The sequence below is a fragment of the Cryptomeria japonica genome, chromosome 8, assembly GCF_030272615.1.
Source record: "Cryptomeria japonica chromosome 8, Sugi_1.0, whole genome shotgun sequence".
NCBI lineage: Eukaryota > Viridiplantae > Streptophyta > Pinopsida > Cupressales > Cupressaceae > Cryptomeria > Cryptomeria japonica.
In genome coordinates this window covers 399,831,043-399,903,131 of record NC_081412.1, presented here as the reverse complement: position 1 = coordinate 399,903,131, position 72,089 = coordinate 399,831,043, and the positions used below count along the sequence as shown (strand labels likewise).

Here is a 72,089-nt window from a genome sequence, read left to right as displayed (position 1 = left end):
GACGGTATATGGAATTTTTAGGGTGCTTGGGAGACTTGGTATTATGATGCATGAGAAAAACTGATTGGAAATATGGATAGGGCAGGGACACTGAAGCAAGGCGGAGACGCTAAAGGACAGACTTGACAGTTTGACCTGGAATTTTTTATCGGACATTGATCAAATTTCGTCAATTTGGGAAAATGTTTGATTGTTGACTACTCTTGGCAAGAAAACATCAGACAATGAATACACATTGGCCATGGGTAACACTTGATAACAAGCATGAAAGTGATTTGGGGCCCAGATTATCCCAAACCAATTTTACGGGTATTGTACAAAATGAAGACACACATCAAACATACGACTTGGGCTAGAAAGTGAAAACCATTTGATAGGCCTCTCGCACAAAGTGATACCTCAAATAGGTAGATAGATAGAGATTTCGGTAGCACTACCTCCCCCTTACAACGCACTCACTTCTCGGGCATACCAGATTCTTTTACCCCGAAGATTCGAAGATCTATTATATGGGGAATTCTTGTCTCATCCTCAGTGGGTACATGAGAGGTAACTTTAGGGTACGATCCGCATCCCTTGCACCATCAAATGTAGGATTTTGGGCTACTACAACAAGGTTCTTAGTGCAATTCAGAGGGATCACCAATCCAACAAAGAATTCTCGAAGCAAGCCACTTAAGACTTTGACTGAGCTTATCAATGTAGAGGGGGCCTCCACATATGTCGAACTCACTTAGCACTTCAGCCGCTTGACCACTATATTTATATAGCAGCTCATAAAACTCACTCGAGATCACACTAACAGAGTCGATATCCATGACGTGTCCCAATTCAAACTACCCTTGTGAGGTGATGAAATCTTCAATCAAGAATATCCCTCAACTACAAAAGAAAAATGCGAGTGTTGTCAATCACCTTTCTCATCACCCAAGGTCCACGAAGGCGAGGGGAGAGGATAATAGATGTGAAGGTGGGTCCACCCTACATGAGTGAAAGCACACCAAACACGGATTTATACATTAATTTTAGTCCCACATGATAGTGATGTCTAACCTATAAATGCAAGAAAACAAACTAATATTAGTGGGAAATTAAGTCTGTGATAAACGAGTTGCAAAAACAGGTTAGTAGTCTTAGAATTTATCTTGGATGCACAAAGAGCAACCTGTAAAACTCAGATTTGAATAGTAACACAAAACCCTAGTTATCTTGGCATAGACGTAGAAGTACAGTGCAGAAGTTCGAACATCCGCACAGGCACCAAAGTAGGGCCTAAAACCATAAAGAGCATAAAGCGAAAAAATTTCAAATTGAAATTAAAAAAAACCATCAGGAAATTTATTACCTGTGGAGATGTTGTTGTACAACGCAGACACTGATCGTCTCTGCAACTATCAAAACACTAAATCAGAAAACAGTTACGAGCACTAAATTCAAATTTTTAAATTTTGAACTAAGGTGAGAAATCAAGATCGGTGGAGTCGTCGAACCAAAGCGTAGACGCCGTCCATCTGCACAGACGTTGATGCTTCGATTAGCCCAAAAATCAACTAAGATTTCTTATAAATTTGAATTTTCTACTAAAAATCTATAAAAATAAAATTAAAAAATAGTAGATTTCCTAACTTAACTATTTTTGTGATTTTAGATGATTTTTTACTATTTTTTGTTTTTTTGAATTAATGAGAATACAAAAAAGCTAAAAAACAAGTGTCTAAAGACATTGAATGCGAAGATGCCAAATTCGTAATGCAGACGTCAATTTGTAAAACTTGCAAGAAAGGCGGGAGAAATTTTCTAATTTTCATCACAGATGTCGATTCAAGACAGAGATGTCGATCCAAAGATAGCTGAGATGTCATTGTACAGATAGAGACACTGATGCAAGAACCTATAGCTAAAACTTCACTTAATCTCAAAAAGAAGATTAGTAACTGAGATGTGGGTCCCATCAGGCGTGCCAAAATGAACCAAGGGAAACCAAAGCAATGGTGAGAAGCTTAGTTTAAATCCAAATAAACATAAACATTCAAATAGAACACAAAACAACCTTATACCTTCGCAATAAAGCCATTTGTTTCTCTTATTGGACCTTAGATGAAGTTGAGAATGCACCCCTCCTCAACTTGTTTGGATTGGTCTCAAATGGATTTGTGGAATGCTCTCCATAATACAACAACAATGATGATGGCTAGATGGATGGGTATATGGATAATGAGAATGACTAAGTATGGAGGTCAAAATTCACTATAGTGAGGATGTTGTGAAGATGGTTCTATCTCTATTCTAACAGCATAAGATTGCACGAATGATGGATGCCAAATGAAGAGGAAGGGACCCCAATTTATAGATTTTAGGAGGGAAAAATGGAGGGTCGAGATTGATTTGGAATGAAGGGTGAGGATTGAAGGAAAATGATGGAGGGGATTGAGAGGATAAGGTGTGGGATTCAAGAGATTTGTCATAAAGGCATTTCTTGTCTCTACACACCTCAAGGTACATGGGGAAGAGATCCCCAAGTATATTGGGAGGATAAAAAGGAATTTAAATTCCTTAGGAGAGGACAAGAGAATTAAAAATTCTCAAATAATGGATTGCGTGGGAGAAAGAGGAGAGAAAAGGAATTTAAAATTCCTTGGAAAGTGAGGGAGCATGGGGAAATGGAAGAATTTGAAATCCTTGAAATGACCAAAGTTGGTGCATTTAAGGTTTGGAAGGTGAGAGGGGACAAACCATTTATGGCAAATGGTTGACTTGCTCCTAATCATTGTGATTGGGATTGTGCAAATGATTACGAGGGGAGATTAGGTGGATTAATGAGAGATTAGAGAACAAGTGGCAATAGTTAGGAGGATTTGACAAGAGGGGAGAGAATAAGTGGAGGAATTAAAAATTGAGGAATAATGATAATCATGCTTCTAAAAGAATTAATCAAATAAGTGGAGATTAGGAGAAGTGATTTGTAGGAATCACTTTGGTCAAGTTAATTAATTAAAATGATTTGACTGGCTTTAGAAGAATATGAAAAATAATTAATTTATCAAATAAATAAATTATTGAACTATTGTGACAGAATTAATTAAATAAATTTAATTAATTTTGAGAGGAATAAGGGTAACATAGTTAAATTAATTAATTATGTACAAAGGATAAGTTAATTAAATATTTAATTTAATTAATTTTAGACATCAACACTTATGACATATATGATTGAGTATGATGTCATGATGCTTTGATAGTTTAGATAGTTCCATATTGTTCATGGATTCAATTTTAAAACTAATCATATAATGGTTAATGTTGTTGTATAGACACCTTATTAATTATGTGTAGTGAAAATAATCATAAATGTGAAGTGATGAAACTTTAACATCTATTAATATACCTTTGTATGGTGTTATCCTTTGTAGCATTTGTAGTAATTCACCTACATTGGTTAATGGATCTTGTGCTCTTACCTTATAAATTTTGATGCACGTAGTGTTCTAATATTGTATAGTTGGTACCTTGGCAATTATTTTTGCACTCTTCATGGAGAGAAAAATTTAATCTAGGATGCTTTTTATTTTATGAGATTGCTTTTTGGGCAAGTTCAAAAAACTCATTGGACTCATCACTTCGATGTGTTAGCATAATGTTGGGTTTTTCTCTTCTCAAAACTTAGGGACTTCCAAGAGGAACTATAATCTAAGGGGAGAGGGACGTAAGGCCTATCCTTTGGGTGATTCTTGTAGCACCTCCCCTTATTACTGAACTCGAATGATCCTATAAAATCTTTTAATTAGCTTTGTGACCTTGGTTCTAGTATAGTTTTGAAACATTGACCTCCTAAGTGAACCTTGTAAATTATTCCCCCTCTCTCTCTCTATAATACCATCTTGTAGTTAAGCATCATTATAAATAATTGTTGTGATCACTTTAATTTATTTTATGTAGAGAATACTTGCTATTATAACCCTAATTCCACTCTATATGCGTTAATATGTTATTTTAGAGATTATGGAACATGCATCAAATCTTCCAAGCCTTTAATTTTATAGGCTTCATATGAAATTTTTTACCTCACCAGTTCTTAGAATTTGATTATTTTAGTTAATAAAAAAATTATTTATGGATTGCATATGATTAGAGTAAATTAAAAAAATTGAATTCCTTTAATCGTGTGAATTAATTTGAAAAAGTTGTAGCAAAGCAAAGTTATGCTAAAAAAACATTTTCAAATAAACTATTGATGTAGTTATGTACCCTAATGGATAATTATATATGAGTACAATTAGATCCAACAACATCTTCAAGGTGGCTCATGATAGTTAGCAACTAAATGAACTTTAATAACTTCAAGTGAGAGCACTACTAAACTTATTGAAAATAGGATTCTAGTACGCGGAGTTGGGTAAGTTGTGATTACATGGTATCTAGTGATTTATAATCCTTTTTATCAAAGAATTCACTCCACTTGTCATCATTTCTATTATGGCTAGAATTTATACATGAATATGAGTATGAACCATGCATTCACAATTTCAACAAAATAATAAATAGATTCCTACGTTTACTAATAAATAGTAACGGATGCCAACAAATTAGTTACATGGGTGAACAATGGTTGAATATGTCAACATTCTCCTCTTATTACATCATTATTTTAAAGTACTAATTAGAGAATCTTAAAAAATTTCAAAATTCACATGTTCAAGAGGCTTGGTGAAGATGTTAACATGTTCTTGAGTAGTACAAAATTAGACTTGAATGTTATTTTGTTGAACATTTTCTCTTATAAAGTGGTAGTCAACTTCAATATGCTTGGTCTTTTCATGAAATACTGGATTGTGAACAAATTTGACAACACTCAAATTGTCACACCCCATGGAAAAAGATCTGTAACCTGAAACTCATTTTTTGATGTATGATCAGGACCATATACAATTACTTTGATTGCTTGCCCCAATCTAAAACTGAAACTCTAGCAAATGTTATTTTACAACTTCGAAGAGAAAGGTACAAATGGATAGCTTTAGTTAAGAAAATAAATGAAACTCTAGCATGAACCATCAACGCCAAAATGTTTAGGTGGGTGGGTTTGTGTTAGGCATCCTCCTATTTTGCTTCCCAACTCGCCCAAACATACCCTAGTTTCATGAAGAAACGGATATATACATACATGTATGTGTGTTTGTATGCATACATACATACATACATACATACATGCATACATACATACATACATACATACATACATATATATATAAATGCATAAATATAAAACACAAAGCTAGAAAGGTACCCACTACGTGCATAAATGGAGCCTCTAACATTTTTAGACATATTAAGCAAACCACTACAAAATGCTCAAAAGTATGCACGCTAAAAAATGTGTCTAAAAAGGTCCCCATATGTGCATAAATGGAGCCTCTAACATTCTTAACGTGAGAGTTGTGCAAAGTCACCTATGAGAATTAAAATTTTGTAAAAAAGAAATACATCGAAATCACAAAACCAACACCTCCAAACAATGTGGAAAAAAAGCCAAAAGTTTCTCTAAAAAACTCATATGCTCAAATTACAGGCTTTTAAAATTATGCTCCAAATCCAAACTATTAATGAAAAGTGGGTGGAGAAGAGATGATAAAATGATGGTGTCACTCTAATGTCATGCTAACAATAAAATATTCTAATATGCTCCCAATATATTATGTGATAGTTAAAATGTTTTTTTTAATTTTTTGTCATATTGCCAGAAACCACCTTTTAAGGCCCAAAGCCCACTCAATTTCATATAAAAAATACCAAACAAACTAGGAAACTACCTTTGGGATAATTTGGCAACTGCCCATAGGGGTGGAGTGGAGCTAGCAATAATTGATGGAGATTGAATATAGTAACAACAGGGAACATGGCCCAACAAAGGACTACCTACAAGTGGTAGCTAAGACAAAGGTTATTTCCCTGCTAACAAGGCTAAGGTAGTTGTTTCTATACCACTCAAGCGGTGTTACTGCCAAGGGACCACCATTACTATAGTGGTGGACAACAAGAAACTTTTTAAATACATTCATATGATTGGCCTATGTAGGAGTCACACAACTCAAGGGGAAAAAAATGCATCAACTAATCCCAACACCAAATATCCCATTTATTATATGAAAATATGAGGTTTGGGGTTTTTGGATGTAATGGAAAAATATGTTTGGCTTGAAAGTGCCCCATAAAAAAGCAATATGCCGAATCCATGTTCAATACCTTCATTTACAAACTACTTTTGAACTCCAATTTTGATGAAACAAAAAACAATCTTGAATTTTTTAAGCCTCTTAAATGTTATTGCATGGTTGAAATTCTTCCATAATTATCAAAAAGTTACAATCACTCATATTTTAGAAATACAAGTGTGAAACCCAGAGGTTAAAAATATTCCACCAAACTTTTATGTTTCTCCAAATCATCTAAATATGCAAGAGAAGAGCATACTCAACTCTCAATAAACCTGCATGCATAGTGATTATCCACCTCCCTTGAATCTCTCAAACATGGAAACTTAGAAAATCTAACCCTGCATCAAATGCTCTAATATCGTATTAGAATCTGCTAATAAATGATAACCCAAGACCTAGTGTAGGAAATAGAAACTATGAAACTACAAATATAAATGATCAAAGAATATTATAGAGTTAGAATTCAAAAAAATGCAAATGCTTCAAAAGGGTAGCATTAAGAAAGCTCAAAAACATGAATTTGCATAAATCAAAATATAATCTAGAAGAGTATATATAGAGTAAGTGAGAGGGAGGAAGTTCCAAATCTAACCTATAGGGAGCACACAAAAAGTAACCAAAAATAAGAAAATGCGACACCCATATAAGATAAAAACGTACTCCACCCACATTAATACCCACTTTAGTAACAAAATCAAGCTTAAATAAAAATGTATAAAAGAATTATGCAAGAAAAGTAAAAACCTACACACATTAATTTGTTGTAACTGAATAGAAATACAACAATTGTTGTCATGCATTATATCTAATTCTTTCCCCAAAGAAAATCAACACTTGTTAAGGACATAAATAACATTGAAGGTACCCACCTAACCACTCATCAATCTACTAGATCCCATTAAAATCCATCACAGTACCTCAATAGAATCATTTGATTCCAATACTCATGTTGGCAAATCAATTATTTGAATCATGTGCCTCAAAATAAATATTGTGATCAATTAGAAGACTAACAAAGTACCAAGTATTTTGATCCCTCAAAATAGGAAGTTCCACCAAGGTATGCCATGTAGATATTTCATGTCATCAAACTTATTTTTCATAAACAACTCAAATATACTTCATTCAATGATCAAAAATTGTGAGTGATCCAAACAATTCACAATTGTGAGTGATCAAGATTATTGTGAATGATCAACAATTGTGAGTGATCAATTATTTGAATCATGTGCCTCAAAATAAATATTGTGATCAATTAGAAAACTAACAAAGTACCAAGTGTTTTGATCCCTCAAAATAGGAAGTTCCACCAAGGTATGCCATGTAGATATTTCATGTCATCAAGCTTATTTTTCATAAACAACTCAAATATAGTTCATTCTATGATCAACAATTGTGAGTGATCCAAATAATTCGAAGTAGTTTAATTTATCAATGAACTAGAAGTCAAAAAAGGCTACCACATCACCATGACTTCACTATCAAATAGGAGCAAAGAGCAAATTCTACCCTGCCACTTGCACCTTGCAAAGCAAACCTATTGCCCTTAAGGCCCAATTAAGATCATACAAGTCACCACATTGTCATAGGAAATCTCCATGTTGGATACACTTAAGTTGCTAACTCATACATTATTGGTGGAATGAGCAATGAACATTTAACCCACTAAGCTAATCCATATATCCATAAATCCATTAAAAATGGGAAACCAAATCAACAAACAAACATAACATTGAAGACATGCATAAGGAAAAAAAATTTACCTTTATTTTGAATCTAACAAAACAATCTATCATGAAAGCATAACAAAGAATTTCGACCAAGGCAACAAACATGAAAATGTATAAGGGGCAAGGACCAATATAATGGGCACAACACATTAGCATTGACATAATTACTTGTCAAAACCATAACAAAGATATCTCATATGGGATGTCAACAAATTTAACAAAATCAAAAGGATGAATGGTTTCAAATTCTTAAATTCAAATTAGGACTTATACATAGATTGGGTAGATGTAGATTTCCACATGCAAACTAGCATGAATGAAGCCTTTCCGAATTATTCAAGATATGAATTAAATGTATAGGCAATTTCTTGTTTTATTATTGATAACAAAGATAATTTTCATTAGCTATTTATCTTAGACTCCTTCAAGAAAAAAGTTTAATAGACTAATATGTAGGAACATTGGAAATGATTTTAGGAAATACATGAACTCTAAACCTATAACTAACTTCCCTAACTAAAAAGGTAACAAGAATCAATAAAAAGTCACAATGGTAATGGTAATGAATATGTCCATGACCAAAGAAAAATATATATAAGTTATGATATGAACAACAATCCACATAGCTTGGAGTTGGCCGCCATTGTCCATACCTTGAAAAAATGGTGACATGTTCTAATAGGTAAAACATTTGACCTTAAAACATACCGCCCTGGGATAAAGTATATATTAACACGACCCAATTTTTATGATTAACAATAAAGATAGTTTGAAATATTCAGCAAGTATGACTTCAAGATTGACTATATCATAGGTAAGGAAAATAGGCTTGATGTTTTGAGTCAATGCGTGCATCATGTTACAATCTCTATAGTCAAAACCACTTTTAGTAGCAAGTTATGGGGTGTTCATGCCCATTATTAGAGGGTGAAATTAGCCATAGAAGCTATTAGCTATGAGCCACTATTTTTTTATGGATATAAATTTGAATTTGATTAGGTATTAAGGTGTCAAAATAGGATCCACATTCTCAATCAGGAGAACCAAAACCAATACTTTTGATTAAGAAACAAGAAGTTGGTCACAAGTTTTGGGTAAAATGTTTAGAATGACAATAAGTCAAGGTTGAGCATGTGCATTATATTTTATTACTTGGTTCACACAAAATTACTCAAAATCTTATAAGTGGCAAGTAATTAATCTAAATTTTATTCTGGTCTATCATTTTGAAAATCCAAATTTGATAGTACTAATGGAAAAACTTGCATATGTAGCCCATTTCACGTTGGCAACCACATACACAATCCTCTTGCTCTTGCCAACATATTTATGCGAGAGATATTTTCATTTTCTATCCCAAAAACTGATTATATCAGATAGAGATACCTTGATGACTTCTTACATTTAGACCATCCTACAATTTGTATTAAGTACAATCAATTTCAATGCATCTCGTAAATTCCAAACAAAAGTAAATTAAATAGAGAAAGAAATTAAGAATGTTCAAAATGGATCGATAGTACAAATGAGAAGAATACTTCGATTGATTTCTTATATAAGAATCTCTTCCACTTATACCTTGGTATAATATCATTTAAAGTTTAGCAAGGCTGTAGTGTAGCACCCCTATTAGTTGAGCCAAAAAAAAAAATTTGAATTGAAATTTAATTGATTTAAATATTCTCTAGAAAATAATAGAGCGACCCAAGTTGATCAAGTAGAGATTGAAAGAGACCAGTGGGTAATGTCAACAAGAAGGGAGAATCAAAGATAAGTTTTAGTAGGGAAGAGGGTTATTCATAACCTATGTTGAAAACAAGTGGCCAAGAGCTCCATTATTGTAATTTTCTAAATAGCTGTCTAAAGAAAGATAATTACAAGAGCAGATTTGTGGCCCTGGTCTAAAGCAATAAAATTTGATATGCACTTTTTACATGGATCGTAAAATTATTCTGTACCTTGACTTTTAGAAAGAAGAATAGTTCATACGTGCTGGGAATCTCAGTTGGGAGATGATGACCCTACATAAAGAGCTTTATGTTATCATTACTCAGTTTTGGCTAAGAATAAGGTCCACATGGAAATGGTCTTTTCGATAAGATCTTTTTCCAAAAAGGCTTTGAGATATGAGCAACATCAGATTATATCATGTATTTTAAATGTAATCTATACCCTAGAGACATCAACATGGCCTAGGACCATCGGATTACCGTTTGTTATATGTTATTGAAATCCCATAAATTTGGTAGTGTCGAAATTTCTTATGATTACTGTTCACATTATGATAAATTAGTATTTAATACTCCATTTTAATCCAAACGTAGATTAATTTTATCCCCCAGTTTTGAAGACTAATGGAATCAACATTCACATGGCTTACTTAGGAATTGATGCAAAATTCTGTGAAACATATTGAGTATAAATGCAAGGGATGCATTTCCTGTAATTTGAGTTTAATGTTCCCCATTTCTTGTAAGCTAAACTTATATGAGGTTTAAAGCGTTACTTTTCAAGATACTGATCATTTCAAGTAATTCTAGAACATGCAAATCTGAAGTAGCTTAAGAAAGTTACATCTGTCCATATCCACTATATGGGTTTAATGTAACAGATAGAAACCTTAACATGTAATTTCGTTTCTAAGGTTGAAAGTAACATGTACCTTCAATTGTGTCGTCGCTGTTATGATGGTGCTTGAACAGGACTCCTAAACCCAAACACTAAGTTTTAGTTGCTAATGATCGAAGAAATGAGGGAAGAATTCTGCTGTAAAGTTTGGCCCTCTCATGCCTGAGGACGGAGGAATGATATCAATGGGAAACTCAATGGGGAAAACATGCGATGAAAATAAGTTCTTTAGAAAGAGGTTTGTCCTAGCAATGATTCAGTATACTTTTTACTGCAAGTCCAAATCAGATTCTTTAAACAGATTGAGGCGACAAAATTTATAATTTGTCGGTGTCCACTTCTCAAATAATAAACCCCCTTTTTTACTGTTTACCATCTTATTAGTTTAATATTTTAATTTTTTACCATTATAATCACTAATATTGATAATAATATTACTTTTAGACTCCTAGTATTAATTAAACAATTACTATTTACAAGTCTCCAACCTTTTATATTTGGAGCTATAATTATTGCTTTAAAATTTATAGTTTCTTAATTTTCAATTTTTATCAGTTTATATCTTCCTTTTCTTTGTTTTTTATATTTCTTTCAGTTATTTTACCTTAATTTGTTATTTTTTGTTTTCTTCTGCCTCTAGGGCCCTTATATTACGTATCCCTTTTCCCCATCCTTTTTTGAACTTGGATTTACAATCCATATCTCTCTTTCCTCATCCAAATGATGGCTAATGGACTCTAATCCAAAACATTATACAAAAAATTACACAATTTTCTGCTTGAAGCCTTCTACCCAACTCTAATCGACTGTGGAAATACCATATCTTTGAATAAAACAGTCCAGTTGTGTGTTCTAGCTTTCCGCTTCATATAAAGCTTTTAGGTCCGAGAATGCTTGAAGTTCAGAAAGGATTGCCTGCTAAAGTAACCACTATTGTTTAGAAATAAATGACACTGAATGAATTTTAAAGTTTGTAAGGCATGCTGCCCAATACTGACGCAATAATTTTGACTGGATAATAACTTAATTGCACAACATTATGGGTGAATGTTTTTAGACAGCCAACATGATAGCTACAATGAAAAGCTCACTTTTGTTTAATACCCATACAGATTATACTTAAAATCATAAATTTGTTATTTAGTTCGCACTCATATATGAGTAAATTGTGGCCTCGATATTTCAGGCTCAGATAAACACCAAGTTTGGTAGCACAGAGTATTATTTGGCAGGAAGAAGAGTAGTTATCACATTTACCCTCTCCTTCCCTTTCCCTTCTTTTTTTGTGATGTAGAGGGACTTAACATTTCATTGCTGCATAGCCACAATTTAGAAGACCAAAATTCTGGACAGACCCTTTTAGGTTGCCAGTAATCATTAATACTTTCAAAATCATTATGCATCTGATTACACTACACCATCCATTTCTGGGACAGTCAGAAACTACTCAAGAATAGGTTCAATCAAACCGAATATGGTCCATACAAAATGAGAACCATCAAAACAATGTAAAGTTACACAAGCAGCATCACTATCTAATCTCTAAAGGCTCTTGGAGAGCATAGTCATCAGGAGTGTAATAATCTGCTATCAAACGATACATGTATGAAGGATTGTGTCCTCCACTGCAAAACAAGGAGCAGAGAGTGAGAAATATATTACAAAACTTAGCTTTGAACAATACATATTATTTTTTTATGCAAAGAAGAGTCAAAAACAAAACAAAAAAGAAATTTACTAATTCTTTAGATCAGGTCCCACTTCAGGTTGCCAGTACAATGAAACGAGGATTTCATCATTATAAGACCCTAACTGAAAAAGGCCACAACTTACGTATCAGTGATGAAAAGGCTCACAAGCTGTGGTGGAACATAGTCAAATGTTGGGTTGACTACATGCAATCTTGAATTCCCAGTTCCGCCATCCATACAGTCAGACAAATCTCCATAGTCCAGCAAGTCTGATGGTGATTTAAGGTCATTCAGCAAAACCTCGGGATTGTGCGGATACAAAGGGCATAGCTGCAAAAGAAATAGAAAAAATTGTAATATTTATATAAAAAGTTAAAACTGAATGCAAATACATCAGACAGATCACGATCCATTTAAGGCATAATTGAGAACGACAAACTCATAATAGAGCTTGGCAATTGCTGAATGTGGGCTCCTTCAAACTGAATTTTGATGAAGCCTTAAAGGGTAATCTTGTCCTACCAGTGCAGTTTTTGTAGTTTGCTCATCCCAAGGTTTATTTGTAAGAGGTAACTCTCTTTTTTACTTCAAGTGCAAATAATGGAGCATCCATTATGCTAGTTCTATTTAGACATCATTTGGCCCATTCTACTGCCTTTCTACTTATTATGGATATGTGAGAACTAGAAAAAAGGCCTTGGGACCTCATCCCTAACAACTATTAGAAATTTACAACCCCGATTCCTACTACGTTTCCTAATGGTCTTTTGCCCAGATTCATCAATAAATCTTATCTTGAAGGCTATTTGTTGGGCTCCTCTCACAAGTATTCTCTTGAACTCTCATTCTTGATTCATCTTTTAAAATTTTGTCAAAAGGAAACTCTATTATTTGTTAAGGCACCAGACATTCTAAGCAAAGAACTAACAGTTTAAACTTACATTGTGTTTATCCCATAGATTTCCCTTTGATTCTTTTGCTCGGTATAATTTCTCCCTTTGTTGCCATAGTTTCCAAAACCATTCTTCACTCCCATCATGTTGGAGATTGAAATTATCTCCCTGTACTCAACCTCTCTTCAATGCACTTCTTGTGATACTCATCTCTTGCATACACCACTTAAGCATTGAGAGCTCTCTAGGGTTCGTTTCTTAAGCACTCGAGCTATACGCATACTATCATTTTCATCACACTATGATACACACCAATTTTCCATGTGTTGCAGGGACAGAAATATGCTAAATAGAGGACTAATTGAGGCTATCTCCTAAATGCACAAACCAACTTCAGCTGAGAAAATCTCCTCTCTAGTGGCCAATTCCAACATTTTGCAAACACAAGAGTAATCAAATAAATTAGGTGAGCATAAACCAATTTTCCCTTTCCCCCTCAACTTCAGTTGAGAAAATCTCCTTTCTAGAGGTTGACATGAACATTCTACAAACACAAGTAATCAAAAAATTTAGGCAAGCATCTACCAAAAACTTAGAACCTGTCAGAATCAAGAAAACGAGTGCCTAGGAGAACACAAACACAACACCTGATAGCAGATTCGAGCACCCAAGGCTAGAAACAAGTGCCCCCCAAACTACACCTTCTCAAAATGATGAATCTGAAATTATAGGGATGTTCTCTTGAACCCATTTTCAGTGTGTCTCTAAATCAGACAAGTTTTCTGTGCCCTGTTCTCAGTTTAGTTTTGTAGTTTAGTTCGTTTCTAGTTTCTGTCCCAGGACAGTGTATTTCTGTAGCTTAGTTTATTTCTAATTTCTGTTCCAGCACACTGTATTTCTGTATTTGAATCAGATTAGATCAGTTTCTATTCTGAATATTTGTATAAATCTGTATTATTTCTATTCTGAAAATATGCTTTCTTCTAATAAAAAATAGGTCATAAATTTTGTCATTCACAGGTCTCCGATGAAGAGGGGACACCTCACCCGGGACTTGCCATGCAGTGGTGCTGTCTTGGACTGATGGCTCAAGGAAACTTTTAGGGTCCCTGATGTTGCCACTCTCAGCTTTGTTAAAGCAATTTTGAGTATAGATGATCTCAAAAATTTTGAGTAGAGGACTAGAGCATACATGGCAAAGATTTTGTCAACAAGCTTGGGATCCATGTTTTAAAACGATGTCTAGGGATTTGATTTTCAGCAATATTCTGCAAGCGAATGAGAAATTCAGTAGTGTAGATTTTTATTTTTCCTTACATTAGGGGATCTTTATTTTCCTACACATTTTATTTTAACTTGCTTAGGTTATTAGGAGTGGTTAATATGAGGACACATGGTGAAATACTTCAACGACGTGTGAATCCCATCTACTCATGGGTAGTTGAGTTACACACCCTCTTTTAGCTTGTTGTGCCACCTCAGATAACCACTATTTTGTCATGTCTTAAGTGGGTCATGGGGTAGTTGGGTTTCTCACCCACTTTCAGTTTTACATACCACTTTTATAACTCTTTTTTTTTGTTTTCATGTAAGGAGGTTATGCCACATGTTTGGGCATTTACCACGTAGGTAAAACCTTCCACTTTTTATGAGTGGAAGTTAATGCGCCTCTTGAATGTATATGCTATTATTTTTCTATATAATAAGCACTATACTCTCACCTTCACTAGTTCAGTAATAACTCAATGAGAGTATTCTCAAAATTCTCTTTTTTTGTCTCTATTTTCTCTCATTTCAGATTTCTCTTCATTTAGCTATTTTGATATTCGATCCTCTGTTGCTTGGAGTTGCATGTGATCTAAAACTGACATCAAATCTTCGCTCAGTTCTCGCTTCTCACAAAATCTAACATGGTAACAAAGCCATATTGTCTAGTATAGCTCATTGTTTTTCTGATTTTTTAAGAAAGATTTCAGACGATTAAATAGCTAAAAAAATTCTTAAAAACCAAGTATGCTCTTCCCTTACATTCTCGTGTGACCTAAAGAATCAGAACAGTTTAAAGAAAATAAGCTTTTAGTTAATCTGGTTGACATATATATGTGTTCCTTTGAAATCTGGATGATTGCAACATTTTGATAATATTCGAGGTTTTTTTCAGCATTTCCAGGTTGTCTAGAAGGCTTGAGAAAGTCAAAAGTGATTTTTATTTCACCAAAATCAAAGTTCGGAGGACACAGTAAAAATCAAAGTGAAAATAAAAATAAAAAAATTTCTAATGGAGCTGTTTTCATTCTTGCTTCGGAATTTTAGCTTCCACTCATTTGCAGGAAAAACGATTTTTGGGTTAGCTTCCCAACATCAAAAAACCATTTGGGTATTTCTTATGTTTTTCATAAAATTAGTAAATTTTGCAAAAATTGAGTTCGAATCAGGCATGAGCCATTTTAGCCAACATATTCAACAATCCTTTTTAAAACTTGCATAACTTTTGCCTCAATTGTCGGATTTTCGCAAACGAGTACTTGATGGAAAGCTAGAAACAAGCACTTTCCATCCACGTGATTTTATTGAAAATTTATGTAATTTTCCATCAGATATTGCAAGTTTAATCAACTACGTCTTTTTCACTTCAATAGGTCATATATTTCACCTCAAAACTCTGTTTTTTCAAAACCGAATAAGCATTGGAAAGGTATTGAAGAGTATTTCTATAAGGCTACCTTTTACAGATTTTGCATCATAGTGATTTATATCAAAACTTCCTATTTTTGGCCATTGGAGCCCTAGAAAGCATTGTAATCTAAAAAAAAGGCCTTGTAGATACACTTTTTATAAAGTGCCAACCTTGTAATATTTGAGGGGGGGTGATTTTTAAGATTAGTGGAAAGGGGGGGGCATCTTGTGTGTCTTCCTTCTTGCACTTTTCTTGATTCTTTGCAAAAAAAAAATCTGCTATCATGGATGCATCTACAATTCCTCTTTTAACACCATATAATTATTTTGAAGGGAAATCTAAGATGATATTATATCTGAAAAGACATGGATATTATTGTTTTGCAATGAGACTAAAATCTAGACCTCAAGATGCTGCAGAAAAGATAAAATCATTTAACAAATGTAATGAAGCATTTGGTACATTGTGTATGTCGATCTCCCCTGACCTTCTTTTTCACATTGAATCCACCACTACACCAAATGGTGTGGACCCCTTTGGAAAACCTCTTTGGTAAGTAGGATGAGTTAAGAAGTCATCAGTTGGAGAATGAACTCATAAGATTGGGACCAACCAATTTTGACACTATACAAGATTTCTTCACAAAACTCAAATTTATAAGATTGCAATTGGAACAGTATGGAATCAAGAAAGATGATAAGCAATTAATTGACCTTGAGCATTATTTCTAAGCTTGGTCCTAACTATTCAGTGTTTGTGAGCATTATTTCTAAGCTTGGTCCTAACTATTCAATGTTTGTTTCTACATTCTATGCTACAAAATGTGCCCTAGGTACCTGTTAGTTAACAGATTTGTCACCGAACTCTATATTCTCACGCCCACGAAGATGACAAATGCAACCACAGTTGAACCAGTCTAACAGAATATGAACTAATTGATTCTCTGCTTATTTTACAAGGTGGCAGCTACCTTCTAATGATTTTCAACGAATAAACAAACAACTCATATGCTTTTAACCGGAAAGCAAATAAGGAAAGAGCTTTTAACCAGAAAGCTTTGTAAAGGCATTCACAATACTAACTACTATTTTTAGAATTTCAGTTTTTAAAATAAAGCCACTATGGAACACCATTCACAACTAATATTCCACAGCAACTGAAATTTCAAATCATCCACCATTTCAATATAAATTCACCAACTGACATCCATTTCAAAAAACAGAAAAGCATCCACACACCATAATTCAAAGCTTATGAATATATGAAAACCACCAGTAGTTCCTCTATATTAAAATAGCAAATAACCATATGCATAAAAGTTTTGTGTTCTAATGAGAAAAACAAAGTTTGCCCAAAAGATCCCTTGAAATTAACTCATCTACCTATTTATAACTATAACCCTCATGTCTTTTCCGTTTCCAAGAAATTTCCAAGAAACGGTTACTAAAGCTAACGGTCTTGATCATTGACCATTTCAATACAAAAATCCTAAAGAGCAACACAAAAAACAAACTGCCTCACAACAGGTAAAGCTACAAGACCTTCAGGCTCCATCGGCAGGTACCGAGTTCAGCTCCACAATCCGTCTGTCGATCTCATCTGCCTTTTCTTCTTCTTCGACTAGCGTCAACAAGATATCTTCAAATTCTTCCCAATCAAAAACAGTAGCTCGTAAAAAGCCAGACATGCTCAAAAGAATGTGCCACTACACTAGGTTGGCATCAGTCTACAATATGGGACCTCTTCCAACTGGGAGTACCATTTTGGCGAAGTTAATTATTCAAGTTTCTTCCTGCCTCTAGCTCGTCTCGTAGACGTTGTTCGTGATTCTTAGCTTGTTCTGCAATCTTATCTAATAGGGTGACGGTCTTCCTATATTCACTGAAATCGGTTTGTGCTTTCCATGCAAAAGACCGTAACTGTCGGACTATATCCTCCAGCTCTATCTCTAGCCAGTTCAAATTTGGATTGTGGAAAGGCAGTTCATCATCATGAGGCAAGGCCAGCTTAATGCATGTAAATATGACGACAATTTTCCCCTTTGGCTATCTTTAATGTTTTCTGCAAGAATGACAGCATCAAATGAAGTAACACATGTCGCAACCTTTTTTCGTATTTGGATTGCTTAAAGACCATTAATGACGGTACTTCACAAATCTTGCCTTGATTTGTTTCCTGAAAATAATGCATGACGTGGCAATCGACGAGGTGGGAAGAGAGATGACAAGGAGCCGTTATTTTTATCATTCTGACAATCCCATTCAATTCCGTCAGTGCCCAAGCAAAACCTATCTGTACCATTACTCGTGTTGTCATCCAAGGTACCGAAATCACTTGTCTTATTACACCAAACGTCCTTTCTTAGAACCAACAATGTCTTTAAAATTCTCGAGCAAGCTGGACATTCACCACAACACAAGGAGTGTCGGAAAGTCGGGAGATTGGGCAACTTCATAACCATCAAACTCCTTTCAAAAGTATCTGCAAGCCCGACCTCCTAAAGGTGGTGGCATTATGCAGACTTCCCTAAGCTGGTCAGCCGATTGGGCAGTTCTAAAAGTTATGAATCCCACGATAGAAGTTAGGAAATTAAGAAATGTCGCAACAAGGGCGAATGAAAAAAATAACTCGGGGGGCTTTCAAAGTTTAAAAATTTTATAGGTAACATATAGGCTCCGAATGGGGACAAAGACTAGAAGGACGCAAAGAATCCCAAAACTTGGACCAGTGCATGTAAAATGGGCAACAAAGTCTAGCGTAACAGGAGGAAAGGGCGCTGCTCAGTAGAAGGGTGGAGGGGCGATTGGGCAAAACACAAGGCAAGGTCGACAAGCCAAAAAAGAAAGCAAAACAAACTATGCCTACAGCAAACCAAAAGAGACCTAAATATGTACACGGCCATAAGGGCCTTATGATGAAGGAGAATATTGCTCAAGCGAAACCATTTACAGGTTGGGAGAAATATATACCTGTATGGAAAAGAGGATTTGGAAAGAATGAGATGACATGAGATGAGGCAGTTCAAATGACGATTCCTGAACCAGGTTTCCAATTACGGCTACACAAAAGTTGGCAGATATATTCGTGCCCAAACAACCATTTTTCATGATAGGCTTCTGGAACCGGACTTTTAATTTCTTCATGACTTGTTGACCTTTCAAAAGATTTGACTAGTGCATCCTATTTCTGATCATACATCTCCCAACTTGGTTTAAAGATATCAGCACAGCTATCATGACCTCGTACGTGGACTTCACATGAGGACAACTCAAAATCTTCAACAGTTGAAGATTTATCCATTCCTTCATTAATAAACCAATAATCATCATCAGGGGTCCAGGATTTAGGAACCGAGAACTGAACGTCCATAATCCCTATTTCTATGCGACAACATAAGGAAAGAAATTCATCACCGTCAATGTTGTCCTCAAGGACACTTTTTTCAGGCTCATCTGAAACATGGAGAAAAGACAATTGTTCTTTTAACTGAAAGTTTGTCACTTCAAAAAGAGGATTATTTCTTGTCCGAGCATCCTTAAAAGATTCTGCAGGGTAATACAGGGGATTCAAAGTGTTCCATTTAATCTCCATCTCTTGTGTAGGGAACTACCTCCTTGAACGAGAAAAGAAATCGTCTCTGCATGCTTCATTCTGTATAAGGTTGACCAAGTTGATAGAAGAACCTTCAGACAGAGGATCCTTTCCTAGCCTATCAATAGGCAGGACATGACTCACACAAGTAGTACATGATGACATCCCATTATCATATTCTGAAAGCATAGGGTCAAACTTCGGGAGGATCTCATCCTCTCATGCAAGCAGGAGCCCATCTTGGAAAGTAGTTTGAGGCAATCTTTCCTTCTTTCCAGTCCCACCAAAAATGCTTATGAACTTTTCGACTTTGATCTCAGTGATGTAACCTTTATCGTTGACTACACAACATCGGAAGTCACTATCGGAACCTCGACAAAGACAACTTTAAACATGAGCCCTTTTAAATTCTCCTGATATCACTTCCTCTTCAAAAGAATTTGACAGTAGTTCCTTAGGATTGACTTTACATTTTCCTCTAGATATATTTTTTTCCAGGGTTGCCTTGGCCAATTCCCATAACACGGGCATTGCATGCGACGTCGTTTCAGCAACTCTTCCTTCTTTTCAAAGATTAATCATGCATTAAACTAAAAACCTTTCTCTGGGTGGGGGGATCAACAGAGTCGCCAGCCTTCTTATCAAAAGACATTTAAAATATTTTCCAAGGCATACTAAAATTTTCCCCAGCAGAGTCGCCAAAAATTTTTGGTTAACAGATTTGTTACGTAACTCTATATTCTCACACCCACAGAGATGACAAATGTAACCACAATTGAACCAGTCTAACAGAATATGAACTGACTAATTCTTTGCTTATTTTACAAGGTGGTAGCTACCTTCTAATGATTTTCAACGAATAAACAAACAACTCATATGCTTTTAACCGAAAAGCAAATAAGGAAAGAGCTTTTAACCAAAAAGCTTTGTAAAGGCATTCACAATACTAACTACTATTTTTAGAATTTTTCAGATTTTAAAATAAAGCCACTATGGAACACCATTCACAACTAATATTCCACAGCAATTGAAATTTCAAATCATCCACCATTTCAATATAAATTCACCAACATCCAATTCAAAGAACAGAAAAGTATCCACACACCATAAATCGAAGCTTATAAATATATGAAAACCACCAGTGGTTCCTCTATATTAAAATAGCAGATAACCATATGCATAAAAGTTTTGTGTTCTAATGAGAAAAACAAAGTTTGCCCAAAAGATCCCTTAAAATTAACTAATCTACCTATTTATAACTATAACCCTCCTATCTTTTCCGTTTCCAAGAAATGGTTACTAAAGCTAACGGTCTTGATCATGACTGTTTCAAAACAAAAATCCTAAAGAGCAACACAAAATATAAACCGCCTCACAACACGTAAGGCTACAAGACCTTCAGGCTCCATCGTCAGTTATCGGATTCAACTCCGCAATCCGTTTGTCAATCTCATCTATCTTTTCTTCTTCTTCGACCAGCATCAGCAAGATATCTTTGAATTCTTCCCAATCAATAACAGTACCTCAAAAAAAGTCAGACATGCTCAAAAGAATGTGCCACTGCACTAGGTTGGCATCGAGTTGCAATACGGGACCTCTTCCAACTGGGCATACCATTTTGTCGAAGTTCATTATTCGGGTTTCTTCCTGCCTCTAGCTCGTCTCGCAGACGTCGTTCATGATTCTCAGCTTGTTCTGCAATCTTATCTAATAGGGTCATGGTCTTCCTATATTCACTGAAATCGATTTGTGCTTTCCATGCAAAAGACCGTAACTACCGAACTATATCCTCATGCTCTATCTCTGGCCAGTTCAAATCTGGATTGTGGAAAGGCAGTTCTCATCATGAGGCAAGACCATTCTGATGCATGTAAATATGATGACAATTTTCCCCTTTGGCTATCTTTAATGTTTTCTGCAAGAATGACAACATCAAATGAAGTAACGCATGTCGCCACCTTTTTTCGTATTTGGATTGCTTAAAGACCATTAATGACGGTACTTCACAAATCTTGCCTTGATTTGTTTCCTAAAAATAATGCATGACGTGGCAATCGACAAGGTGGGAAGAGGGGCAGCAAGGAGCCCTTATTTTTATCATTCTGACGGTCCCATTCAATTCCGTCAGCGCCCAAGCGAAACCTATCTGTACCATTACTCGTGTTGCCATCCAAGGTACTGAAATCACTTGTCTTAATTACACCAAACGTCCTTTCTTAGAACCAACAGTGTCCTAGAAAATTCTCAAGCGAGTTGGACATTCACCACAACACGGGTGTCGGAGAGTCGGGAGATCGGACAACTTCATAACCATCAAACTCCTTTCGAAAGTATCTGCAAGCCCGACCTCTTAAAGGTGGTGGCGTTATGCAGACTTCCTTAAGTTGGTCGGTTGATCGGGCAATTCTAAAAGTTATGAATCATACGATAGAAGTTAGAAAATTAAGGAATGTCGCGACAAGGGCGAATGAAAGAAATAACCTGGGGGGCTTTCAAAGTTTAAAAATTTTATAGGTAGCATATAGGCTCTGAACTTGGACCAGTGCATGTAAAATGGGCAACAGAGTCGGGCGTAACAGGAGGAAAGGGCGCTTCTTAGCAAAAGGGTGGAGGGGTGACTAGGCAAAACACAAGGCAAGGCCGACAAGCCAAAAACAAAAGCAAAACAAACTATGCCTACAGCAAACCAAAAGAGACCTAAATATGTACACGGCCATAAGGGCCTTATGATGAAGGAGAATATTGCTCAAGCGAAACCATTTAAAGGTTGGGAGAAATATATACCTGTGCGGAAAAGAGGATTTTCCAATTAATTATTTAATTCAAATATAGAAACAACAGAGTTGAGACATTTTCTCAACATTCTCCCACTTGTTGAACACCTTGTAGAAAGCATAAAGGGAAGCAGAACAAATCAAGCTTCAAAAGAGGTGAGACCCACAGCCTCTTTGCACCAGCTAAATTTCTCCATGTTCATTGGTTTAGTAAGAGAATCTACAACATTCGCTAAAGTTTCTACTTTTTGTAACATGACTCTACCACCATCAAACAAAGTGATACTGGACATCTATGTGATTTGTGTGGGCATGATACATTTGGTTTTTAGCCAAACAGATGGCACTTTGATTGTCACATCTGATTCTTACTTGTGTATGCAAAAAACTAATACCTGAACAATCTCTCTAACCACACTGCCTCTTTACAAGCATGTGTTGCAGCAATGTACTCTGCTTCTGTAGTGGACAATGCAACTGTAGGTTGTTTTTTGCTCATCCAACTAATTGCTCCTCCAAACAAACAAACAAAAATAGCCACTTGTTGATCTTCTGCAATCTAGATCACCAACAAAATCTGAATCAACAAAGCCCTCCAAATCAATCACCCTACTCACATCAATAGATCCATGATAACATATGCAATGATTAGAAGTCCCACGTAAATATCTACCCTTTTCACATAAGTCCAATGTTCTTTACCAAGATTTGCCATAAATCTACTAAGAACTCCCACTTCTTGGGCAATATCTAGGCTTGTACATACCATAGCATACATAAGGCTTCCTACAGCATTAGCATATGGAACTTTAGACATCTCTTCAAGTTCATCATCTATTTTAGGACATTGTTCTAGAGATAGCTTAGTGCCAATTGGAAAGGGAGTAGTAATTGGTTTACAACCATGCATGGCAAAACACTACAAAATAGTGTTAACATACTTCTTTTGACTTAATCATAATTTCATGTTAACCCGATCCTTGTTGATTTTCATACCCAAGATATATTTTGCAGCCCCTAAATCTTTCATATCAAATATACCAAATAATTGACTCTTAAGTTCCCTAAGCAGTCCCTTATCTTTTCTAATAAATAAAATATCATCAACATAAAGGACAATGACTAGTAATTGATCATTAATGAATTTGAAATAAACACAATGATCTTCTTCACTTTCATGATTCAATGCAAAAGCATCAAATTTCAGACACCACATTCTTGGGCGACTGCTAAAAACCATACAAAGATCTCTTTAACCTACCAACCAAATGTTCTTATCCCTTCACAATAAAATTATCAGGCTGTTTCATAAATATTTCCTCATCAAGATCCCCATGTAAGAAAGTCATTTTAGCATCCATGTGCTCTACTTCTAAATCAAAATCAATAGCAATCGATAAAAGGAATCTAATGAAAGTTACTTTAGCTACGGGAGAAAAAATCTCACCAAAATCCACTCCCTTAACTTGAGTAACCTTTTGCCACTAACCGAGCCTTATACTGTTCCAACTTACCATTTGCTCTAAATTTATGTTTAAATATACATTTGCATCCAATGTATTTTCTCCCCTTAAGCAGGTCAACTAGATCCCATGTGTCACATTTTTCCAAAGCCTTTATTTCATCTTTCATTGCCTCTAACCAAGACTCATGCTCGTCTGAAGATAAGGCCTCTTTCATATATCTAGGTTCGTTGTTAGTACAAGATAAAGCAAAAACACAACAGAAATCAGATGGACTATATCCATACCTACCACAATTGGCTTATGTTGTCTAGTAAATCTTCTTTGAGGTGTAACAAGATGCTCTGGTTGTTCATATTCAAAATTCTCTTCTAATCCTTCTTATTCACCTTCATGTTCATCAAGTTGTTCTACATGTGCATCTTCTTGAGGTTGTTCTAACTGTGTATCTTTTTGTGGTTCATTCTTAATATCAAAATGCACTATTTTGTTAGGCTTCACCTGAGGTTGTTCATCAATTTTAAATTCTTTTAGCTCCCTGAAAATTACGTCCTTAGAATATACCATTTTCATTTTGTAACTGATAACTCTGTATCATTCAAGCTATGGTACCATAGGATGGGCCATATTGGTGAAAAGGGTCTCGAAACCCTCAAATAAAAAGATGCTTGATGGTTTGTCTAGTTACTCTGCTGATTTTGATTTCTACGAACATTCTGTTTATGGAAAGCAACAGAGTATCTTTTAAATCTGGAAGTACTAGAGCTAAATAAGTTTTGGAGGTAATTCATAGTAATGTTTTTGGTCCTGTGGATGTACCATCTATTGGAAACTCTCGCGACTATGTTTCCTTTATTGATGATTATTCCAAATATTCATGGATTTACTTTTTGAAGGAATAATCTGTTGTTTTTCTATATTTAAAGAATTTAAAACATTTGTTGAGAAACAGACAAATGAAAAAGTAAAGGTTTTAAGAACAGATAATGGTGGTGAGTTTTGCTCTAAGGTTTTTGATGACTATGTAAGCATGTAAGAATTGTTAGGCAAAAAACAGCTCCATATACCCCACAACAAAATGGAGTGGCAAAGAGGATGAATAGGACTTTAACGGATAGAGCTAGAAGCATGTTAAGTAGTGCAAATGTTGAACAACTTTTTTGGGCTGAAGTGGTTCAAAGGATGAATAGGACTTTAATGGATAGAGCTAGAAGCATGTTAAGTAGTGCAAATCTTGAACAACTTTTTTGGGCTGAAGTGGTTCACACTACTTGTTATCTAGTTAACAAATCACCCACTTCTACTCTTGTTGATAAAACTCCCTATGAGGTATGGACAGGTAAACGACCATCAGTTCCTCATTTTAGAGTTTTTAGTAGTGAGCCATAAGAAAAACATTCTAAGCTTCATTGCAAAGCTAACAAGTGTGTTTTTGTGGGTTATGGTGAAAATATTAAGGGTTATAAGCTTTGGGATCTTGTAGCAATGAAAATGGTATATTCTAAGGATGTAATTTTCAAGGAGCTAAAGGAATTTAAAATTGATGAACAACCTCAGGTGAAACCTAACAAAATAGTGCATTTTGATATTAAGGTTGAATCATAGATGGAACACTTGTAGAGTACTCGGTGAGTTTTTAAAACTCGCCAAGTTTTTGAGCTCTACAAGTTTTTACCACTTTAACTCGCAGCAAAAACTCGCCGGGTTTTTGCAAAAAACTCGTCAAGTAATCGCAGAGAGTTTTTTGCAAAAACTCGGCAAGTTTCTATAAAAAGCTCGAGTAGACTAAAAAAAGAGGCCCAAACATGTCAAAAAATAATCTATTTTTATTTTTTCAGGTCAATTTCATTCTCTTCATCAGAATATATACATGAAATATAACATTTAAGTATAAGTGGCATTTCAATATATCTTTTTCCTTTCTTATACTTTAAATTATATTTCATGTATATATTGGCAAGATGTTTGAGAGTGGTTTCAGATCTCTAGGAGTTATAATGCAAATTCTACATTTTAGAAGATCTTTTAATTTTTCAGACAGTCAAATTTCAGTAATCATTATGCTCCTATCAACATTTTCTCGCTCTCTCTATCTCACTCACTTTATCTGCCTCGAATTTTAGACCTATCTATCTCCCTATCACTCTTCCTCTATCCCGCTCTCTGCCACACTCCATCTCACTCTCTCCTCTCTCCCCCAAGATCTAGACCTATCTCTCTACGCCTCTTTTTCTCACCCTCAGACCCCGACGAGGGGTGCTACTCTCAACCTAATTTTAATTTGCAGATGCTTGGTGGCAAAGTTGGGGTGGAAATACCCCAAATCTCAAAAAAATTGCCCTCAGAAATCTCATGTCAACCTTGTAGTTCATCCAATTGTGAGCGCAATTAGAGCTTGTTTGAAGCCATCGACACGAAGAAGAGGAGCAAGTTAGCTCAAAAATGCCTCAATGACCTTGTCTTTGTGCAATATAATCTTCGATTGCGCGTAAGGAATGTAGAGTAAGTAGCAGGTGGTCCACTTGACTTGGATGATATAGATCCTTACAGTGATTGCACATCACAAGAGCAGCCTCCATTGTTTTCTGAGGATGACATCACTGATTTGGAGAGGCAGGCTATGGAGGAGGGGGGTGGATTTGGTTTCACGCTGAATGACATTGAGGAGAAAGAGGATGAGGATAAGGAGTCATTGCCAGTGCCACAAGCAGGTGGAGACATAGCTTCATCCATGATGGAGGATGAGCCAGTCATATCGAGCGAGGAGGCACAGTCATGCCCACTGCAGACTTCTAGGACTAGACCCTCTAGTTCTACCTCTCCCCTAGTTTTTGCTAGAGCTGGGAAGAGGAAGTTGTAATTGTAATTTGTAATGATGTATTTACTTTTGGTTTTACAAAAGCTACTTACTATTTTGCTTCCGGGCTTCCAGCCATCAGCATTCCTCATGAGGATGCGATTTTGTAGACACTTTGCATTTAAATATATCTAGAATCAGCTTGTTTCTTTTGTGTTATCATTTATTGACTCATAAGATGCATCTTCTCATTAAATTTTGCAAAAAAATGCATTTTTAATTAAATTTAAGCGTGTTTTTAAGTTGCCAAGTTTTTCCGAGTTTTTCCCTAGAGTTTTTTTCCCAAGGGCTTGGCGAGTTGAGCCGAGTCGCGAGTAGTCCAACTATGGGTAGAACAACCTCAAGAAGACGTGCATGTAGAACCGCTTGATGAACATGAAGGTGAAGAAGGCTTAGAAGAGAATCCTGAAGATGAACAACCAGAGCATCTTGTTACACCTCAAAGAAGATCCACTAGACAACGTAAGCCCATTGATAGGTATGAATATAGTCTATCTGAATTTCATGTGTTTTTGCTTTATCTTGTACTGACAATGAACCTGGATCTATGAAAGAGGATTATCTTCAAATGAGCATGAGTCTTGGTTAGAGGCAATGAAAGATGAAATAAAGGCTTTGGAAAAATGTGACACACAGGATCTTGTTGAGCTGCCTAAGGGGAGAAAATCCACTGGATGCAAATGGGTATTTGAGAAGAAATTTAGAGCAGATGGTAAGTTAGAATGATACAAAGCTCGGTTAGTGGCAAAAGGTTATTCATAGGTTGAAGGAGTGGATTTTGGTGAGCTCAGTTAGTGGCAATAGGTTATTCACAGGTTGAAGGAGTGGATTTTGGTGAGATTTTTTCTCCCGTGGCTAAACTAACTTCCATTAGATTCCTTTTATCGATTGCTATTGCTAGATATGTCTTGACATTTATTGAAGACTTTTCTAGATATGCATGGGTTTACTTTTTCAAACAAAAGTTTGCAGTCTTTGAGAATTTTCTAGATTTCAAAGCTTTTGCAGAAAAACAATCTAGGAAGTTCATCAATATTCTGCGTAAAGATAATGGGAGTGAATATGTTAACAATTTTGTGCTTTTGAAGGTATCAACATGCAGCACACAGTTCCATACGGTATTCAACAAAATGGTGTTATAGAAGGCAAAAACATATCCTTGAAGAAGATGGCCAATTGTATGATTCACTCTAGGTCTTTGGCTCCTCAATACTGCACAAAGGCCGTCAACTGTCCATGTTACATCCAGAACCAAGTTCCTCACAAAGTTGTGAAGAGGGTAACACCTTTTCAAGCTTGAACTGGTCAAAAACCTACAATTAAAGCACTTCAAAGTGTTTGGTTCTCTTGCATGGGCCCACATTCCAGCAGAGAAACATAAGGCTATATATCCGAAGAGCAAGCCTTGCATATTTGTTGAGTATCCAAATGATGTCAAAAGGTATAGACTTCTCCATCCCTTCACTCATGAGTTGTTCATTGAGAGGAGTGTTCGTTTTTAGGAGAGTTCTTTTAGTTCTTCTCATACCACTTCTCTATCCACCATCACATTGGAGACAATGCATCATGATAATAGTTCTTCAAAGGATCTTAATCCTCCTAATCTTGTTTAGGATTCAGTGATGATGACGATTCACATTCCTCTCATAGTTATCATTCAAAGGTTGATGGTTGTAATGTCCCCACTTTGAAATACGATTTAATAATAAATAATAATAAAATTAAAATACAAAAGAATAAAAATAAAAATTAAATTAAAATATAATTAAATTTGATTAAAGTTAATGAATGGTCAAAAGGCATGAAATGATAAGTTGTGACTCCCCCAAATGTGAGGTATAAAAGGGAGAAGAGAACTCATTTGAAGGGGGGATAAATTGGGAATCAGAAGTGCAGATCTGATTGTGAAAGGTTGTCCCTTTCAAAGGGCAGAAATAATGAAGAGTTGCACTCTTTCAAAGGGTGCTAATGGTGAAAGGGTGTGTCTCTTGCCCAAGGGCATGCATGATGAAGAGGTGTGACCTCTCCCTCACATGGAAAGATATAAAGGAAAGGAATCAAAAGCTTCCAATGACATCACCATCGATCAAATCATATCAGAATGGTTATTAAGTTACAGGCAGTAACATCTTTGTTCTTGGTGGTATGCATGGGGATGTGCTAAATATGTATGCTTAATATTTGAAGCCTGATAATATTCTTATGCAGAATTTAATAATAATATTAATATAGACTGCAATATGTATGAGTCATACTTAATTTCAGATAACATGCATAGTACATGAAAGGCTATTATCTATGTAGTCAAATCCTTAGACTTCTGCTAATGCCTATGGAGGACGGGCTAGTTTTGTGCTCAGGGAGAGGCGGTCTAATTCCAACCAATTAGGGAGTTCCGAGATGGGGTAAGGATCAAATTCCATAAACCTTGAGGATATAATCCCGAGATGGGGTAAGGATCTACATCCGTAAACCTTGAGGGAGTCTATTGTAGTTTGGTTTCTCAGCACCCTAGCAACATAATCACCCCTTCCTCCCTCAGGATTAGGTAGTAACAAGGTTAGATCATAATATAGAAGGCTATGAGTAATAAAATGTAGAATAAATTGTTAAAAAGGCATAACAACTTGGCAATGCATTTAGTAATGTAAAATAATTGTTGGAAATATGACAGCTTCCAAGTAGGGGACATCACCATGATTCTCCCCTAGACTCTCCACCCTCAATGGCTCTTTGGGCTCCACAAACATTTGAGTCAGCAAGTGATTCGTTGGGTGATCCATTACATACAACAAGAGCGTTGTCATGCCCAAAATTTTACACTTGGATAAAAATGCAACCAACAATTTTTTTTTGAAGAATACTATTTAACAACACCTAACATGGTTAACCTAGTAATGAAATCATGCATTTAAAGATATTGCACGTGTAACATCATTACCAACCCTATTCTTAAGTGGGGAAGAAGTAATACTTGAAAACACTTTATTCCAATTATAAATGATTGGCCCACTATTCTCGAGTCATTAAATGTAATAATTTCGAAATACCCTTTTGAAGTAATACTATGACTTTTGTCTTTACTAGATCTAAAGAATAAACGGCTTCACCCTCGGATGGCCCTACTTGTAAATGGCCACCCACAGAGGAAGTTAGCCCACCTCCGCTAGTGAGTTAGGCCAACCGATACTCCAGAAGACCCCAGGGCAAACCTAGTTATCCTTTTGTGCCTCCCGTAGTTGCTATGTACTGCCCCTAGTTCCCTCCTAGTAGCAGCTTCTGCCCCGTAGCTCCTGGCCCAAAGTTCCCTGCCCGTATGTCTTGGTAATCTAAATCTCTTAATTTTAAGAATTGATTTTTTTTATTATTATTATTATTCTTGAGGAAATAATAATATCATTTAACCACTCTAGCCTTTAAATAAATCAAGGTGACTTTTAATATTCAAGTTATTTAATTCATTTTACACTAAAAGATTATCTTATTATTACTATGTAAATGTCATTATAAATAAAACTAATTATCCAACTTGTGTCATTATACCAATACCCCTAGTTAATAGTAGAGTATCTAAGTAAGATTGGTGTTAATATTATAATTATTAGTATATGCAGTAATCATAAATGATAGAGTTTCATACCCTTATCAATTATGTCCATGAAATAATGTTGTGTGGTATTACCGTATTAAAGTATGGAGTAATGCTAATGTAGTATTTTTAGAATATTTTTGGTAACAATCAATTGTATTTTTAGAATGTGACAGTTACTTGATTTACTCAATAACCTTTACAAATAATGGAAATTGTTTAAGAACATGATCAGAATTTCAGCAAGCTCCACATCTCTTCATTGCTTCAGCTTCTGATCCATGGTCTTTTTGAGAAGCTTCAAGTGTTTCCGAGTGGGATGTTGCAATGCAAGAAGAGTTCAATTCCTTAGAAAGGAATCACACATGGGATTTAGTCCCTCTTCCTAAGGGAAGGAAACTTGTTCGATGCAAGTGGATCTATCGAACAAAATTTGCAGCAGATGGGTGGTTGATAAGTATAAGGCTCACTTGGTAGCAAAAGGATTCTCCCAAGTTCACGGGATTGACTACTCTAAATCTTTTGCATGAGTTGCTAAGATGAATTCCATTTGACTCGTCCCTGCTATAGTTGAAGCCCATCGTTGGAAAGTGATGGTATGATGAAAGAATAAGGATCCGGTCAACTATTGAGAGGGAGGGTGAATCAGTAGATAGAAAAACTGATATTAGCTTTCACCAATCTCAAAATCAACCTCTCAGAGTAAACTAAGAACTATAAATGCAATATCATTGTCAAGACAAGTTAAACCGTTTGACTGTTACAACAGATTAACAATAAACAACTTGAAACTTCACAAACATCCAAATACTTTTACTGACATAAGTAAAACTTCATTTCATATTGCTGCTAGTTATCATAACTTATCAAAGTGGATTAAGTAGTTAAGCAAATCAACCATAATAAACATAACCACAAAAACATTCACCACTTGACACAATATTTTTTGACGTGGAAACCCAAATGGGAAAAACCATAGTGAGATGAGACTCACAAGAATTCTGAACTCTTCTGAAGTTCGCCTTGTTAGGAGCCAAGCCTGTTAAAGCTTTACAAAAAGTCCTGTTAAGAATAGATCCTGTTAGGGACCACCTGGTTAAGGGATTGACTATAATGTCTTGTTAGAAGCATACCCTGTGAGGAGTAACCTCGATAGAGGATTTGAAATCCAAGCTAATGGACCACCTGGTTAGAGGACTTGAATAACACCAAGCTTGTTAGAGCTTACCCGGTTAGGGGATTTTAACAGTTGTAATTGTAAAAACAACAAGGGTTTGCTGATCTGTTTGAATAGCACTACACTTGCTTGTTCAGATCCTTTTCATGCTCCTATCTGCCTTTACTCAAACTGTAAATACATCAACCAAACACTCAACTGAAACTTTGCCAACTCTAAAACAAAACAACTCATCGACCTTATAAACAAATCAATAGGTCAATAACACAACAAAAACCTAATTCTCTCATAGAGATTACAAACAAGTCGGTTCAAGTATAACCGTTGGATTACATAACAATCTCTACACATCATTCAAGAAAGCTTCGACTACTCCTTGATCACCGCTTCATCGAACTCAGTAACTCATCACGCACTTTGCATTACATGCAATATACTTGCTCATTCCCTAGACAAAAACCGTTACCTCAACGCGTCAAAAACACTTTGAAACTCTTCATACAATATGCATATGTGTCATAATCATTATCGCTCATCATCAGATCATAAACCAATACAACCAATTCACCAAACTTAATCGGTTAGGGTTTATCAAATCAACAGGTAGGGTTTACCGGTTCAACTCTCCAATACTTAGCAATATCGGTTTACTCCACAAACTTACCTATCGGTTACAGTTCCTTTCACTAGCTCTTCCTACCGGTTACAAAACAACATTACAACAATATCATTACCGGTTAATTGACATCAATAACATAACATTTCATTAATGCAATCTTCATGCAAATGCCAACAATCTCCCCCTTTGGCATTGATGGCAATACAAATATCAATACCATTGATTGCTGTGATTGTGAATAGTTATCTTGGTTTACATTTTACCATGTACTCTCCTTGTCTTTAGCTTGTCTTCAGTTACCATTCAGTTATAAGCTGGTTGTAGATCTTCTCTCTACCATCTCCCACATAATCACATAGTTCTTCTCCCCCTTTGACAACAATGCCAAATTGAAAGTAAAACATGCAATGTAAAACTTCACTATTCAGCATCAACAACCTGCAACTTGATGCTCCCCCTGTGGAATAACTCCACTCCATCAATCCTGCTGTAAAATTCTGCAAGTAGCTCCAGGACTGATGTACACTACATTATGCTCAATTCACCTCATGAAGGGGTACAACCCCTAGCTGACTTCTAAGATACTCAAAAGTAGTCTTACGCAGAGGTTTGGTAAAGATATCTTCAAGTTGCTCCTTGGTAGAAACATGCTCTAAGATCACATCTTTACTCTGCACTTTTTCCCTCAAGAAATGATACTTCAATTCAATATGCTTGGTTCGTGCGTGCAAAACAAGGCTCTTTGAAATATTCATGGCACTGGTATTGTCACATAAGATCTTTACAGGTTCTGAAAAACTTCATCTTGAAACCTTCCAAAATGTGCCTCATCCAAATAGCCTGGGTACAATTCATATAAGCTGCAACATACTCAGCTTCAGCAGTAGACTGTGATATACAACTTTGTTTCTTGCTACTCCATGAAACAAGTCTTCCTCCAAGAAAGAATGCTCCACCGGTTGTGCTTTTCCTATCATCAACATTACCTACCCAATCTACATCTGTGTACACCTTCAAATCAAAGTTTCCTTCATATGGATACCAAAATCCATAATCAACAGTACCTTTCAAATATCTGAATATCCTCTTGGTTGCTATCAAATGTGTTTCCTTTGGATTCTTTTGGAATCTAGCAACTAGAAGTCTGTTGTGAACAACATAGTGCAATTTTCCAATCATTGACCTGTACTCCTTCTCATCAACAAATATGGCCTCATCTTCCTTAGACAACTTACAACCTGTAACCATTGGTGTCCCAACTAGTTTACAGTCACTCATACCAAATGTCTTTAATACCTCTTTCACATACTTAGATTGTGTGATGAAAATACCACTCTTCATTTGCTGAATTTGCAAGCCTATGAAAAAATTTATCTCTCCCACTAGAGACATTTCAAACTCACTTTTCATTTCATTTGCAAAGTCATTGCTCATGTCATCATTACCTCCAAATATGATATCATCTACAAACACTTCACTAACCAGTATCTTATCTCCTTCAAATTTGAGATATATATTGCTATCTTCGCTGGTTCTCTGAAAACCTATCTTCATCAGGTGTGAATGAAACCTTTCATACCATGCTCTCGGTGCTTGCTTTAATCCATATAGTGCTTTGTGCAACTTACATACCATGTCTTTCTCATCAGTCAGAGCATAACCATCTGGCTGCTCAATGTATACTTCTTCTCGTATTCCATTCAAAAATGTTGACTTCACATCCATCTGATATACTTTGAATCCCTTATGTGCTGCAAATGCAAGTAAAGTTCTGACACCTTCCAGTCTAACTACTGGTGCAAAAGTCTCCCATAATCTTCTCCTTCTTCTTGTGCATAACCTTTGCAAACCAATCTAGCTTTGTTGCAGACTACAACACCATCTTCATTCAGCTTGTTCCTGAATACCCACTTAGTACCTATCACATTTTTATTTCCCGGTCGGGGTACTAGGGTCCATGTATTGTTCTTCTCAATTTGTTCAAGCTCCTCCTCTAAAGCTTTAACCCAATGATCATCTCCAAATGCTTCCTTAGCAGTTCTAGGCTCAATAGTGGAGACCATGCAAGAATTCTCTCTAATTCTTCTTTTGGTTAACACTCCAACATCCTTATCTCCAATAATTTGCTCAAGATTGTGATTGAGTATCACATACCTCAAAATAACATGATCATTATCTTCAGGTTCTTCTTCATTATCATCATCTTCTTCTAAATCTACCTGTTCCAGTTGAACTGGTACAACTGCATTCTCTTTACCGGTTTCAAGTTTCACAGGTTCTGGTTCCAAAAACAAAATGCAAGGATCTTCATCCTTTTTCTCCAAACTGGTTTCCCCTAAGACTTCAAAATACTCATACACTCAAACATCAGCACTCTCAATGATTCTCTGTGTCTGGTTGTTAAAACATTTGTAGGCCTTACTCTTGGTGGAATAACCAAGAAATATACCTTCATCACTTTTAGCCTCAAACTTGCTAACATAGTTACCTCTCTTAATACAACATTTGCTCCCAAATATCTTGAAATAACTAACATTAGGTGATCTACCATACCAGTATTCATAAGGAGTCTTACCTTACCTCTTTTTACCAAAATCCGGTTCATAGTGTAGACAGTTGTGCTGACAACTTCTCTCCAGAAAGACTTCGCTACACCTCCTTGTATCAACATCATCCTAGCAGCTTCAACAACTGACCGGTTGTTCCTCTCTGCAATACCATTCTGTTGTGGTGTCCTCGATGCAGAAAGTTGTCATTTGATACCATTTTCTTCACAATATCTAGTGAATTCCTCATAAGTGAATTCTCCGCCTTGATCAATCCTCAGACACTTTATCTCCTTACCACTCTCTTTTTCAGCTAAGGCCCTGAATGCCTTGAACTTACTAAATGCTTTTGTTTTATCCTTCAAGAATGTGACCCACATCATTCCTGAGCAATCATCAGTGAAGATCGTGAAATATCTATCACCTTGAATACTTTTAGTCCACAGAGGTCTGTATGAACCAAATCTAACAAATGTTCCGCTGAAAAAGATTTGCTCTTGAAAGTTGAGGATGTCATCTTTCCTAACTGACATTCCTTACATAGAGCATTAACCGGTTTGTCCAACTAAGGCAAACCTCTCACTGTCTTGGACTTACTCACTTTAACAGTGTTATCAAGATTTATATGACAAAATCTCCTATACCAAAGCCAACTATCATCTATTTTAGCAATTAAACAATTGCTGACTTTAGGATTCAGGTGAAACAAATTACCTTTAGTCTGCTTGCCGGTTCCAATCACTTCACCTTTGCTCCCATAGATTTTGCACATACCATTCTTAAACTCCAATGGATATCCTCTGTCATTGAGCTGAGCAACACTCAAAAGATTATGCTTTAGACCTTCAACCCAGTAGACATCATCTGCACTGCTCTTTCCATTAAGAGAAATAGTTCCCTTACCTTTAACCATGCAGGGTGAGTCATTACCAAATCTTACAACTCCGCCATCAAATTCCTTCAAAGAAAGAAATTTGCTCTGGTCACCGGTCATGTGATGTGAACAACCACTATCAATGATCCAATCATCAGAATTATCCATGCATGAAACTAAAGCCTTCTGATCAGATGTCTCCTCTTTAATGGCTACAAACACAATGTCTTCATTAGCATCACCATCAGATTCCTCATCAGTGATACCACCATCAACTGCAATAAGACAATCTATTTTGCCTTTTCCCTTGTACTTCTTGAATTTGTCTCACTTGTGCTCATTATCACCATTAGGACAGTTAGCTGCAATGTGTCCAATCTTGTTGCATGCAAAACATTTCAAGGTAATTTACCTCTATATTTACCAATACCTTTGGGCAACTGCTTGGCCAACAATGCTTCAAGCTCAACCAAACTGTCTTCATCATCAGCTTCTCTATTGGATCTAGATTCATAACTGTGACTGACATCTCTACTTTTTCTCATAGATGGGTTAGAAACTGAAACTCTAAATGCAGATTCAGATTTCTGCACACTACTACCATCATAACTATTTAATTCAAAAGCAGTAAGCTACCAATGATGGAGTCAAGGGTTACCTTAGTTTTGTCGATAGATTTTAGCTCCTGAATGGCTACAACTCAGATAGCGTAGACAGGTAGCAAGGTTCTCAACACCTTACTAACTACTGTGGCATCTTCCACTTTACCACCAGCACTCTTGATCTCACCAACTATCTCTTTTATCCTTTGACCATACTGTTGGATATTTTCACTTTCAGCCATCCACAAGTCATCAAACTTTCATCTTAGACTCTCTTCCTTGGCAATCTTCACATGTTCATTACCGCTATAAATCTCTTCAAGTTTCTTCCATACCTCATATGTAGTCTCCAGACAATGGACATCAACATATTTTGCATCAGACAAAGAACTGCTAATAGCTTTCAGTGCTTAATTGTTTTCTTGTTGCTCTTTCTTCTGATCATCAGTCATAATCCCACTAGGTGCAACATATTGAGTACCAACATGTTCCCAGTATTGATTTTCAAGACTTGATATAAATTTTCATTCTATCACTCCATATTCTATAGTTCTCTCTATTAAACTTCGGCCCTTCCTTCTTCATCATGTTCTACAAGATCTTTACCTCAAGCTGTTAGGCTTAGACCTTAGAGGACCTGAGATGCTCTGATACCAATTGATGGTATGATGAAAGAATAAGGATCCAGTCAACTACTGAGAGGGGGGGGTGAATCAGTAGATAGAAAAACTGATATTAGCTTTCACCAATCTCAAAATCAACCTCTCAAAGTAAACTAAGAACTATAAATGCAATATCATTGTCAAAATTAATCTGTCAAGTTAAACCGGTTGACTGTTACAACAAATTAACAATAAACAACTTGAAACTTCACAAACATCCAAATACTTTTACTGACATAAGTAAAACTTCATTTCATATTGTTGTTGGTTATCCTGACTTATCAAAGTGGATTAAGTAGTTAAGCAAATCAACCATAATTAACATAACCACAAAAACTTTCACCACTTGACACAATATTTTTTGACGTGGAAACCCAAATGGGAAAAACCACGGTGAGATGAGACTCACAAGAATTTTGAATTCTTCTGAAGTTCGCCTTGTTAGGAGCCAAACCTGTTAAAGCTTTACAAAAAGTCCTATTAAGAACAGATCCTATTAGGGACCACCCGGTTAAGGGATTGACTATAATGCCTTGTTAGAAGCAATACCCTATGAGGAGTAACCTCGATAGAGGATTTGAAATCCAAGTTAATGGACCACCTGGTTAGAAGATTTGAATAACACCAAGATTGTTAGAGATTACCCAGTTAGGGGATTTTAACTGCTGTAATTGTTAGAAAACAACAGGGGTTTGTTGATCTGTTTGAATAGCACTACACTTGCTTGTTCAGATCCTTTTCATGCTCCTATTTGCCTTTACTCAAACTGTAGATACATCATCTGGTTCGGCAACCACACTCAACTGAAACTTTGCCCTCTGAAACAAAACAACTCATCAACCTTATAAACAAATCAATAGGTCGATAACACAACAAAAACCTAATTCTCTCATAGAGATTACAAACAAATCGGTTCAAGTATGACCGTTGGATTACATAACAATCTCTACACATCATTCAAGAAAGCCTCGACCGCTCCTTGATCACCGCTTCATCGAACTCAGTAACTCATCACGCGCTTTGCATTAAATGCAATATACTTGCTCATTCCCTAGACAAAAACTGTTACCTCAACGCGCCAAAAACACTTTGAAACTCTCTTCATACAATATGCATACGTGTCATAATCATTACCGCTCATCATCAAATCATAAACTAATACGACCAATTCACCAAACTTAATCGGTTAGGGTTTATCAAATCAACACGTAGGGTTTACCAGTTCAACTCTCCAATACTTAGCAATACTGGTTTACTCCACAAACTTACCTACCGGTTACAATTTCTTTCACTAGCTCTTCCTACCGGTTACAAAACAACATTACAACAATATCATTACCGGTTAATTGACATCAATGACAACATAACATTTCATTAATGCAATCTTCATGCAAATGCCAACAGAAAGTTCTTCAAATGGATGTGAAGAATGTCTTTCTTCACGGTGACCTTTAGGAGGAAATATACATGGAGCAGCCATAGGGGTTTGTTCAAGATCCCTCACTTGTGTGTCAACTTTAAAAGTCTCTCTATGGACTCAAACAGGGTCCTCAAGCTTAATACACCAAGATGGACTCATTCCTTCTAATAGTTGCTTTCACTCAGTGCCATTCTGATCAAAACATATACATTCTGCAATAGGATGAAACTCTCACATTTTTGGTTCTATGTTGATGACTTATAGATCACAAGGAGTCATGTTGTGACGTTTTCACACATCGCCCCATTGCAAATGAAGACCCCCTACTTTTTAGGCCCTCCCGATCTTTTGGCTTGCGTTTTTGGGGTCTTTTCGCAGCAGTCTTGTCAGTCTCTCTGCTTTGCAGCTTTGCAGGTGTTTGAGGGTCATTTGGGTTTAATCTGCTTTTCGTTTGAGCGAATTCGGTGAAGTCTAGGACTCGTTTTGTGAATTTTAGGGTTTTTGCCTTCTGTCCTAGATTTTAGGGGTTTCTATTAGGGTTTTGGAAAAACTGAACATACGATTGGAATTAGGACCCTTCAAGGAACCTCCCAGTAAAATTTGAGCTAAAACGAAGCAACTTTCTATTTTTAGAAAGTTCCTATTTTTTAGGGATTTTACTAAGTCCCGGATTGGTCTAATTTTGCCAAAAATCAAACTTACTATTTTTAGTAAGTTCTATTTTTAGTAAGTTCTATTTTTAATAAGTTTCTATTTTTAGTAAGTGCTTTTCTGACCTATTTTGCCCAAACCTTGACATTTTGAAACACTTACTATTTGGGAAAATCTATTTTTGGCAGGATCTTCACAGGAAAACACTGAAAGCTGAATATCTCTGAAGACGCTGAAGACTAAACGTTCCTGAAGACCATTTCTAAATCCGGAAGAGTCAGAAGGCAGACAATTTGGGTCAAAAAATGGTTAAGTTTGGAACTCCTATTCCAGAAGAGGAAAGCATGCAAAATCATCCAAGTCCAGAAATTCACATCAATCCACCAATGTCATCCTGATCCGAAAATGGCCTGAAATTTGACTGTCTGGAAATTTGGAAGATCTTCCAAAATCCAGAATTTGCATTATGATTCCTATGGACCTGAAACCACTCTCAAACACCCTGACAATATATATGAAATATAACTTAAAGTATAAGAAAGGAAAAAGACATATTGAAGATGCCACTTACACTTAAATGTTATATTTCATATCCATATCCTGACGAAGAGCTTGGAACTTGTGAAAAAAATCCATGAATCCATGGACAAAGCCAAAATGCGCCCAAGGCTGGGCTGGGGCACCAAAACCAAGAAGGCATTCACAAGTGGGAAAATCTGCCAGTCCATGGACAGAGTGAAAATGCGCCCAAGGCTAGACTGGGGCGCCAAAACCAAGATGCCATTCACAAGTGGAAAAATCCGTCAGTCCATGGACAAAGCCAAAATGCGCCCGAGGCTACGCTGGGGCGCTGAATTCAAGAAGGCATTCACAAGTGGAAAAATCCATGAATCCATGGACATGATGAAAATTCTGCCCAAGCTAAAAAATTGAAATTTTGCCTAAGGCATGGAAACCAAGGAGTCAAGGAGGAATAAAAAAACAAAATTCCCCTCGGGCAAATTTTTGAATTTGCTATTTTTAGACACCGAATCTCGACAGAGTGTGGAAAATTTTATAGATTCAGAATCGGGGTGAAATTCTTCATCCAATGACCCTGGCTCCTAAATTTTAGGAGGATCCCTAAAAAATAGGGATGTTGAAAAAGAGACATGGACAATTCACAAAGTAATGGAAATTCCTTCCTTCATGACATAATTCCAGGAAAGGTGAAAAATTGACTAAGTGTTGGAAATTCCTTCCTTCATGACAGAGTTCTTGAAAAACGTGAAAATTTGGCTAAGTGTTGGAAATTTCTTCCTTCACGACGGAATTCTTGGAAATGTGAAAATTTGGCTAAGTGTTGGAAATTCCTTTCTTCAGGACAGAATTCCAAGAAAGATGAAAATTTGGCCAAGTATTGGAAATTCCTTCCTTCGGGACAAAATTCCAAGCAAGGAAGAAATACACCCAAGGATGAATTGAACATAAAATTTCTAAGGCAAGGAAGGAATCAAGGATGAACTAAACAAGAAATTTCCCCTCTAGGGAAACATTTGAAAAATCCATTCTTGGGCATCAAATCACATCCAAATTTCAAAAGTTTTACAGACTTGGATTCGTAGGAGAATTTTCTCTCTCCTGGACCGCGGAACCCTAATTTGGAAATTTTCCTAAAAAATAGGAAATGTGCAGAATTGATAAAAAACCTTCTCTGAGCAAGGAAAGTTGAAGAGACTTCAAGAAAATTCTTCCTGAATCGCGTTATCCCTCTCCAACAATTCCAGATGTGTAGGAGCGGATATACGACGACAGAGTCCATTTGTATGGCGAGGATCTATCGAATGCATGGCAGTATGGTGGCGCATTCAATGCCGAAATATTTGACCAAATGGCAACCTGGTCATTGCATGTTGAATTTATGGCAGATTCCTTTTGCATGCAGCCGCCGCATGTGGAAATGATGGAGCATTTATGACATAATGGGGTGATTTTTGCATGGATGAATATTCAACGCATGTTGGGCGAATTTGAAGGAGGTGGTGCATTTAATGCGCAATGGATGCTATTTTGGATACTTTTGAATTAATTGTATATGGGCATGATGGGTTATTAATTGGAGATTCCCACCTTGTTGCATCTTGAGTGGAGAATCTTTTAGGGAAAACCCTAATTAGGGTTTTGCATGTAGCCAGGGCTTGAAGCCTATATAAGGGGTGACCCCCCTCATTTGTAAGGGGAGGGAGCTTTGTATGAAATTGTTGCGATAAGTTTTTGAGAAAATAATAGTGAAACATTGTTCTCTGATGGTGTCCACTTGAGTTATTTTTTCAAAACTTGCATGGTTTCACCTTCCTCACTTAGATTAGAAGTAGTAAAGTGCTTTGATTTCAATGGAGAATGTAATGGTGTCTGATGAATTTCCATGGTTCATACTTTTTGTATCTTGCAGATTGTAAGTTGCAGTGTAAAGTTAGTCTGAGCCCCTTAAATTCGTGCTAAGTTCGATTGTGGATAGTCGTTTGGATTGCGCCGTTTTGGGTATTCAAATGTACTTTCTCGATTTGAAAATCCTCTAGCATCCCCAAAAGATTGCACCGGTTCTTGTGGAGTTGTAGTTGATCTTGACGAAGCAGAGCTTGGTTTATTTGGAATTTGTCCACCAAAGCACTATCCATTGTTATTACTGCCCTTAGGAGTAGATTTAGATCCTTCTAAACCCTTTCCCTTTTTCTTTCAGTTCATTTTAGTCCATTCGAAGCAATAGCATCGCAGAATTGCCATATCCGATGATGGAGTTCCAGCCACAGCAAAGAAATGAAAGAACGATGCACACGTAAGGCCCCTTGGATTACCAGCAATCACATCAGCCAACTAAGTCACGTCCATGCATTGAAGGAACCTTGGAGTCAATTGTTTGAACTTCTTGCAATCTTAGCATGCAATCGTACTTTGATCAAGAGAGAGTGAAGTGACCGTTAGGCAGCTTTATTTTGTGTTTGACGCTGTCATAAAAAACACGTCAACAAGTCACTCGTCCACCATCAAGGCAGTGAAAACTGCTCTACTTGATGGATTTTTGATGTCAAACTTGGGTCTTTTGCATTACTTCTTGGGTGTTGAGATCACTCGATCATCTTTAGGTATCTTCCTTGGACAGCCCAAGTATGCACTTGATATGTTCTCCAGATTTCGCATGGCTAACTGTAAGCCTGCACCGACTCCATTTTTGTCAGGCGTCAAACTTGAAGCTACGTGCTCTTCACCCTTGATTGATGGCACTTTATACCAATAGCTTGTTGGAAGTCTCATCTAATTGACTTGTACAAGACCTAACATTTCATATGTCGTGGGCATGGTCTCTAGATTCATGCAAGAGTCACATGAGTTGCATTGGAAAGCAGCTAAGCAAATCCTCCACTACATTCAAGGTACTCACAATTATGGAATTCAGTATGCAACAAGCATGGATATTCACTAGGTGGGATATAAAGATTCAGATTGGGCAGGTGATTCTCAAGATCACAAGTCTACTTCAGGGAATTGCTTCTCACTTGGTTTCGGTCCAATTTGTTAGTTGAGCAAGAAGCAGTCTGTAATAGATCTTTCATCAACAAAGGTTGAGTATTGAGGGGCAATTAATGCTACCATTAAGGCTATTTGGCTTCAAAATCTTCTCACTAAGTTTGGTATTATAGTCAAAAAGACTACAATCATCTTTTGTGATAATCAAAGTGATATACAAATCTTAGGAAATGCAGTTCATTACCAAAGGACGAAACACATTGAGATACATTTGGGAGCTAATTCAGAAAGGCATCATTGATTTTAAGTATTGTTCTACATCAAAGTAGACTGTGGACATCTTCACCAAACCCTTCACCGAAAGCAATTTCCTTCATTTGCGAGCTTTGCTTGGGATGCGACAAGTGTCTATTTCAGGGGGGACTTCTTAGTGTTAATTTTAAGGTAGTGCTCGTTAACCACGGGCAAACATCAGATCTGTTGCCTTCCCAACCAAAGACGATAAGCTCTTATCGTCACCCCCAAGCACACTACATGTCCTTCATGTTATTGTGAATTCATATCTATTGATGCAATCATGACCTTGCATATATATGAATCAATACCTCCTAATAGACCTCAAGTCGGCTATATACTTTTGGCGCCAAAGATAGGGTCACACCTATATATTACAAGTTACATATGAGTCTCCCTTAATTGCAAGTTACATTTAACTTAATCACAAGTTACACATAAGCGGTTCGCCCAAATAGGGTCTGCCCCAAATTAGACTCATACAACTGAGATATCCAAATGCCAAGACCGATAGTCCACTTGGCATTTTGTGCACTAGGTCGGCCCTAGAAGGGATCCGACCTAGCTACACAACAACACTTAGTTCTTCATTCTCTCTCTACTTTGGGCGGGGCACTTTCTCTCTATTTGGGGGGGCCATTCCGCTTATGGAGGGGCTTCTTCTCTTGGGGGGAATCTCTATGGACATGGGTACCTAACATGGCCTAATTTGTTAGGACCCATCTTTTCACCCACCTAAGCTACGCTTCAGCAAGCCGTTAGTGTAGGTTTTTATTTTTCCTTATGTTAAGGGGTATTTATTTTCCTACACATTTAATTTAAGCAAGCTTAGGTTATTATTAGGACGTGGTGAAATACTTTAGGTACATGTGTCTCATGGGTAGTTAAGTTACACACCCTCTTTTGGCTTGTTGTGCCACCTCACATAACCACTATTTTATCATTTCCTAAGTGGGTTATAAGGTAGTTGGGTTTCTCACCCTCTTTCGTCTTTATGTGCCACCTTTATAACTTCTTTTTTGTTTTCATGTAAGGAGGTTATACCACATGTTTTGGCATTTACCAAGTAGGTAAAACCTCTCAGTTTTTAAGGGGAGTGGGAGTTAATGCACCTCTTGGATGTATATACTATTATTTTTCTATATAATAAGCACTATACTCTCACCTTCACTAGTTCAGTGATAGCTCAATGAGAGTCTTCTCAGATTCTCTTCTGACTCTATTTTCTCTCATTTCAAATTTCTTTTCATTCAGCTATTTTAATCTTCAATCATCAATTGCTTGGAGTTGCATGTGATCTACGACCGACATTAGATCTTGGCTCAGTTCTCGGTTCTCGCAAAATATAACAGTTTTCTCCTTGGGGAGAGCTCTGATGAGGCATTTTGAAATTGGAGGAAGGGGAAGCAAAAACAATTCTTGAGGGATTCGTTCGCACAATGTTTGTCTCCCTCTTTGTAGAAAGACATGCTAATCTAGCACTTTACAATCAAGACCTCTTGTTGTGTGTTGATAAGCTACAAGCTATCCTCCAAAATGGTAGCTTGGAGATTTCTAACCTTTTCAACTTACCAGGTATCTCTAAAAGTGGTGTCTCACAAACTACTCATTGCTATTTTTTAGAGCCAGGGGTAAAGGTTGAGCCGAAGGACCCAAATGGCTCGGCTCCAAGCCATCATTTTGCTGATCAGCTGCTGTTTTTTGCTTTGAGATCCCAGTTTGTCAGGGATTTTATGGTCTATGTTGGAGTTTTTCAAACTGCCTCTTGGGCTTTTGTTGGTTGCCTGTTTGTAATCACTCTACTACTATCTTTGGGCATAGCCCCTATACAACCCACAATTAACCCATTTAAAAAAATATATATCAAAGAGATTACTCAGTATTTTTTCCAATTTGATGATTCTGTGGAATGCTTTTCTGCAAGACGGTGATTGATAAACAAAGTCGAAAAGAATGCAGGCAATTGCTCTCGCAGAAATTTACAATTTTATATTTATAAGGATGTCAGTGACAGGCATAATAGGTCAATCAGCTAAAAACTCACAAAGTTGTTATGTGGTATCAACTTTGGCATTTTAGAGCTAGATAAAGGGCTCAAATTGGCTTCTATGTGGAAAAAAGTAACTGAAATTTGAAATTAAAACAAAATTAGAGGTAGATGGCTAGTTGGGTAATGGCATAAGGCATTTGATGAAACTACTACAGATATATAACACTATTTTTTAAAATTGGTTTTAAGTACTACTGCAGAGAATATAATCATTTCCAAAATTTGTCAAACATGCTTAATCCTCTTCGACCTATGTCATGCTTAGTGCTTTTTCTGTTTACTTAAATCGGAGTTTACAATTATGCGGAATTGCGGATTTATGATTGGCACAAAGCACAATAAGTAATTATTTCTCAATAAACAGTACCATGAACCTTCTTGTCCTGCTACTCATTCTATAGAATATTAATATTTTTTTAATCAATATCATTATATGGGATGGTAGTAATTTTTATCATTATCCTTACTCTAAGAATTATTTGTCTCACTTGCTATTTGAAATATTGAACAATTGATATGTTCACAGACACTTTTTGATTGCATTGCCCCTTTTTGGACATCTGTCAACCATCAGATATACTTTCTCTTTTTTCCAGAGGTTAAAAGGCAAAATGTCTGAAAGTAGGTAGTCAAATGAGATCTCAAATAATGTAGCCTACAAATCACCTACGTGATCAGATTATTCATGCTTCTAAACCACAGCCTCACCTTGTGTGTGCCAGCAAGTACAACGAATGGAACAGCATGTCTATGTGCTGCAAGTGCAACCATATGCAGTCCTACTGGTGCGATCACTCCCCCATTGGCCAGGACTGCATGAGCACCTACTATCACCTTCACATTAAAATTGATTAAGTAAATTCTAATAGTAAAATATAACACCATCCATAGAAACATGTTGAAAGTACTTATAATTTATTACTAACCATATTCACACGTGATATCATAGCAAAGACAGCCGAATCTGTGATCACAGTTGTTTGTAAATTTTTTGCAACTAGCTCTTTGGCAAGAGCATGCCCTTGATATCTGTGGCACTCGGTAGAATGTTATTTTACAATATTAGTCTTTGTAATAAATAAATAAAATATGCAAACAAATAAGGCAATGTTTCTCTGATTTTCTCAGACAGCGGTGTACATTTTCACAGATCACAGTTTTCCAGGTTTGTATACAACAGGGGTAAATTAGAATAAAACTTTAAAAACTACATATTGTAAATGAAGCAAAAAAAAGCTGAAACAAAATAGCATCCATGGCCCAACACTGAACGAAATTAAATACAAAAAACTAATTGAGGTTGGGGATAAAACATCCCAATCCTCCTGTCCCTATGGCATTTTAGTTGTTTGGGACATCAGTCCAGGCTCAAGGATGCGTCACAAGGGAATATTGGCGTAACACATACTTATAGAAGTTAAATCCTAGAGATATCCAATTCGTACCTTGGAGCACCTTCTGCAACAAATACTTGGAAAGATCTCTTTTTCTTTGCCTCACAAAGGAATTTCATAACCGTCCTTGAGTGTGCTAGCGTTAATATCACCTCGCTAAATACCCAAATAAGATTATCAGTAATGAAAGAAATTTGTTCTATAAAATCTAATAAAATAGCTTATTTAATATAAAAACCACAGAAAAATAAATTGCAGTAAATAGAGATGTTACTATAACAATCAACTTTTCAAAAATACATCCAAAAATAACAAAAGTAAAATTAAAAAGAGAGAGTTTACTTAAAAATTCCTGGATCCCATATAGATAATCATGAAATTGAATTATCATTAATTATAATATTATCAACAATTACCAGTTATTTGTTAATTTACATGTATTGTTTCTGCCAATCTAAACCTTAATAAGGAAGTTATAAATAGTCACATTTCAGGTTAGATTGGATCCTAGATATAAACAAATGATACAAACTTAACAAGTCCTTTGACCAAATTCTTTATCCATTGATAACCAACTGATATAACTATTGAAAAAAAAAAACTCAATAATGCCCATACTTCTGATGAATATGTTCCAAAGCTTGCTCTGCAATCTGAGAGTGGCAGTTATCAATTTCTTCGAGCAATTCATTGATGGCCTCAATTACACCATGTTTTAGTTTCCAGCTTTTTGAGTTTTTGTCAGCGGCTGAAATAGAAATAATATTGATTTAAGTAACATGCAAGATCTAGAAGACTGAAAAGAATTGGTTAAAAAACCACATCAATGATTTGAACTTCCAAAAACAATAGGAATCAGCCCTTTTGCTTTCTTAACAAGTTTTCTTTGCTAAATCATCTTGAAATGACAAAATCCCGAATCTCAAAAAAGAAACTCACATTTGCTTTTTCCTTCAGAATCACCTCCTGAAGAAGCTGTACAAGAAGCAACTGCTGGTATGGGTATAGATTCAAGAAGATTGTGTAAGGAGGGTGCTCGTAATGTATTTCTATTTGCAGCAGCAAGAGCAGCTGCAGATAGATGTGAGGAGTTTTCATGTCGAGTGTCAGCTTCATCGTCACTGTCTGTAGAGACATTTAGGCCTGCAACATCTGTTGTTGCCAAAGCTACATCCTCATCACGAATAAGATGTAGTACACGTCTCACAATGTTCCCAACAGCTAGCTCTGTTGTCATATTTTCCAAATACAGAACTTAGGACAATTTAGACAGATATTAGAAACAGAAAAACATCTTGTTTGCAAATAAAGCCACATATGCAGCTAAATCTTTCTTTAATAACCATATGCCCCAAGAGGCTTGCTATAATGTGAATTAGAATTTAAATGTTTGTTCAAAATGGGCTAAGAGAAACATATACAAACCAACAGGATTGGCAGCAATGAGTTGTACACCCACTGATTTTACAGCTTGGATAAGCGATGCAGCCTGATTTGAATGTGGCACACGTTGTTGAGAGATAACCGACCTAAGTAGAACTGCAGTTTCTCTTGCAGTAGCTTGTGAACCCTCAACCTGCCTGAGTGGTTATGAAACCCCAGAGAACAAAAGAGCACCTAAGATCAGATGAACATGAATACTTACTACTTAATTTTATTTCAATCTTTTCGAAACTTTATTAGTGTTATTTAAAATTTTCTGTTGAAGGAAGATGATCAGAAAATTACCGCCGCTTAAGCTTCACTACAAAGTCGCTAACAGCTGACTGTAGATCTGGCATTGTCACTTCCTTATTTTGACCTGCAATAAATATCTCAATCTTTGTAACCAAATTTATCTGATTTTTCATAACATCTTATGCATCTTTATTTATGTGAATTTTATACCAGGTGCTATCTTAGGTGAATGGATATAAAAAGTCATCAACACATATCTGAGGTGATAATTGACAATTCAAGGTCAGAGTACAATGCTGAACACTACCATCATGGAAGCTATCTCCCTCTGTGGAAGATTTAATGGCATTGGGAGAAAGGAAGAACAGGTGGCCAATTTCATGGCAAAGTGGGGAATGGAGCTAAGTAAGAAGATGTATGCTAAAGCCCTGAAGTAAGGGGATTTGAGCCTGGAAATGACGAGTTAATTCTTCATGACTGTACTAACAATGGTAATATTTAGGTGCATGCCAAGTCCAATGTGTAAGGTAGACAAACTCGTCATTAAATTCAAAGAAATCTTGGCAATGGAACCACCCCTCTCTAGTGCCACTTCCTCACATTTCCAGATTTAGTAGCAAAAGAATGAGAACAATGGAAGAAAAACTATCTCAAGGCAAATACAGTACAGGTTTTAATGGAATCTCTTGTGAATTCACAGCAAATCTAATTGGTAATTCTTACAAGAATTCTATAAGAGAATCTTATCTGCTTATGGTTATCGGCTTGGTGAAGACTGATTATTGTTGTCCAGAAACATTGTGAGGGTACAACTCTGATAATTTTATGAGCTGAGCTTGATAATTATGAAAATTTCATTCTATTTTTCCAGAATTGTGTACTTTTATTTTATTGTGGATAGGCAACAGCTTGGTGCAGGGCCAGAAATTCTTGACCCTTCTGAAATAGATTCCCAAAATGCTTAAACAACTACCATCCTTCTCCATGATAGGAGGCTGAGAATTGTTGGCAAGCAGTATTGGGGTTTCAGGGGAAATATGCTATAGTTTTATCTGCATATCTGCTTCAGCAAGACTTTGAGATTTTCAGCTAAAAGCAACTTGGTGGTCTTGTCCTTTATCCAGCCTTGCTCTTTCTACTATCTCCGTGTTGGAGTTTCTCAGAGGCTTAAATTCAGCACCTTCGTTGCTAGAAGTAACCTGGGCTTCAACAAGCTCTGTGAACCATTGGTTTTATTTTGCACCAAGGATTAGAGGATCTTTAAACCCTGTTTAAGTTGAAATTGTTTTCTTAAGGACAATAATAATGCTTTTAGAAGCTGGAAGAAATATCTTTCAGCCTAAAGGGAGGAAGGTATTATTGATCAACTCTTCAATCTCAAATCTGTCTAGTGAGGAGACGAAGCCTATTGCTTATAATGTGATAGCTAGAGAAAAGAAAAGTGAAACGGTATAACTTGCATTAGAAGCTGCATTAGTCCACACAGCATTTTGAACTTTAAAGTTATTACACTACATATGGACTTGCAAGTGGCCTGTTATTATAGTGTAAATGAAGTAGATATTTTTTAATTGACATTAGAAAGCTCTTCAGATCTCACTGGCTGGTTTGTAACACCTTGTTTCAAATCTGAAATAGTTAACCTGATCATCTTTGATCTATGCCATACAGGAAGGCAGGAATACAAGCTAAAAATTCTAAAAGGTAATGATTGCAACAAACAAATAGCTAGACTGAATGCATCCTGGGTGCTAATGTCCATCTACTGAAGGGCAGGTTCGATCTGGACTTTCACACTGCTAAACAGATAGCTATTTTCAGCTGTGTCAGCAGCATGAATCATTGCAACTAAAACCGATTTTGCTATTTCCATGTCAAATATATTTACTTGATAAAAAAACAAAAAAATACACATAAAAATGTCGAATATTCCCTCTGTCCCATGGGGTAATCAATAAATATTTATAAAGAGGCAATGCCTTCTAGGAATGAGCTCTTTCAAACTCAACTTTGATGGGGCTTGTGGCCACAAATCAATAATGAGATATAATGGAAAGTAAGGGTAGAAGGGTTGAAATTGGCTGCCTCCCTCAAATGTCAAAAATTGACCATCCATGGGGATTAAATGTTGTTTGTGTCAGGTTTGGAAAAGAAGTTTGCGAGGTGCTGAAATTTAAGGCTTTCCAAGAAGAGGCTCAGATATTTGCAAAGTCATGGAGAATGTCTTCTTTACTCACTGCTTTCACAAAATCAATAAGCCAGTGGACTTCCTTGCAAATGAGAGGATTGATCTCACACCCCTCTCCACAAAAATAAGCGATTGAGAGGATGCTTAGGATGGGATGCAGGATCTAATTGGATCCAACTACTTTGCCTTATAGCCATACAGATCATTTTTCTTTCTAATATTTTTGTTTATGTTTTGCAGGATTGGCTATGACTCCAATATTTTTTTGCCTTCATTATGAAAGTTTGGCAATGCCATCCCTCTGCACACACAAATTGCAGCAGATGATTTATTTCACTGCCTATATATGCCTCCAGCATACAATTAATGCCATTCATTGGTGGTTATTGGTTCCAGATCGGTTCTCCTTGGCCTCTGCACTTTTTCTCTAGTTTGTGCCTCAGGCATCACATGGAAGGAGCGACCCCATTGGGATGATACAGTTATGGTCTGCTGCGTGAAGTTAATTTTTTCTCTGCCGTCCCCATCTACCCTATAGATGATCAAAGGTGTGCTGGGTCTAGGTGGACTGGCAAACAATGGCACACTAAGGTCACTGTGTGCCATTGCAACAGATGATAGATTTCATATCCAAGCTTGACACTTTTGCCCTGCAAGCAATTGTCTGCAATTGGAATCTATCCTTGATTCTGCTAGGGTTTGTAGAACACTAGGATTAAAACCTACCCCTACATTCATGAGGGGAAACTTGAAAGGGGAAAACAATGCAGTTTCAAACAAGCTGGTGCAAATGGTTGCTATCTGGCCAGATTTTGCCACTATAATGAAAAATTTGTGCATTAATGATTATGCACAAAGACAGCTGCTTGGTCTTGATTTCTCTCTCCTCCCTGCAGGCTATGGCATGTGATGGTCTTTTCAGCTCAATGCATCAAGGTGGGGAGGTGGGGCAAACTTCATCCCTCCATTCCTTTTCATTCATGATGTCTTGCAGTCAAGCAAGGTGATTTGGATAGTAAAGCTAGCAGACTTCGCAGCAACTATGTCAGGGAGACAGCAACCCTTGAACCTAACTAGATAAATGATGGTGCTAAGGTGATCTGGGGGCTAGGTGTTGTCTAGGCCCCATGATGTGTCCTCTTTTTTTATCTGTGTACTACTCCCTCAAGCTCTCAATTGGGAATGGCTATGTCAGTGTTCAAAGTTGTTCGTTCCCAGATCCCTAAAGATAAGCTTTTCTTGAGCATCAAGGGTGTCAAACTATGATCAGACAGGGCAACTATGGGCTCATTTACTAAGGTGGGTACGATCTTCAACTTTAGGCTCTGCTAGGCCAAGGGGACATATAACTTAATACAAATCATACCCAGCAGACAGTATATCCCAGTTATTTGTCATTAAATGTATTTATGCTGGCTTGACAATGCAAGGCTCTGCACCTTCATAAAGCAAATAAACTACCATGTAAAGCATCTGAGAATGTGGCTTTAATAACCCCTAATGTTCTTATGCACATCTGGACATGGCACTGAGTGAAATTGATTCGACACGATATGTAGTGAAGTTTAAATTTGATTGTTTAATGTGGTGGTGCGATGGGAGATTGAGCATGAAACAAACAAGTGCCTATACCCAGTTGAGTGAATATAGTCTGAAAGTTAAATACATCAAAGAATAGAATAACTAGAATCCCCTTTGCAAGACCTTAATCAAGATACTGCTAAAGACTATATTTTTTTAACTTTACACATACGCTAGGCTCTATGCATGCAAGTAAGCAAATACATGAAATTGCAAAATATCAAAATGAACAAACTTAGTAATCCATGAATAAACCAATATATTCCTTGGATTAATCTAAAAGAATGCCTTGTAAAATATTTACAAAGATTTTAAAACTGTCCAAATGACAAACTAATCAGGATTAACGCTCAAGTTACCAGAATGTAACTAAGAAGACTCGTGAAATCTTCAAGAACATACAAAATACACATGGAGACATTTGCTAACTGTTAAATTTGCACGTTTGACTTGTTCTTCTTGGATTACAGAATTCCATTACACCTTTGGGATGAAACCCAGATCAGTACAATACAAAGATGCCTTAAACCCTTTGCTAGACATAAACCCCAATAGCCTGAAAACCTCTTCCTCTTGTTCTTGCTCTATGGCTTGTTTCCATCCCTTTTGCGGATGTCTGCAAATATAGACCTCTCAGCACAATCGAATGACCTTGTGAGAAGGAGCATGATCACCTACAATTGTAGAGGTTGGACATGCTTGCACACATCATCAAGCCCATGTGTTTGTACACAAAATCTTTGCCTCGCAAGCATCCATCAATACCCAAAGGCATGTGGAAATATTGTTCTTCCTAATTGCTAGTATACCAAGACCATTAATGGTGACCTTGTTACAAGTGCGGTTGTTGTTGCACCAAAAGATCGACCTATTAATGCCCGATACAATCACTAGACTTATAGAATCCACAGGAGACAGTTATGCCATGTCACAAACCCGAGCGCTGCGCTGCACAGCACAAGGAGACCAAGGGCGCACACCTTGCAACAATCCCCCCTAGTGCAAGCGAGGGGTTTGAACGTGTGACCAAGCTCTGATACCACTTGTTACAAGTGCGGTTGTTGTTGCACCAAAAGTTTGACATGTTAATGCCCGATACAACCACTAGACTTATAGAATACACAGGAGGCGGTTAAGCCATGTCACAAACCCGAGCGCTGCGCTACATAGCACAAGGAGACCAAGGGCGCACACCTTGCAACAGACCTTTAGTTTAGGTGTATAAGATATGGCAAAGCTCGCAAAATCAGTGAAATATGTGCCCTATAACATGAGCAAGGACCATTGAGAGCTACCAAAATTAACTCTAGTTGCTACAGCATCTTGGACCTTGTAGGGAGATAGGAGTGAACGAGCAAAAAAGCTACATCTTTGAATAGTGTCACATCCAATCATTGCTTCAAGCAATTTGGAAACCTTTTGAAATGCTGAATTTAAACATCATGAAACTTGGTGGCATTTCAACAATTTACCTAACTCACGAACTAGCAGATGTTTGAACCTTTGCCAACTTACCTTGGAACCTTGAGCAAACTTGTTGGCACATTTTGGCAAGTTCCTAAACTTGCAAACTCACCAACACTGAATCCTTATAGCTTACTCAACATTTTACAAAGCTTATCAATAATTTTGGCCAACCTAAAACCTATGTCAACATATCGATGAGTTACTGTCATGCCCCCGCCCAAAAACGGATATAAATCACCAATAAGAAAATTGTCTTATTTATAAGACATCACAATTTTCTAAAAACTTAGCCGACTCCCTTGTTTGATGTTGGCCAACCCTTATGGGAACAAAAAAACAAGGAATTAAAATAATAGAGGACCAACTTATTCTAAGAGGCGGCACTAAGGTAAATAAATTGGAATAAATTAATATTCTTAAAGCTGACCTTCACCTTGCTGGCCAACTTATTGAAAATAGCAATGAAACTTATATAAATGCTCACCGTCCAAGTAAACACAGGAAGCACTGGAGAATATATTGTGTGATGCACAGCAATGATATTTTAATACAAAAAGGCTGCAGCAATTAGAAACAAACAAACAGAAACTAAAAGGTAGTAGCGATTCCAAATAATACAAGCTATGTATTATTCTCATCATAGTAGAAAGATTCCATTAAGGAAACTGCTCACTAAGGATAACTAACGATTTAAAGAATTAGATTAAAAAAAACTAAGTTGAATAGTCGAAGGGGATTATGAAGAGACATATCTATTCAAGGGAACAAGATATAAGGAGGGGCATATAGGACTTTCATTTTAGAAATATCAATGAATCATCCATCAATGAAGGATTCAGATTTGATTTTTTATAAGATATTAATCTCAGCAGTTCGACTGGTTATTATTGTTTGGTATGAGTTCCCTTGTACATAATAGAATAAATACTACATTAATAAATATACCTCTGCACGCTAATGATTGAATGATATACTGATGTTATGATTATATCACAGTAACCATTAACTGCATCTGATTTACGAATTTCTATAATTTATTTATTATATGTAATGTATATGAATTCTTTTATATTTTCTGGGTGCTTTCAGCCATGATAGAAGGAATGTGGGATTGCAAGAGGGGTACAGTGATGGGGCACTCCTCTAGGTATGACACCTCAAGGTGGGGACTAGATGATCCCATGAGGCCAAGGGGGTGCAGAGAGCACTGCCCTTGGGCCTAGAAGAGATGGCTTCCAGGGCACCCTATTGTAACCCCATTCCTCTATCATGGTGCATCAATACAAGGAGACCAATCATAGAGAAAGGGAAAGGGGATGGCAAGATAAGAGGGAACAGAAAGTGGACACCTCACTGGGTAGGCCACCTCATATGGATGGCATAGGCCACATGAGGCCAAGAGGGATGGTATATCTGCTCTTGGGCCTAGGGTAGAGGATCCGAGACACCCCATTGAAGTCACACTCTCCCATGCTCTCCTATGGTTGTGCCCTCCAAAGATATTTAGAAGGCTTTATGATTGAATTAATAATTTTGCTAAGAATTTACTGATGCTTAATTGTGATAATCTGATTATTGGAACTACTGTTGTAAGTGGTTTCTAATCTGTTTGCAGGGTTTCAATCAGGTGAAAGGTATTCTCTAAACCCACTAATTTATATGGAAACTGAGAATTAGGGCAAACTTAGGGAATTCCCAATTAGGGGGCATTACATTCACAAACTTACAAACTCATTGACACATCATCATCCTGGAACCTTGTCAACATTTCGGCAATTTTGTGAACTCACTGGTATTGCATCTTGTCGAGTCTTCAATTGAAACTTTGGTCATGAACAGAACCTTGTCAACGATTTCAAAGGTTCATGAACTTTACAGATCTCTAATGCTTGTTTAGCAGGACCTTGAGAAGTTTTAGAACTTTTCAAAAGTTCAACAAGTGAAAGGACAACTTGTTGAGGATCCAGAGTACTCCATAACTTGTGCACAAAGCAAATAGATAGAGGTACCTTTGAATCAACAATTCACAAGCTATGTGAAAAAAAAAAATTAGGACCTGAGGATCAGGGATACCACAGAACCCGAACCCAAATCATTGAAGTAAGAATAGGGCTGAATTCACAAACTCGAAAAGGTGATACAATGTGAAATGTCAAGGATAGGGAGTTGGGAATACTACATAACTCATGCCAAAAGGCCCAAAAGGCATGTAGACAAAAGAATGACCAAAACCGCAACTCCAAAAGATAACATAGCGTAAAACATCGAAGTGTAGAGTCTAAGAAGATGCATGCCAAGATGCCAGGATGAAAAAGTCAAAAATCCTAACAAGTGAAAAGGGAAAAGGCAGAGGTAAAAGAAAAGGCATGGTGGGATGAGAAATTGTTGCAACTTCCAGCAACTAATAGGGATATTGACAATGATGAGGAATCACTTACATGCAAATTTGACCAAAGAAGACCCATTTAGAGTTTTCTCAAATAGGCGATATATGATGGGCATGATGAGGCCATATGCACAAAGGAGCCTAGACCAAGCAAATTTTGGCACTACAAAGTTGGGCACCAAAAGGTTGTGTTAATAAGCTCCCTTGATTTTGGACCTTTTTTCCCTTTTTTTGTAAAATTCTTGAATTCCATAATGCTTGTCTTCAAGCCTCTATGAGTTTAGCCCTATAGTTGTTTTGGCCATGGTGCCTTTTTGTAATGATATTGTATAGTTATGCATTTTAAAGGTGAGGATCCCAATAGAACCCTAGTTATTCAATCAAATAAAAAATGTAGAATATTCTATTCAGAATTTAGACTCTTTAGCACTTAGAAGTCTACTTAATTATTCCCTCAAAAAGACAACATGTGTTAGACACAATGCACCACTGAGAGGGGGGTGAATCAGTGGTTCTCAAAGTTTTCCCTTTTGCTATCCTATGTGAGTATACCGATTAACAGTTCTTACTGAATGTAGACTTACCGGTTAGAAGGGAGACTAATCACAAATGCACTCACACATAAAAGGGCATCCCATAACACCAACATATACGAGGAAAACCCAAGATGGGAAAAACCTTGGTGAGAAATGCTGCCGGAGTCTACTGTGCCAATCCAACCTCACAATGAATCTCTAATTACAATGTTTAGGGCACCCACACAAGGAGCACCAACCCTTGATTTAGGGCACCAACCCAAGGAGCACCAACCCCTGATTTAGGACACCAACCCAAGGAGCTGCAACCCCTGCACTGAGCTACAACTCAATGAATACAAAAAACATATTTTGATACTAAAGTTATCTTCTTGTTACAAATGGATTTTGTAACTCTTCTGCAAATCTCTCTGATGGATCTTCTATCCAGTTCACTATCGGTTCTACTCTTTGCCGGTTCTCTCTTCTGTCTGCTACACTGCTGCTCTCCACCGGTACTACACTCTGTCATTTCTATGCCTTCCTTCTCTGCAGTCTCCTTCACTTCTTCTTTGTCGGTATGGTCACTGCCGGTTCTACACTTCTTTGTCAGACTTCAGTGGTTGACTGTCGGTTGCTTCACTGATGCCGGTTGAATACTTCAACCTTGTTCTTCCTCACACTCAGTCTCTTCTTCTTCTTCTTGATGAGCACTTGACTGATTTCTCCTTGCATGCAGCAACACTCTCTCATCCAACGGCAATACTCTCTCCTTCAGCAGCCGCACTCAACAATTTTGGCTTGCATATTTATAACCTAGTTTTCCCGCCAAAAGCCAATTCAAATTCAGGCGGTCAGGGTTTTCTCATCAACCTCGAGACAAACCAAATTCAATTAGATCCCATCCGATCTAATCGCCTGAATTGATGAATTGTAACTCATCAATCAATCTCGCCATTGTCGTGCCTTTCTGATCACGCCTTCTATTTATGGCAATCTGCTTTTGACCTGTCGGTTGATTTCTTGGTCGATCACCAAGATTCGTTTTGTGGTTTCCTTCACCTGCCTCAATTTGCTCAATCAGTCTGAACTGGATCTCTATTGTCCTCCTGACCTCAAGCCGCAAACGACTGCAATGCATCCCATGAACCCCGTAGTCGACATAAATGTCGACCTGTCACCATCTACCTCGTCGCTTGACAGTTCACCGACTCAACACACCAACTTGTGCATGCATGCCACTTCATCTCCACGGGGCAACAGTGTCGACATCCACCTTTGCTTGATCATCTATGTCGGTATGGATTGGATCACCGACCAACTCCATTACCGGGTTCATCTATCGGTTTACTAGCCCTGCCGATTAAACCCTCAAAACAGTATGTCATCAATCTTGCACTCTTCTTCTCTTTCGGTGGAACACTCAACCGGTCAACACTCTTGCTAACCTACCTTATGCACATCTTCATCAGATGGGTGTCTTTTGCACCTGCACCTTGTCTGCATTACCAGTAGACACCTTGATGACACCATGTCATCAACCTTCCACAGACTCCATCTTCAATCCGCCCATTTTCCTCTGCCTGCAGCTGCTCGGCCTTGCCTTCTTCTTCATCAGTCCAGACCACATCTCAACCGGTTTATCAAAGTTACAAACTCATCAATTCTTCACTCTTCCTTTTCTGTCCCGATGGCATAACACGCCTTTTATGTCGGTCCAGTGCATATCCCTGATTTCATGCACTTGAGGCATCCTTTATTCACCGGTAGATCCGGTGTGAGTCTTCAAACATCTACCTTTACCACTTCTTTCTTATCTCTCTGTTTGTGCAGCATATCTTCAAACAGGCACATGTAATCCGGTGTGGGCACATTCAGTGTCAATCATCTCTTCACATGGTGACTGCATCTTCATCCGATGGGAGTCCTGTTGTTCTCCATCCACACAGCATACCAGTGACCTGTACATCCTTCTCCTCCTATTTTGATGTGATTTAGGTAACATTTTGCCTCTTTGTAATGTCCCCTTCTCGTTGATGTCTCTCCAATGGTCCATTAGCCTATTCCTGAGACCCGTAGGCTAGGTGGAATGAAGAATGAGGGTCAAGCATTGATGAGGCGAGAACTTACTATTTTTAGTAAGTCAGGGGTTGGCCGTTTTGGTGATACTATCCTACTGAGCTCTCCACGCTCTGTCACTGGGTGCGAAGATCATGCTTTTCGGAGCAGTAGTTCATGACTTACAATTTTTAGTAAGTGGTAGTATGGCATATTTCTATTTTTGGCAGTGGACAGGGTCCTAATCCTGCAGCAGTTCAGTGGTCTTTCTGGCTCAGCTTCATCCTGGTTTTGGCAATAATCAGTATTGGAGTCATAAGTGATATAATTAAATATTATTTCCTTATCCTAAGGTTTAACATTTAATTAATTTGATTATTTTTACTATTGATTAATGACTATGGAAATTGTGCATATTGTCTCCTAAGTGCTAGGCGAATTATTATGTCTAGAAAGGGACGCCAATTTGATGTGGGAGATATTATTTTATTCACCACAAATGTTTGCTAAGTCAAAATCGTGGGCTTGTGCTTACTTGGCGTAATTCTTTGACTTATGGTATGGGCGCCATCCTTGGGTCCACGTGGTAAAGGAAATGCAAATGAAGAAGTTGAATTTGGGCGAATTTGTAAGCATTTGCATTTGGTTTTGGGGAGTTAGAAGTTATAAATAAGAGCCTTGGGCTCCCATTTTGATCATCATATGAATTTGCATCGTTATGCTGCCGAATTGGCGATTTAAAAATCTGAGCTTCAAAGTGTGGCTTCCTAGCTAAGTCTCAGTTTCGTACTTGCAAGCTAGTACCTAGCTGTGTCCATGTATTTCCAGTGTTGTTGGTGAGTGAGTTGCAGATTGTGGAGTGTTTTGTGTGAGATTGGAGTGTTTTCTGGTTGCTGGTCGCAGAACTGCTGAAAGTGTATTTTGCTCATACCTATTGGCCAGGCGATTCCATCATTCTAGGTAATGGCTCATCCATCTTTCCTACCACTGGCAATGCATCTTGTAAGTTTTTAGCATCTTATGTTGAGTGTAGAATTTTATAATGAAAATCGAACTTCCTAGGTTAGGCGTTGGGTGTAGTGAGTGCATTGGGAAGCGTGCAAAATAAATATGGGTGTTTTGATAGCTTCCTTTGTGTTTGTTTTCATTGTGGCTGGTGTAGCATAGTTTAGAACTGATTTTGGGTGAATTGGGTGAGTAATGAGAGAGTTATGAGCATTTTAGTGAATCCATAGGCTGCAGGTTTTGCATTTCCAGCCTGCAGATTTTGATGTTAGCAGAAATTTCATGCTTATTATTTGGATGTTCAACATTACTCTTCTTCTCTCACTATCTTGATTATTGTAAGGTTAAGTAGTAGTACTACTAACCAATTCTAGGCTTGTAAGTCTCATCCCGCTGAAAAGTGGAAGAGGCTGGCTTGCCGCCTATTTCAATTGAATTGTAAATCAATCCTCCCACTGCATAAGCAGTCGAGTGATGATTGATTGTAATAGTCCTTCCGCTGCATAAGCGGTTGAGTTGAGTTTGTTTGTAATTTCAGTCCTCCCGCTGAAATATCGCAGTCGAGTGATTTGTGTCCTTGTGTGTTTCTCTTGACTGGTTCACCGCCAAGTTTCTGGCTTTCCCGCTGGATAAGCGGAAGGGGCTGGCTTGCCGCCCAGTATTGTATTCCACTTCTTCTTTCAGCAGAATTTGAGATCTAACGATCCCCTATTCACCGTATGCTCTCACCTTCCCACATTGGGCACTTGGTGATCAGAAAGTGGAAGGGTTGCATTTTTCAGCAAGTTTTCAGTTTATGCTTTCTAACCTTAACGGGTTATCTACTTGTGGATGATTATCATTGGCCTAAAAACAAAAAAAAATAACTGGGATATTACACTCTTCATCACAAACAACAGCTCAACATCTTGCCCACTCTGCTTGTACACTGGTCATAAGCTTGCCGGTTGGCAACTACTCACTGTCAACACAACTCTTACCAATTGACATCCTTTCCTTACCGGTGATAGACTGTACCGATAACCTATCCATTTCATCCACACAAGTCAAACACTAACTTGTGTATTGGTGACTCCAGTGGTCATTCATCTGAATGACATTCTCTCCCTTACCTTACCGGTATTCTGCAACACAAGGTGATATCAAAGATATCTCATCCCGTACTCATCCATGACAGTGTTGCACATACATCTCTTATACTGATAATCATCATATACCGGTTGACATCAATGACAACACAATGCCAACAACATGCACAAGTCCTACCAATATAATACTGGAGCTTAGAAAAAATGCAAAAATCCAAGGAATTCGTAGCTCAAAAACATAAGGAAACACATTCACAATAAAAATTTGCTTCTGGTAGAACTCTTGGAACTGAATTCTCTCTTATTATCTCAATTTACAAGTTTTTCATTGATAGACACATTGTATGTCATGCTTCTATTGATATTCTATGTGCATCAAATGCAGAAAGTGTTGAAAATGTAGCTAGGTCGTATCCCTTGATTGGGCTGACCTAGCTTGGTAAATTTTAATGTGGCCTTCGGCCTTAAAATTTATTGTGTATGGGCCTATTTGGGATATTGTGTAACTTGTAAATTCAATAGGTCAGGACCTCTTAATATGTAACTTGTAAAGTGTTATTGGTTAGGTCCTAACTGATGTAACTTGTGATGTTGGTCTGACCCTGTAATGGCGAATGTAACTTGTGGTTATAAATGGGTCTGACCCTATAATGTAACTTGCGAATTTGTAATTTGGCGCCAAAGCCGACCCACGCATAAGGGTTAAGGGCATGTATATAAAGGAAATGACTTGAGGTCACAAGTCGTATAACATAAGCGAATATCATCTGCCTTAATGCGATCTGTTCTGCTCCAAAAGATCAGCGAACTACATTCTGAAGTCAGCGAAATTGTCTTCTAGCTGGGCGAACATCTTCCTAGGTCTGCCGAACCTACTCCTAGGTCTGCCGAGCTTGCCCCAAGGCTGCCGAACCTGCTCCAACACTGCTGAACTTACTTCAAGCTGTGCTACATCTGTTCTAGGGCAAGCAAACTCCCTCACATGATCTGCAATCAACAATCTGGGCGATTGGTCAAATCTGACCTGAACTGTGATTCAGATAAGTTCTTTGTATGCCCTAGAAGGGCAGTATTGTAATCTGCTGCTATACCTAATCTAATCAGATCTGAGATCTTTGGTTGCTGGGTTTTTCCTCCAAGAGGGAGGTTTTCCCAAGGTACATGTGTGTTATGTGTATGATTTACTTTGCATTCTGATTTTATGTTCTATACTGCTAATCTGATCACTAAAAACTAACAAAAAGCCTTTGCACATACCATGTGCACATAATAAATTTGAATTGGCAACATCTATAAAAATGAGAACTCTGTAGCTCTAGCACATACCTGTGCCTCTAAATTCATAAATATGCATTTTCTAAATTACTGCCCCAAACAATGCCTTCTCTTTGGATGTTCTGGCGTACATATTTATGAGTTGTTCCACATGCAGCATAATTATGCTTAACCTATCAAGTTGTATCTTCTACTGAAATTGAAAATCACAGTAAACTTCTCATAAATGAAGAAATATTCCAGACAAATCCACAGTACTTTTTTGGGACTCTGGACAAACCCCAACTTGGCATCCATAAGTCCAAAGTAAGGCGAGGGGAGACGCTGGGCTGGGTCGCGGGGATACCACTGGGTTATCAAAAAAAAAAATAGCATCTACAAGCTTGTACCAAAAGGGGTTCCTATTACACTGTCACCACAAAATTCAGAGTTCAAGAACGGGAGCTCATCCTATAGCCATACACCCCATCTCATGATTTGTGATACCCACTAGGTGGCACCCTCATTGAAGACCTCCATAAAGCATCTCTGGATTATGCCATTATCATTTTTCCCTCCTCCATTCTCACGAGATTATCCATTTTGATTAAGTTGGGTTCTATAGTGATTTTGTCACAGATTCCAACTATGCAGTCATGAATTAGACATATTTATGAGACTCCATTTATTCCAGAAATTGTATATGCTATGTTTATCATAGTGTGACATTTCCATAATTCAGCATGCTCTGGGCTTGATGATATGTGATGTTATGATGATGTAAGCTAATTAATTTGACAGGTGAATATTCAATGGTTACAAGGACAGGTTTCAGATACAGGAGGCAAGAACCAGTTGTCAGGGTACGTACATTTGTTCAACTATTAGCAAAACTCTTCAAGCTTACTTGTTCATCTGCTACTCATTTAGTTTCAAGACTTTTCCTAAACAGGTTCATGGAGAATGGGTGTGGATTCCAAAGCAGAAAAAAGTTAAAAACTCCTTAAACGTGAGCTCAATGCCCAACATAACAGGAAATGACTAACGTAATTCTTTTGTAAGATTCACAAAAAATTAACAAATAAGATAACAAATGTATGAAGAACATATCCGTCTTTATGCCCTTCTAAGTTTGTCATAGCAACGTCCACAGATGGGATACAAAAGAAGGAAATTAAAAAAAAAAGATTACAAAATACCCATTCAGGTAGGAATGAATCTGTTGTTGCAGAGAGCAATTGGCGACCGATACCAAATTAATGGTATTTAAAGTCGACTTCGTCATCTAGTAAACTACTGAATTTTTTTATAACCTACAATAAGTACGATTTCCTATGGGATAGATAATTCTGTTGAAACAAAACCGACATTGTGAATTGCAAAAGCTATTGAGATAGAATACCACATCATGCCAATGGGAGATTCTAGGTTCGAATTTTAGCTATTCCATTGAAAACAACAATTATGTGGGTCCTCTTCTGTATCTAGGCTGAGGATCTTTGCCAAAAAAAGGTCCCTACTATTTGCAAAATTAAAAAGAAAATATATACTTTAAGAAAATAGTAAAAACAGCTTGGCATGCCCTCGCTGTTCGCCTGCTTGTAGGATGAATTAACATTAATCATAACCGTTGCGTGGCATGTGACTTTAGACAGCATATTTCGCGAAAAAAAATCTATCTAACAGAGCATTTCTCTGACTCGTAAAATTAAGAGTTAATAAAATTTCTGAAGCAGACAAGGCAAATACCCAATAGGGTTTTAAGTCGAGATCCATTCAGATTGGAATTTTTTCATAAATTTCATACCTGTTGTAAATATAACAGCATCGATTTCAAATTTAGTTTATGCTGACGATTGCGTTGCTTTTAGAGTATGCGCTGTCAGTAAGCTCCAAGTATGAATTGGATTAGGGTTTATGGAACTGGTTTATAACGCCCTGGATCATTGTCACTCTGGTTTTGTTGCATAGTTCATTTTTAAACTGTTCGTGAAGGAAAAAGGTTAACTATCGGATTCATCTTTTATTTTATTCTTTATTAGTTTTACGTTTTTCAACAAAAGATGTTACTGTCTTTTCCCTCAATTCAGGCGTCCTAATTGGATGTAATTAGGAAAGGTATATTTATTCAAAGGTCTCATTTTTGTTGTGTATTTCATAATAAAAGTAATAAATTCAAAGGTATTGTCGAATGGTCAATATATAATCGGTTGATCAATTATCTATATATGTCTATCATTCAAATCTGTTATTACTCTATTTTTATATCTAATGTATATTATAATTAAAGAGTTTTGTATATGTCCAATATGGTTACAATAAGTATCAATTATAAGAAGGATAATTTCATAATTTTTTTGTTGTGGATTGTATCTTTTTGGTAGCATTATAGATGTTACATTATGTACAAAGTCATATTAAAGAATGCATTAATTTTTAAAATTAAAAGAAATAATAGAATTGTTTATGTTTATACCATCATTATTTCTCGAATGCAATTTAATGTCTAATGTTTCATTTATGATCACAATCTACTTATACACAATTGTACTATCTTGTACTAATAATAGAAACATTGGCTACAAAAATGTCAACCAAGACATTTAAAAAATAAGCACATATTATTATAAGAAAAAAATACATAAATGTCATTATTGTAGCTTACAAAAAATCATATCATAGTCAAGTGTGTGAACATAATATCATATTAATATAATTTTTTTGCATGACTATGATTACATGTACATGATGTAAAGGGAAATTTAAATTTAAGTACCAATACCACCACATTACTTCAATAACATAATGCTTAGTTATCACAACCAGTCACATGCAACTACAAACATATATTGGGTGTTTTCCTCGAGGGTCAACTTTGAGACAAGGGTTACAACTAATGCTCTTCATTTTTCCTATCATCGACATTACTTACATTTTCTATCTCGAAGTATCACTCAAATGAGAGTAGTGATGATATTCTTAAATACTTGAGAGTTTTAGCTTCAAGGGAGATTGTAATGAATGTAAAAACCTATCCTAGCTCTACATCATTAACATCCATTGTGACCATTTCTAATATTGCCTTTGCCATTTGTCTATAATAAAATCTCTTACCATTTAAATAAGGATTTATGTATAATTGCACCATGTAATAGGTGGAATGTGGATGAACCTTGGTTTATTAATGTTGTTGTCATTGATGTCAACCGGTATGGAATGGTCACTGGTAAGTATGTAGTAGCTACCGGTATGGGTGAAGTGATCAATGATGTCAACTGGTATGAAGGATGGAGTGTGTAGGTAGACAGTAAAGGTATGTTACTGGTACACATGAAGTGAAGCATCTACCGGTAAAGCAGGACCACTGACAAGCAAGCAAAGAAGCAAAGAAGAACAGAGGGATGTGACCACCGACAGACAAAGAGAAGAATAATGCAATTAGTAAATGGATTCAGTGGTTGGACCAACATATTTGATGGAAGGCCAAGTTGATCCACCGACAAAGAAGAGGTCAGCAGGTATGAAGGTCCACCGGTGAAGTTAGGTTATACCTATAAGGTGAGTTGAATCGGTAGTGAGTCTTGGTTGGTGAAGGATGTCAAATCGACTTTGCAATCTGAGCAGAGGTGGATGTCGACAAGGATGACAGGTGGACACCAGGTGGCGAGCACGCAGAGGTCGATGAAGTATTCATCGATGTAGTTGTCTGACGAGCAGGTCGGCATTAATGAAGAACCTGCAAATCATGGGATGATGGCAGGATGTTGCGGCTCGAGGAAGATAGAGTGGCAAGGTGATTGAACTAACCTTGCAGGACGATCTGATCCTTGTACTCGTTGGCTAAAGGAAACAGTCGAGCCATTAATGGCAATTGACAGGGCAACGCAGAAAAGCATGTCATAGACATCGAAAAACAGAAAACGCACATTGAAAAGCGAGGAGATGGCGATGTCGTTTCATGTGATGCAGATCATCATTCTAGGAAAGCAGATCTGATCTGATCTGATATGGATCGAGTTGGTGAAGGAAAACCCTATCACGCCACCATTTGAATCTTGCTTTTGGCGGGAACCCTCACAGATAAATATGTGAACTCGAGACTAAGATTGATTGATGTTGGATGCAAATTGAGAGGAAGAAGAGAGCTTGAGCAAGGAGAGAAACTATCTGCCTAAGAGTTATTTCACAGAGAGTTAGAGTGTGGGTTAGCAGGCTAAACCGGTGAGAAGTTCTAACTGGTAGAGACAGAGTAACCAGTGAACTGTTATAGTCTTAACAGTCAAACATATCGATAGGTATTTAAAGGTTAGGAAGGCATCCAAGTGTGATATTGTGTAGGGTGAGGTTTTGAGAAGGAGAAGAGAAGCAAAGAGAAACCGATAAGAGATCAGAGAGAGCAATCTGATAACCAGCAGAAGAAGGACTGGTGAAACAGAGGAAGTTGATAACCGACAGACATCCATTGATCAAGTGTTGCAAAACTCATTTGCAACTAGGCGTTATCATTTCATTAAAATTGTATTGCATTATATTACACCAAGTTGGTGCTTGGTGTAGGGGTTAGTGCTCCTTGGGTTGGTGCCCTAAATCATTGTAATATGTTGTTTCATTGTGAGGTTGGATTGGAGTAGTAGACTCCAGCAGCATTTCTCACCGAGGTTTTTCCCATTTTGGGTTTTCCTCGTACATCTAGTGTTGTGGGTTATGCATTTGTGTGTTTGCCTCTTTTGATATCCTCTCATATCTTACTGGTTTGATTGTTTAGTGTTTAGGTTGTTAATCGGTACTCCAAGCTTGGTTTAAAAAGAAATTTTTTTAGGAACCACTGATTCACCCCCCTCTTGGTGGTACATTGTGTTCAACAATTGGTATCAGAGCATAGGTTCCCAGTTGATTAAAGATTTCTCTATCTTGGGTAGATTCTGGTCAAAGAACACAATGGCAGGAAATGAGTCTGCCTCCTCAAAAGCCCCCATGTTTGATGGATCTAATTATGCCTTCTGGAGCAAAAGAATGGAGACCTATATTTCCTCCCTTGGTTTTTATGTGTGGATGTCTGTCAAGAATGGGTATATTGTCCCTAGTGTTCCTCCCACTGGTCTGGATACTAAGAAGAAGTATGAAAACAATGCAAAGGCTAAACATGTTATTCTAAGTGAATTGTCAGATAATGAGTTTGTCAAGGTCATGCATTGTGCATCCGCCAAGGAGACTTGGGATAAACTGCAGAGGTTGTTTGAAGGAGATGCCAAAGTCAAAAAGGCCAAGCTGCAATCACTGAGAGGTCAGCTTGAGGGCATCAATATTAAAGATGAAGAAAATATTACAGACTACCTTCACAAAGTAGATGAAACTATGAACACCATCAGAGGACTTGGAGAGGAAATTGTTGATGAGATTATTGTCAAGAAGGTACTTAGATCTCTCACATATAAGTATGATACTAAGATTTCTACCATAGAGGAAGCCAAGGATCTGGAAACCTTCACAATGGATGAGTTATTTAGCTCTCTAACTACCTATGAAATGAGGACAACCGGTGAAGCATCTTCAAGGAAAGAGGCAGCTTTCAACTCCACCAAAAAGGGCAAGGAAGAGGTTGCTTACAAAGGGTCCAATGAAGACTCGGATGCAGAGGTAGCAAACTTTGTCAGAAAGCTCAAGACGGGATCCGGTAAGTATAAAGGAAAGTTACCACTCAAATGCTTCAATTGTGGTAAAGTTGGACACTTTGCTGCAAAATGTCCCTATAATGAAACCGGTGGAGATGAGCAAAGAAGTTTTGGCAGATCTGCTAGTAAGGACAAAGAAAGGAAAGTCTGCCAGCAAGGAAGAAGAAGCTACCGGAATCAGAACAACTTGTATACCATTGAGGATGATGCCACAGATGAAGAGAGTGCATCAGAAGATGATTGCCATGAAGATGAAAGAGAAGTTAATCTCTTTATGGCACTAGATGAACCGGTGGTGCAAGATGAAGTGGATCTAGAAGGCGATCTCATAAGTGCTCTTAATGAGTTAAGTAAGACTAGAAGAGAACTCAAGAAAGTCAAACTTGTTGCAGCAAAAGAACAAGATCACTTGAAGCAATCTCTGGATGAGTTAAATCAAGCTATCTCTGACTTGAAACTCCAGTTGGAAGAAGCCAAGAGGATATGTGAAGTTACATCCTCTGATTTGATGAAGAAGGAAAAGGGGCATCAAGACCTGGAAGAAGAAATAGTGAAGCTCAGAAAGGAGCTTGAAAAGAGTAAAGATGAACTGAAAGTGAGAAGAAAATATGAGGATAACACAGAAGCCTTAGACAAGATGTTGAGCAAACAGAAGCAATCTAAAGATATCGATGGCTTAGGATTTAAAGAAGGACAAAGTTCAAACAGAAAAGATACATCCAATAAGGAGATACAGTTCACTTCTTCAAGTGAAGGTGAAGAGAAGAAAACATTCACAGTAAGCAAGGATACCGGTAAGAAGAGTTATGCAAAAGCTGTTAAGAACCGCCACACAAATCAGTATACACAATCAATGAACCAGAGGCCACACTCAATATACCGGAATGTAGATCATAGGAGAAATGCAAGGGTTGATCATGAAGGATTAACTTGAGTTAGCAGCATGAAAGGAAGACCCCTGGTGAGACAGACGTTTGGAAGACCAAGGCAACCTGACCGGTATGTTCCAAACTTTCATGGTTATTGTTTGTGGTGTAACAAATTTGGACATAGGTTAGCTAGTTGTAGATTAACAAATAAGCCCCCTGTGAGTTATGAAAGTAGAAATTCATTTAATGCACTCTGGGATATGAATATTGTTTGTTATCAGTGCAATGGATTTGTCCATAGGATTGAATGTAGAAAGAGTAAACCGGTATCCTACAACAGTTTTAAAGATTCGTCTTTCAATGTAAATATGAAATGATATAACTATCAAGAGTTTGGACATATTGCAAAGCTTTGTAAAAACAGGAAAATAAAGCAGAAGAGGACAACTCCTGATCAAGAACCGGTAGCCAAACCGGAGCACAAAATTGCAGCTGACAAGAAGAAGGAAACTCAATCGGTTTGGGTTGAGAAAGAAAAGGACAAAGAAGAATCAAGTTTGATAGTGCAGACTGCCCTACATGCAGAAAGAAGAAACTTGTGGGTTGTAGATAGTGGTTGTTCCAACCACGTGATTGGTGATAAAAAGAAATTTATCAAGCTTGAAGATTGGAATGGTGGCTCAGTAAGGTTTGGAGACAACTCATCTATCAAGATAAAGGGAAAAGCTACTCTAAATATTGATGGAAAAGTGAAAGCACCTTATGTGTATTATGTGGAAGGCCTGAAGCACAATTTGTTGAATGTGAGTCAGATGTGTGACAAAGGTTATAAATTCACCTTTGATTCTACCGGTTCCCATATAAAGAAGAAGAGTATTGGTCAAGTTGTAGTTGAAGGTAAGAGGACAGATGGTAATGTATATTGATGGTATGATGAAAGTGTAAAGCGGAAAAATCGAACCCTAGTCGTTCTCCCCTCCCCAACTCCAAGGAGAGAGAAGGGAGATTCACTAGGGTTGATGGTTTTCACTTAGGAGAGACTTTACATTCAAAAGAGGGGTTGAAACCCACAAGATCCAATCCCACGCAATGCAAGATTGGATTCTATATGAGTTTCAAGGGTTGTGATAGCAAGGATACCCTCTTTTGTAAAGAAATGTAGATAGAAAGATTGAACTAGGAATGCATGTAAAGTGGGAAATATTCGCTTATAAACAGAGATAGGGATATAGGATGAAGCTGCGGACCTGAAATTAGCAGTAAGATGTCAAGACGGCGTTGTCCTACAAATTTGAGCAAAAGTTGACGGGACGATGGCGCCCGGCGTGCACACGGTCCTCCTAAAAATCCGCGAAACGAAGGGGGATCTGTTCGTCTCTGCACAAGGATTCCAGATCTTCAATTTCAGTCACGTACCTGCAACCTACACACAGAAAAGCGAAGACGATTGGGGGGTTAGGGATTAGGGGTTTTCCCTTAGGTCAAACCCCGGTTTTGGAATTAACCAAGAAATGAGAAATGCTGTAAATGTAAATGACTGTAATGTAAAACAAGTACTAGTACCTTGTTGTAAGGATGTTTGTATCCTTATATGCGAAGGTATAGATGTTGTTGTTTGTTGTATGTTGTATGTTGTAGCATGTGATCTCCTCTTCAATGGTTGAATCCTTGTCTTGAATGCAACACTTAGCCTTGAATGGAGACTTAGAATGATCAATTGCTTGAAGGAATGTTTGAATGCCTGAATGCTTGAATGCTTGAATGTTTGAGTATCGTTTCCACGCCTTTTTTTCCCTCATACCAAAACGAGAGAGGAAAAGTAGTTTATATACTTGCCAATTAGGGTTGATAGACTGATTTTCCCGACCTTAGGGTGACCAGGAAATGTTATTTTCCAATTTGCAAACAAAAAGACCCGAAGTCCCATAGGAGACCAGGCCCAAAATAGGGCCAGGGACCAGGGCGCTGGGCGCCATGGTCCTGAAGGACCAGGGCGCTGGGCGCTCTGGTCCCACCTCCCGAGACAGCAGGGTGCAAGGAGGATCAGGCCAGGGTGCTGAAAAATGCAGTTTTTGATGTCATGAACAAGTTTCAGGGTCTCCATTCAGGTTCAGTGTTGCGTCGCCATCGTGAAGACCCAAATGCAGTCGAAATTGCAAGTGTCGCAATTTTAGGACGCTACATTTAGCCCCCACTTTAGCGGGAGTATAAGCGTACGCTCATACTTCCGGTAAAGTACAAGGAAACAATATTGAAAGACTTTCACCACGTCAAGGAGGCAAGATACACCAAGCCCCCAGTGGACTAAGGATCTTACGACTTCGATTGACAAAGTAAAAGGGAAGATCACGAGGGAGAACCATGACTGTCAGTAGTAGGGTTCCCTCACTATGAGTCATGCAAGAAAAGATATCAAAAATCTTCAAGGCAAAATTTGTCAAGAAATTTTCAAGTATCTTGAAAAGATATGAACGAGATGTATGCCCCCCTACGTTAAAGCGATCGCACATGCCTTACCGGGGGTGATTGCTTTAAGGTAGTGATACATATAAGAAATGAGAAAGGAAAGGAGCACGTTATCGCAAGGATTTAGCCCCCAAGTGTGAGATAAGCCCAAGGATAATAGACACAAAACACAAAGCACAAGGTGACTTCGCTTTCCTCGGGGTCAATATGTTGTATGATTATTCATGTATATCATATGTATGTATGCATAATTGTTCTTCATTCCCCAATCAAGGAAGGTCACCTAGAAGAAGGGAACACATGTGTCTTTTGAGTCAACATGAGAGAGATCGAGAGATCTCAATGTTTTGCATCGTCCTCAAGTAGACAACACTAAGGACAATAAATAGAAGAATGAAAGTAACATATAGAAGAAGTAACAAAAGAAATAGAGGAGGAGAGAATCTGCTATGCTAATGAAACTAGTCTAGCACATCATCTACCCCCCGGTCTTGCTGATCAATGTTTCGGGAAGGTAGGGAACACGCTAGAGGAGGAACATCCAACACAGCAGATGGAGCTATCACAAGATCCAAACAAGGGCTATGTTCATGTTCTGAGCCACATTGTTCTTGTCTAGGAGCTAGGATAAGTGTTTTAGAAAATTCATTAGATAGATAATTATCAACATCAACATGTTCATATTCACTATCAGAATGTAAAGAAGTAACATTTTCATCATGAATAACATTTTCATCTATATCATCATCAAGATTTATAAAAATAGGATCTTTAACTCGCACAGGATCAAGACCATCATGCATCTTATGTTTAGGAGATTTTGGCTCAATTTCTGGCTGAGGAGAAAATGGAATAATACTAGTTGAAGGTGTTTTTTGGGATTGCAAAGTTTGAGCTCTAAGACGATGCTTTCGCCGGCGTTCACGTGCAGAACGATTTCGTCTAGTCTTAGTAGGAAGTTGAGAAGATTGAGGAGGAGGAATGTTCTCATCCTTATCACTTGGGTGTTTAGGTTGTGGTCTCTTAGGCTAAACAATAGGAGAAGAGGAAGGTCTCTTCTCTCCATAAGACGAAGGAGGAGGAACTGTTCCATATAAGGGAGGAATATTTGGTTTTGGAAGGAGACCAAGTCCATCATGACGAGGAGGGATAGGTCTACTTTTGGGAAGTTTATTAGATATAGGCATAGTCACATCCATAGGAATGGGTGAGGAATCTTCTTGAGGAAAGACATTAGTTTTATCTCTCAAAGGAAGAACTTCCTTCTCAAGAATGATAGGAATATCAAGTTTGGGTGTTCTAGGTTCACTTAGAGAAAGGATCATATCTTTTTTCCACTTTTGATAAGATTTGAAAAGATGATCACTTCGCGGAGGAAGAGATTGGAATTGTTTAGGCCAAAAGTAATCAATAGGAACGCTAGAAGTTCTTTCAGCTGGTTTAAAGAGACTATGATTGACAATAACAACTTCACCATTATGGGGAAATTTCAAACACTTGTGAATAGGAGAAGCAATAGCTTTCATGGAAGATAGCCAAGGATAGCCAAGCTTCACACAAAATTGTTCGGAAGATGGAATAATAGCAAAGTTCACATCAAGGGATTTGTTATGAACTTCAATAGGTAATGTAATAGAACCAATTGCGGGAGAAGAAAATGCATCAAATAGTTTCACAACCACATTTGTTTCATCATAGATTACTTGATTCAATTGCAAAGTAAAAAGAAATTATTCAGTAATGATATTAACCATACAAGAAGGATCAATAAGCACTCCACGGCAAGGTGTATTTTTGACTTTTACAACTATATATAAAGGACCATCAGGTGCCTTGATAGTTTCACTAGAATCAAAGGTGATGGAAAGTTCTTTTGGGATTTTCTGCTGCTCTACAAAGTTAATCACATTCGGAGTCATAGACACAAGATCATCAGGTGAGACAGAGGAATCAGTAGTATCAATC

The 72,089-nt window shown here is 37.3% G+C and overlaps 1 protein-coding gene across 1 annotated transcript; it reads right to left on the bottom strand.

The window, feature by feature from the left end:
• Positions 1-11,683: 11,683 nt before the first annotated feature.
• LOC131079447 (uncharacterized) lies at positions 11,684-63,140 on the bottom strand. Its single transcript, XM_058017402.2, has 10 exons — positions 62,925-63,140; positions 47,627-47,699; positions 47,324-47,478; positions 46,838-47,125; positions 46,517-46,646; positions 45,950-46,054; positions 45,431-45,533; positions 45,213-45,338; positions 12,404-12,591; positions 11,684-12,195 (listed from the first exon to the last, which is right to left on the bottom strand). The coding sequence occupies exons 2-10, from the start codon at positions 47,677-47,679 to the stop codon at positions 12,102-12,104; spliced, it is 1,242 nt and encodes a 413-aa protein (XP_057873385.2). The 5' UTR covers positions 47,680-47,699; positions 62,925-63,140; the 3' UTR covers positions 11,684-12,101.
• Between the last annotated feature and the right edge of the window lie 8,949 nt (positions 63,141-72,089).

What these genes read in the sequence shown, in the direction of transcription:
- LOC131079447 (XM_058017402.2), bottom strand. Translation starts at nt 47,679, where the DNA reads ATGCCAGATCTACAGTCAGCTGTTAGCGACTTTGTAGTGAAGCTTAAG. An exon ending in TTCTGAAGGAAAAAGCAAAT is followed by an intron (nt 46,647 to 46,837) that starts GTGAGTTTCTTT and finishes TTTCTATTTCAG; the next exon opens with CCGCTGACAAAAACTCAAAA. An exon ending in TGATATCACGTGTGAATATG is followed by an intron (nt 45,339 to 45,430) that starts GTTAGTAATAAA and finishes TTTAATGTGAAG; the next exon opens with GTGATAGTAGGTGCTCATGC.